General features: G+C 57.7%; 2 protein-coding genes and 1 long non-coding RNA gene across 9 annotated transcripts; 1 reads left to right on the forward strand and 2 right to left on the reverse strand.

Moving 5' to 3' along the window:
* Positions 1–889: 889 nt before the first annotated feature.
* On the forward strand, positions 890–5,976 carry PCK1 (phosphoenolpyruvate carboxykinase 1). Its single transcript, XM_058686059.1, has 10 exons — positions 890–1,015; positions 1,188–1,442; positions 1,837–2,018; positions 2,161–2,364; positions 2,495–2,682; positions 3,293–3,455; positions 3,889–4,113; positions 4,208–4,339; positions 4,705–4,800; positions 4,945–5,976. Exons 2-10 carry the CDS (start codon positions 1,219–1,221, stop codon positions 5,397–5,399), a joined length of 1,869 nt encoding a protein of 622 aa, XP_058542042.1. The 5' UTR covers positions 890–1,015; positions 1,188–1,218; the 3' UTR covers positions 5,400–5,976.
* A 7,080-nt stretch (positions 5,977–13,056) lies between these two features.
* Positions 13,057–21,153, reverse strand: LOC131485998 (uncharacterized). Of its 2 annotated transcripts, none has more exons than XR_009249132.1 (3): positions 20,933–21,153; positions 18,572–18,691; positions 13,057–13,399 (listed from the first exon to the last, which is right to left on the reverse strand). It is a non-coding gene; the product is annotated as an uncharacterized LOC131485998 (long non-coding RNA). The 2 variants fall into 2 exon arrangements; XR_009249131.1 differs by having other exon boundaries at positions 19,872–21,153.
* Positions 21,154–38,939: 17,786 nt separating this feature from the next.
* On the reverse strand, positions 38,940–54,391 carry ZBP1 (Z-DNA binding protein 1). 6 transcript variants are annotated; one of them, XM_058686062.1, is made up of 9 exons: positions 54,298–54,391; positions 53,213–53,440; positions 49,666–49,887; positions 49,042–49,107; positions 48,487–48,660; positions 47,107–47,271; positions 45,305–45,511; positions 44,095–44,328; positions 38,940–40,177 (listed from the first exon to the last, which is right to left on the reverse strand). In XM_058686062.1, exons 2-9 carry the CDS (start codon positions 53,244–53,246, stop codon positions 39,936–39,938), a joined length of 1,344 nt encoding a protein of 447 aa, XP_058542045.1. In that variant the 5' UTR covers positions 53,247–53,440; positions 54,298–54,391; the 3' UTR covers positions 38,940–39,935. The 6 variants fall into 6 exon arrangements, 4 of the variants coding, with proteins under 4 accessions (XP_058542045.1, XP_058542044.1, XP_058542043.1 ...); XR_009249134.1 differs by lacking the exons at positions 53,213–53,440; positions 54,298–54,391 and adding an exon at positions 40,544–40,693 and having other exon boundaries at positions 40,052–40,177; positions 49,666–50,293; XR_009249133.1 differs by lacking the exons at positions 53,213–53,440; positions 54,298–54,391 and adding an exon at positions 40,544–40,699 and having other exon boundaries at positions 40,052–40,177; positions 49,666–50,293.
* Positions 54,392–63,175: the final 8,784 nt, after the last annotated feature.

Consider the following 63,175-nt stretch of genomic DNA (forward strand, 5'->3'; position numbering starts at 1 on the left):
AACCGCATCCAGCCCGGACCTGCTTGGAGAGTACGCGGAAAGTTCCAGAAAAGGGAATGGCACCTCACAAGGGGCGGTACGGGGTGGTACTCCAGAGCCCCGCGTGCTTAGGCTCCAATCTGCCCTCTCTCGCCCTACAGCCAGGAGCTGGGGACAGCCGCTGGGCTTCTCTGGGCCTCGGTCTCCTTGTCAGTTCGTAGGCACCAGCTCAGAGGGTGGCAATGAGTCCGTTGATGCAAAGCGTTTAGAACAACGCTTGGCATTCACTCATTCAGTGCCTGCTATATACTAGGAACTGTAACTACAAAAATTAACAAAAGAGGCGGAAATCCCTGCCCTCACAAGTTTATATTTTGGGCGGGGGGCCTACAGGGGACTCTCTGGAAGGTTATTTGCCCCCCCGTTAGGTCTGACTTTTCCCAAAGGCCACGTGTTCGCTTATACTTGGGCGCTCTCTTCCCATAGGTTTTGACTGTGGGGTGACACCTCACCGTGGCGGCGTTCTGCCAGCCAGAGGCCATCGGTACACGGAATGTGCTGCCCGGAGCCCTGGGTGTCCGGGAGGAGCTCCCGCCAGGCCTGCAGGATCCCACCTGCCCGTCAGTGGAAGGACGGACTGTTTTACATCAGCAGAGTGAACTGGGTCAAAGTTTAGTCAATCACAAGTTGTGCAAGGACTTGTCGCGGCCGGTCTGCAACTCTAGGCCGCCCAGCACTCATTAACAGCTATCTGTTCAATGATTATCTCCCTTGGGGGTTGTGGTGGTAAGCCCGTCCAGAAGCACAACGGACTGGGGCCGCGATCCAAAGTCCTGCCCCTGACGTCAGAGACGAGCCTCCCCGGGTGTAGCCGAGGGGCGGGGCCCTTCTCCTCAATGGGATTTAAGGCCGGGAGGTCCGGCCTCCAAACAGCCAACACGGCCTTCCCATTGGGAACGGTTGTCCACCGGCCGGAAGCACCTCGTGGGAAACCCTTGGATCTCTCATCGAGATCATCCGAGACGGAGAAAGGTAGGTAGACCTTTTTAATTTGCGTGTCTAAAGGTTGCGGAGCCGACGCAAACTCGTTTCCTTTTCTCCCCAGCGCTTCGACTGTCTGGTGAGGTGCCACCAAAGAGACGCGTTGAGTTTCCCTGGGGGCGTCTGTTAGGTTGTTCAAGGGGCCTGTGCTTTCTGTTTCAGGGAAGCGTCCGTGGCCCTTAGCGCAGCCCTGCAGAAATGCCTCCTCAGCTCCCCAGCAGCCTCAATTTCTCGGCCAAGGTCGTCCAGGGCACCCTAGACAGCCTGCCCCAGGCGGTGAGAGCATTCGTGGAGAGTAGCGCCAAGCTGTGCCAGCCCGACCATATCCACATCTGTGACGGCTCCGACGGCGAGAACCGGAAGCTGCTGGACCAGATGGAGGCCCAGGGGGTGATCAAGAGGCTGCGGAAATACCACAACTGGTAAGCCGGCCCCCAGTCCCGCCGTTCCCACCTAGAGACTGCAGTTTAATGACATTCATAGAGGGGCTCAAGTCGGCCGTGAGATAGCAACGTAGGGACACTCCCTGCGAACTCCATCCCTGACGAGGACGACAGCCAGGCCCGCCCTCTCCTGAGAGACAAGCTCAGTCTGGTAACATCTCCTCGGCTGCGCCCCGGTTGGTGCGGTTGTCCACACGTGTGGGGCACCGTCCGTGCGCTGGGCACCTGTGAGGTGCGGGAAGGGCACGGTGCTGCACGGGACTGGTCCGTTCCTCCCTGATGCCTGGCGGAAGGGAATCCCGTGCGCAGAGGCAGCGGGGGAGGGCGACACTGCCCCCTCCGTTCCTAACCAATTTTTTCAAAATTTTTGCAGCTGGCTGGCTCTCACTGACCCCAGGGATGTGGCCAGAATTGAAAGCAAGACGGTCATCATCACCCAAGAGCAAAGAGATACCGTGCCCATCCCCAAAACCGGCCCTAGCCAACTAGGTCGCTGGATGTCCGAGGAGGACTTCGAGAAAGCATTCAATGCCCGATTCCCAGGGTGCATGAAAGGTGAAGGAGACAGTTGCTTGACTGGGAAAAATCAAACAGAAGCAGAGGGCGGGTGCCGGTAGGAAGGGCGATGTCGCCGTGCTGTCGTCTGTGATGCCGGGCTCACTTCTCCCCCCTCCCCCCCCCCCACCGGCCCCTCCAGGTCGCACCATGTACATCATCCCATTCAGCATGGGGCCGCTGGGCTCCCCTCTGTCGAAGATCGGGATCGAGCTGACAGACTCCCCCTACGTGGTGGCCAGCATGCGCATCATGACGAGGATGGGCACCCCGGTCCTGGAAGCGCTGGGTGACGGGGACTTCGTCAAGTGCCTCCATTCCGTGGGATGCCCTCTGCCTTTAAAAAGTAAGTGTACCCTTTCCGGGTCCGAAGTCGCGACGGCAAATCAGCCTCGCCTCGAGCCCTGGGCCTTTGCCCCCGGGGACCCCCGGGTGGGGAGGCAGCACGCTCACCCGGGCTGTGTCCTCCTGCGCAGAGCCCCTGGTGAACAACTGGCCTTGCAACCCAGAGATGACCCTCATCGCCCACCTGCCCGACCGCAGGGAAATCATCTCCTTCGGGAGTGGGTACGGCGGGAACTCGCTCCTCGGGAAGAAGTGCTTCGCCCTCAGGATAGCCAGCCGGCTGGCTAAGGAAGAGGGGTGGCTGGCAGAACACATGCTGGTAAGTTGCAGGAAGTCGTGCACCCGCACGGCGGGGACCTGGGGACGGGGGCGCGTGCGGAGGTCCAAATGCCCACGCACGTGCAGTTCCCATCAGGCAAGGCCAGTGTGCCCCGAGGACAGGTTTAGAAGCCCCACCGAGGATTGTTAATGCCTCTTTTGAATCACTTCAAACCGGAGGTCCCTTAGACTTTTGCCCCCTTAGACTTTCTTATTTATTTATTTATTTATTTATTTATTTATTTATTATTTTTTAAACATTTATTTATTTTTGAGACAGAGACAGAGCATGAACGGGGGAGGGGCAGAGAGAGAGGGAGACACAGAATCTGAAACAGGCTCCAGGCTCTGAGCCGTCAGCCCAGGGCCCGACGCGGGGCTGGAACTCATGGACCGTGAGATCACGACCTGAGCTGAAGTCGGACGCTTAACGGACCAAGCCACCCAGGCGCCCCTAGACTTTCTTATTTAAAATGTTCGCTTTGACAGCTGAAGACATAGGTCTTGGGAACCTACCCTTTTGGGGCTTCTGGGCACTCTCCCAGGCTGAACCACTGGCCACCGGGAGGGACCGGAGGAAGCAGATTAAGGAGGAATCTTGTCCCCAACAGATCCTGGGCATCACCAACCCCAAGGGCCAGAAGAAGTATTTCGCAGCAGCCTTTCCCAGTGCCTGTGGGAAGACCAACCTGGCCATGATGAACCCCAGCCTCCCAGGGTGGAAGATAGAGTGTGTGGGAGATGACATTGCCTGGATGAAATTTGACCGAGAAGGTGACTCTCTTAGACCTAACCGTTGATGACGATGATTGCACCTAGGTGAACTTTTGGCTTTCAAAGCGTGCCAAATTCTCCCAAGTCCACGGCATTGGGCTTTTTGAGTCTGTTCTTTCGGATCTCGCAAAGCCCTAGGAATATGTATTCTGCGAGCATTCTTTAATTTAATATAGGATCTGGGTTGAAATGGGGCCCCCATATGCCGCTGCTTGTTTATACAATAAATGTGTTAAAACACTCTCGGTGGAAAACCGACGAGGAAGGAAGGGTTGTAAAAGTGTCAAAGCGGAAAATCATGCTCAGATGAGAAAAGAGGAATCTCTTCCAGGGAGGAGGAAAAAAAAAAAAAAAAGATTTGAGGATTCGGTGCAAAGATCCGTCACATTTTGTTTGCTGTTCATATCTACCTTTCTGGTTGACAACCTTCCAGGTAACCTAAGGGCTATCAACCCAGAAAATGGCTTTTTCGGGGTGGCTCCTGGAACCTCTGTGAAGACCAACCCCAACGCCATCAAGACCATCCAGAAGAACACCATTTTCACTAACGTGGGCGAGACCAGCGACGGGGGCTTTTATTGGGAAGGTATCGACCAGCCGCTGGCCCCGGGCATCAGGCTCACATCGTGGAAGAACAACGAATGGTCCCCCCAGGATGGTGAGCCCCCTCCTGGAGACCCCAGGGCCCCAGCCTCTAAGCACTACTGGTTTGGGCCAGATGCTAAGGGGCGCCTCCTCTCTTGCTGTCGCAGGGGAACCTTGCGCCCATCCCAACTCACGCTTCTGCACCCCTGCCAGCCAGTGTCCCATCATCGACCCTGCCTGGGAGTCTCCGGAAGGGGTGCCCATCGAGGGCATCATCTTCGGAGGCCGCCGACCTGCCGGTGAGTCTCTCCTTCATTCAGGCCAGGAGCATGGGTGTGTTGGCTTCCAGAAAGCGTCCATGGAATCTCTCCTTTTTCGTGACCTCGCCAGAGGGCACCAAAGATCTCCAGCTTCCAAAAATCCAGGATAATTGGCAAGGCTGCATCCTTGACGGGCTGTGGCTCTATCTAATTAAACTTCCAGCTGCGTGGCCTCGGTGGTGTAACTTTGACAGCAGTTTTGTGCACGTTGGCTTTGGGAGGACGAAAGCAGCTCAAGTAGAAAGATACTGTTCCTCTGTGTCTTTCCATTTTGGGAGATGCCATCGCCAGCCCAGGGGTCTGTGTCAAAGCCTTTACGGGGTGTTCCTTGTCTCCTGCTACAGGGGTCCCTCTGGTCTACGAAGCTCTCACCTGGCAGCATGGAGTGTTTGTGGGGGCGGCGATGCGATCAGAGGCCACAGCAGCTGCGGAACACAAAGGTAAATCTGAGTGAACAACTCAAACCGCAGACCAGAGGGACTGGTGTGGTCCCTGTCTCCACGTGCTCATGCCAACGATAAATGGCGCCAGTATTGTCCCATAAGAGCATGATTTACCAGCGGGATCCCCCTCTCTGTTCATAGGCAAGGTCATCATGCACGACCCCTTTGCCATGCGGCCTTTCTTTGGCTACAACTTTGGCAAATACCTGGCCCACTGGCTCAGCATGGCCCAGCGCCCAGCAGCCAAGCTGCCCAAGATCTTCCACGTCAACTGGTTCCGGAAAGACGACGAAGGCAAATTTCTCTGGCCGGGCTTCGGGGAGAACTCCAGGGTGCTGGAATGGATGTTCAACCGGATCAACGGGGAAGCGGGTGCCAAGCTCACACCCATAGGCTACATCCCTGAGGAGGGCGCCCTGAACCTGAAAGGCCTGGGGGACGTCAACGTGAAGGAGCTCTTCGACATCCCCAAGGGGTTCTGGGAGAAGGAGGTGAAGGACATCCAGAAGTACTTGGAGGAGCAAGTTAACACCGACCTGCCCTACGAGATCGAGAGAGAGGTCCTTGCCCTGAAGCAAAGGATCAGCCAGATGTAATCAGACCCGAGAGCTTTCCTTTTAAGAGCAGCCCCCTTTCCAATGCAACCGGGAGCAAGAGAGAATGGGATTTTCTCAGTGGACACCACCCATACCACTGCCATGACCACACCGATGGGCCGATTCAAAAGACACACTGTAATTTTTCAGATAAGACCACAAAGTACGGGCTGGTAACTGTGGGATCAGGAAGGGAAATCTCAGCAGGTCTCCAAAATTCACTATCCAGTGCACGTTGGTTCAACCCTAAGGACACCAGGCATTCAGTCTTTCCTGTTTTTATCTCTTTAGCTGTGTCAGTTAGCTGGAATGCACGGAGAAAACTACTTGAGCTGTGTGTGTGTGTGTGTGTGTGTGTGTGTATTTCTTGTTATCTGAGATGTATATAATACCTTTGGAAAAATCGCGGGCAAGATTACCTACTAGTTGTGGCTAGAAAGAAATGCTGCTTTGTTATTAATATGCACGTTTAAATTATTTTTATATACCCCTGGTTACATACCTTCACGTGATTTCAATGTTTTCCCCTAACACTTCTTGGAAAAATCACAAAATAAACTTTTATAGAAAAGATGGATTCATTCACTTGGTGTTTCTGATCTGAACGACCAAGAAGCGAGGACTCTCTGGTGAAACACGTTGGGGTCCGAATCCCCTCCAAAGAAGGTGGGGACATCAGGATCACCCCTGGGGAGGGAGGGAGCTGGGGGCGGGGGAAGGGAGGGGACAGAAAGGAACCAGTTAGGAGAGATGAGCAAAGAAGAAGTCACCCACAGGTGGCAGAGTATCACGCTTGGGGCTTTCTGAATTAACCCCCAGATAGTATCTAGAGGCCACTGACCAGTGGGTTTCAACACTGCAAGCCTTGGAGTGAATGGTAGGCCTTGTGTAACTGAGTGGGAGAGTTTAAAAGGTGCTTCCTGGGGGCGCCTGGGTGGCGCAGTCGGTTAAGCGGCCGACTTCAGCCAGGTCACGATCTCGCGTCTGTGAGTTCGAGCCCCGCGTCGGGCTCTGTGCTGACAGCTCGGAGCCTGGAGCCTGTTTCCGATTCTGTGTCTCCCTCTCTCTCTGCCCCTCCCCCGTTCATGCTCTGTCTCTCTCTGTCTCAAAAATAAATAAAAAACATTGAAAAAAAAATTTAAAAAAAAGGTGCTTCCTGGCAAAACTTTGGGTCTGGGGGTTCAGCCTTCCCCGTTACACTGAGGCCAATTTCACGCACTTTTGCCGCTACACTCCTGTCGACCAACACTTTTCTCAACTGTCATCCACGAGGGAGGAGAGTAGAGAGAAAGCCGAGGGGAGCTCTGTGGCACAAGCGTTAATTGAGCACCTTCTGTATACCGAGCCGCGTGCCCACAGCGGGCCACCCTGAAGAGAGAGGGTGGTGTGGTTTGGCCTCAAGCCCCTCCCCGCCCCCCCTCCCCCCCCCCCAGACTCGGGGTTGGCGGCATTTCCTGGGGGGTCAGGAACGATGCAGACCCGAAGCTGGATTGGCACCTGCACAGCACACGTGCGTTGTGCAGGCAAACACAGCACCCTGCACCTGCCGTCCCCCTCCCAGGGCGCAGCTGGTTAGAGTGACTTCACCCCTCTGAGCGTCCGTCGGAGCTGGGAGATGGCAACCAGAGTTTTCTTTCCCTTTAAAGAGCTGAGAGCTGGCCCGGCCCTCCCGACAAAGTGTCATACTGCAATACCAAAGCCACGGATGGGGGAAAAAAACCCACTTCATGGAATTAAGTGTCATCTGCTGTATTCATTTAAGTCAGTGGCTTTCAAACTTGTTTTTTCTTTTCGCTACAGAACCCTTGCTTGACGCGCGCTCTGACTCAGACCCCGAACGCCGGAGGGTGACAAAGCAAGGGAGCGTCCACCCCCGGGTTGCGGGTGGGGGGGGGAAGCTGGGACCCAGGTTCCCGGCTTCTGTTTCCCTGCCCGCCTGGTGGCCTCTGAGGCAGTTCCCTGGACCCCGGAGAGGGGCTGACACGTACAGGGGGGGCGTCTTTGTGAAGACGTGTGTCCTGGGCCCCAGGGTCCTGTCCTAGGCCCCTAGCAGGCCTCTGGTTTTGTGGCCAAGCCGGCCCTCCTGGAAGTTTTTACGCTCCAGCACGGCATCACCCACGTGCCCGGGGGACTGGCATGTGAACCTGTTCCCGCCAGGCCCTGGAAGCCTGGGGATCAGCCTAGAGGAAATGCCTTAAAGAGAATAGAGGTTTTCAGGGGACCACAAAGACTCAACAGTTGCCATTGGCCCTTGACTTGTTTTCCCCAAACGGCCAAGCAAGTGCTGCGTCCACCTCCAGGTCCTGGTTTCTAGGCCGGGAGCTCTGGCTGTCGTGGTCAGGATGCTGTGACCTTATTTGCCAATGTCATCTTGCGGTGCCCCAGTCCCTGCGGGGTGGAAAGACAGGCAGACCGGGCCAAGTCGGTTTCCAGGGTACTGATTCCTGCTCAGTCCTCCCCCGGCACGCAGGAGCCCAGACCCCCGCTGGGGCCGATGTCTTCCACCGGAATCTACCACAGGGGCTGTCCCCCGACTGGCACGCGTCTCGGGGGCTGTGCTGGAGTCTGGGTTAAAGACCGGAACACGGTAGGTACACAGCAAACACTGAGGTGGGACAACAGACCTGCCTTTGAGCTCCCTGGAGGCACCCGAGGACCACGTGGCAGGTGGGCGGGGGCTGGGGTGCTAGGCAGGGGCACATTTGGGGGTCGGCGGTTACAGGTCTCGTTCTTCTTGCTTTCTCTCCTCAGGCCCACCCTAACCCGGATCCCCCGGGGTGCCACGCGGCCTGTCCCTTCCAGAGCTTTAAGACCACCAGGCACAGGCCCCAGAGGGCTCCCTTGGCCCGCTCCCCTGCAGAGGGCACCGGATCAGTGACCTTGGCCATCACGGTCAGCAGTTGCAGTAAATAGGGCACCAGGTTCCCTCATCCATGGGAAAGGGCCTGCCTCCGCCACGGCCGCCCCACCCTCCCACCTTCCCGCCCGGGGGTAGTAAACACTGATGACCTTGGACCCGTCCCAGCTCCGCCTCTGGCCAGCAGTGTCACCCAAAGTGACCCTCACCTGTGTCATGGGACAATAACACCCCCTCTGGGGGCCGATGAGGATAAGACAAAATAGCCCAGCTCTGGACTCGGGGGTCCAGAGAGTCTGGATGTGAGTCCCCACTCTACCCCTTCCTAGCAGCGTACTCTTAAGTGATTGCACAAAACTCTGAGCCTCAGTTTCCCCAGTTGTTAAATGGGCATAATAACCGTAACTTCTCAGGGGGTTGGGAAGGTCAGACGGGATGCTGTGAGCAAGGCATCTGGCACCCAGCGGGGACACGTTTGCTCTGTCCCGGGCCTTCCGTGCGGCCGTGTTGGCACAACAGGTGGGCGGGGAGCTCACTGCCCCCCACGGCAGCTGGCCCCTGATGCCCAGCCCTGGGCTGGCTCCGGGGAGAGCTGTCTCTGGGAGGAACACAGGGCAGCTGGGGGGCAGGATGGGGGAGCGCACAGTGACCCAAGCGGTCCTCACACAAGGTCAAGGGCACGAAGTCACCCAGACCAAGGTGGAGAGAGGATTAGCCCTACACTGCCCTCAGGGCTGACCTTCAACACAGCCGGGCTGGAGCCTAGAAGCTGAAATCACCCCACCCGGCCCCTTGACTGCCTCCGGCTCACCCACCCTGGGATGGTGCGACCCCCAGACCTTCCCACCCCGCCGAGGGGCTCCCAGACCTGGGTCTGGATTTCTCTCTGGTCGTTGCCCCCGCCGGTGGGACCCGTCCTCCCCCAGTGCTGACGCCCTAATGCTACACAAACTCTCCCCCGAGCTCTGCTGCTGGCCGGGAGCTGGGCAGGGGCAGAGGATCCCCTCGAGCTGAGAAAACCCTGAGTCAGCTGACCCCATCCCAGTGAACTACCGGAAAGCTTCCTCCTCGGGGTGAAAAGGGAACTTGCCAGAGGGAGCAAAATGAAGAACGTGACTTTTTTCTGCTTTTTCTCAAGTTTCGCCTCGTGTTTTCCCACCCGGACTCGGACAGCAAGCTGAGCACAGGGGGCCCCTTGAGAGAGGTGCCACACACGGGTTCTTTCAGGACGGCTCTGCGGATGACAGGACGTGACGGGTGCACTATGGACGTGGCTCTGATCCTTACAGGGCTGGTCCCCGCACAGTGTTCTCTCTGCCATCCGTGCCCCCCCCCCGCCAGCAGTGGGACAGAACCCCGAGGTTTCTCTGGTGCCACAGAGCCGGGATTTGGGGCTGCCGCAGATCACCAACGGACGGCACCGGTCCGCACAGTAGCACCGTGGCGGGGCCACGAACACGTTGGCTTTGCTGACACCTGTCACCGTGTCTGCACGGACGCTTGTTCCTGGGGGCTTGCTTGTCTGCCACCTGCTCGGTGCCGTGCGGCCCCCTGGTAATGGGGCATGTAAATGTGTGAATGCATGCCGGGCTCGTCAGCCCGCTCGGCAGAACCTTTCTCCAGGCGAGGCAATTTGCAGCAAAATATGCTGTAAATATTTGCTCAGCCCAGGAAAATGACTTTAATTGCATAATTAAACTCGTGGTAGGTGCTTCTTCTGGACAAAACGACTGGGGAGAAGCTGAGACCACAGCTGTCCCTCTGAGTGCGTTGAAGACAGAGACTAAACGTCGGTTTGCAAAGATTTGGCTCTGCACACACCCCGCCCCCCCCACCCCGCTCCTTCATGCGATGGGGGTTTGGAGAACAGTCAGGGTGGATGAAGGAAGGGGCTTGGAGGCTGTTGGAGAGAGGAGGGAGAGGAAAAGTTCCCCAAATCAGAGAACCAACAGCGAAGGTACCCCCAGGCCCCCCGGACAGGAAGTGCACCGTGTTTTCCAAAAGTTCGAGTGAGCATCCCACCTCCCACGGAAAGCTGGTAACTCAAGCAAATGATCGATTCACTTAATTGGAAAAAAAATAAGCAGACTGAAAGAAGTTTGTTCTAGAAGAAAATAGTGCCTCCCAACCACTGATGAAAACCCAGCATTCTTTGCTAAAGTAACCACATCAATTCAACACTAAGTGAAAGATGCCCCCCACGAAAGACATGGCCAGTGATTGATTCTGTTTATAGCAAATGTCCAGCACAGGCGAATCCACAGGGATAGAAATTAGGTTTTTGTTTGCCTGGGGCCAGGCAGGGGGAGGCATCGAGGAACGAGGAGGGATTGCTAACAGGTACGGGCTTTGTTTTCGGGGTGCCGAAGATTCTCAAATGAGATTTCCACGAAGGTTGCAGATCCTGTGACTATGTTAAAAACCGTGGAATTGTGCGTTTCAAGTGGACGCATTTTCTGGTACGTGAGTTACAGCTCAAAAAGTGGTTTTTTTTAAAAAAAAGAATACACTCAACGAAAACAGAGGTGTCTCTTAACTCACCTTAGAAACGTGTTGTCTGCCAGAGGCTCTGAGTCGGAGGCCCACGCTCACCTTGTCAAAAGGGGACACGAGCGAGGAAGAGGGAGGCAGGGTGGCAGGAGCAGCCCGGGCAGATTCCGAGAAATTGGGAAAAAAAGGACAGACTGTTTTTATTGTGGGGTTCAATGTCATTTAATGCCAGGCCCGTGAACCTCTCCCAGTTATCACGAGCACCATAAGAATCATTTCTTTCACCGACTTCCAGGAGACACGGGCCAGAGGACAGAAGCCTGACAAAGCCATGAGGCCAGCAGGTGGCAGTGCTGGGACCACCAGGAGCCTCGGATTCCAGGCCGGCTTGCGTTGGCATTGAGTCCCAGGCCTTAACCGCAAACTTTGGCACAGAGAAGAACCCCGGAGTCAGGAGACCCGAGACCATCCCAGCTCTGAGAGCGGATCAGGAAACCCACCCAAACTGGCTTGGCAATGGGAGGGAGGGTTTGGCTCATGTCACCACATCAGGGAGGGTCTAGGCACAGGTGTTCCTCTGAACACCTAGGGCTCCAGCCCTGCAGGAGGGTCCACTTTCCTCCCCCCTCCCCCCACCACCTCCCGTAGCAGAAGCGCTTGGAATGAGATCCGGGTCACGAAACCAGTACCCGCCGGAGCCACTAGAATCCTGGGACGGTCCCTTCCTCTCTGACAGCTCCCCCCCCCACCCCGCACAGGAGGGCCCTGCCTTGCCCCCTGGAAGTCTTTCCTCCTCCAACCTGTCATGGAGCTGGGGCCTGGTGGCTCTTCGGAGGGACCCTAAACTTGGGGTTTAGGGAGCCCAGGTCCAGGTGTGGGGAGAAGGACAAGGCAGAGAGGACGAGAGGCCCTGGGGGGCATGAAGAACACGGTCGGCCCACAGAGAGTTCACCCGAAGCCCCTGAGCTGGCCTGCGGTCCCACCCCGGGAACACCCCCCGCTCCCTGTTCACGGTCGATCACACCATCCGCCCCTCACATGCTGCTCAACGCGGCCGATGCCAAGTCCCCGGGAAGGATGGAGTGACACCAGACACTCAAACTCACCGGCGCCCCCCCAGCCCCCCTCCCCCCTCCGTCTCCCCGCGGGCCACGGAAGGGGGGCGGGAACTCCCAGCCTGTAGCTGGTTTCGTCTTCGAGGACACGGGCAAAAGCCGAGGCGGGGAGTTGAGAGGAGCCCTCAGCCTCCCCCGGGAAGACGAAGGGGACCCACTCAGGGGCCCAGGGGCGGTCCAGGACCACAGCAGCTACAAACCACCCAGCGGCTGGAAGCCTTGGCTGCCATCCAAGCACTGACCCCTGCAGGGTTCAAGGCTGCTCTTTGGGTCTGGGTGAACACAGCTCGCCCTACCCAGTGGGAGCCCCTGGCTCACAGTGGAGTTCTCTCTGCCAGGGGCTGAGGGGCACGCATCCCCCGGCCGCCCAAAATGGCCCCGGGGGACGGGTCTCTCCAGGTTTGAGCCTCCAGGCTGAGCACGGCCCCCGGGGTTAACATAAACCTTCCTCCCCTCAGTGAGTAAAACTCCCTGCTGCTCACCCCGCGCCCCCCCCAGGTGAACTCCAGTCTGGCCTCGGCGGGCACAGAGGCTGCGGCGGTCTCAGGCCTCAGCGAGGGCTGCGTCACCACCAAGAGCAGAGACCAGGGGCACCAGAGGCCCCGGTGACTCATCAGGCAGCTGCTGTCCCGTTACGTAAAGCAGAGCTCAGAGCCATTAGCCGATAGGAGATGAAATTTACATTTTGAATTAACTTGGATCATCAAAACACTTCCTCTCGACCCAGGGAAATTAAACATCAAGTCGGAGGGGCTGTGGGCTGGGGAGGCAGAGGCCCGGCCAAGCATGCCAGGTTGGCTTTCGGTTTTTCTTTTCTTTTCTTTTTTTTTTTTTTTCAACAGGCTGCAGGCAAAAGGGGACAGGAGGACACTACCGCAAAGTCAGCCTCGGAGGCAGAGGGAGATGGAAAGTGGAGATACTCTTTCGCTCTTTTTCCCTGGACAGAAGCACAATAGACCTGCGTGGCAGAATTAAATTCTGACCTGTCTGGTTTCCTCCGTCTCTTCCTCCTCGAATAGTGGTTATTTATTGAGCACTTATTATGTTCTGGCACTTAGCTGAACGCTTTGGAGATAAGGCAGAGTGAATCTGTCTTCCCCTTGCCCCCCCTTCCTGATTCCCTCCCGCCCCCCCCCCCCCCCCCGCCGCCGCCGCCGCCCGTATCCCTCGTGGGGAGGCAGCTGGAGGGAAGAAGTAAAGAGACGGTTTTATTAACAATCAAGGCTCCCCGAGTTTTCTTAGGAAATTTGTTAGTTTTTCAGACGCACTGCTCAGGAATGAGAGGCCCCAAAGTCCCGTCTGGCAACCAAGCTGCCAGCTGCCGGAAGCCCACTGCCCTGCCCCCGGTGTGTGTGAAGCGCCCTCCCTGGGGTTTGCACCGTCCTCTCTCCCGGCTGCCCGCGAGAGTCTGCATGGCTGTCCAAGTCAGAATAGCCCTCGCAGGCTGGGGTGAAGACAGCCGGCAAGCTGGAGATGTTGGCACCTTCCCGTGGCCTCTGGGTGTGTCTGTGACGGGCATCTCGCAGGATTGGTCCTTCCTGGAAAGAGACGGTATTCGCATGTCCTTCTAGCTTCGCGCTGTCCCTCACCGCCACCCTCCCCCCAACAGCCCCTTGGGGTAGGTCCCTGATCTATAGGGCCTTCCTGGATTCGGGGGCGGATGGATCCCCAGGACAGGCTTATCACTCAAGTTGCCTTAGGTTGACTTGCTCCAATCTGAGGTCCTTCACATCCCGAACCCAGATGGGTCAGAGGAAGTTCAGCCTCCCCTGGGCCATGGGTGCTGGTTCTCATAGGGAGGCATGTGCCCTGGGCCCCTCTATGGTGTGGGTTCTGTCACGGCGCAAACATGGGAGCGAGACCGGAGGCCGGAGGCTGGGCTGCTCACTGCTCACCGGAGGGTCGGTTTTTCCTGCTGTCGAATATGAGAGACTGTGGTCCTGATGAGCGAAATGCCTATGCAGCTCCCAGCTGGCCAGGCCTCCCTAGAATGGCAGGCTTCCAAAATCAATCCGTCACTTTCCAATGAATAGTTATTGAACGCCCTCTGACTGCCTCACATTTAGAGCCGGCCCAAGTGCTTAGGTGAGCTGATCAGGACTGTCCTTCCTAATGAATTGGTCCCACAGGAGCCTCTGTCCTTTTCCCAGGGTCACTGAAAAACTTCAAGCCTCCAGTTATCAGGAGCGCTATTTCCTGTGACCAAGAATCCACAGGCGTGCTTTTCGCCCCGTCCAGAATTCCTGGATGGCCAGCCTCCTGGTCCACCCCCCAGACTTTGTAATTCTGCCTGGGCAGCCGGGCACGTTTGCATTTGCCTCTCTCCCTCCTCCCTCCTTTTTTCCATCCATCAACCCAGCCCCTTATCCTTCTGCTTAACTATCTGTTCCTACACCCTCCAACCATCTAGGCCTCCACACGTCCTCATCCACCCAATGGACCACCCACCCTCCACTTAGGGGCTCATCTGGCCTCCGTAGGGTCCATTAGACATAAACTCTGCAGCCGCCCTCGATCCATCCTTCCATCTTCTCAAGATAACGCAGCCACCAAGCTGTGAGGGCCAGAATCTGAATGAGCTCTCTGCCTCATGTTTCCACTCTACCCTGCACCTCCAAGACAAAGTAATGGCTAAGCCTCACAGAGCAGAAACACTGGATGGCTCCCAGAGGTGTGGACACATTGCCATAAAGGTTCAGAGGAAGCAGCATTTGAGCAGTGCTCACGACATGAAGTCAAATTTGGAAAGCCGGGATCTAAAGGGCAAAATAGAGGGGTTCCAGAGGGACTCGGTGGGGGGAGGGTGTGGACAAGGGTCAAGGTGGGTGGAGGGTGGAATGTTGGGGGACGGGTGCACTGCGACTAGGGGGTAGGCGCCATCTAGACGGTCGGGGGCTGAGCTGATGGAAGTGTGGCTTGGTCAGAGCAAAGCGTGTGGATGTCGGGATAGAGCAGATTATGGAAAGCCAGGTCGTGCACCTGAGCTGGGATTCATTTTGTTAGTGCAGGGGGGAGACGGGAAGCTGATGATAGAAAGTTTGCAGTGGGAGAAGCCACGACCCGGAGCAGACCTTGAACTTATTTGCTTTGGGGTGCTGGCTGGTGCCATCCTCCTCGGCCTGGGGAGATGGGCCCAGACCCATCTGCTGGCCCAGGGCTCTCCCCGTCAAGCCCACATGGCAGAACTCGGCCAACAGGGCTCTTGAACGACCCGAGCCCAGAACACGGGTTGGCGTCGGGAGCGGGACTGACCGTGGGCTTGCAAAATGCCGCTGTCCGTGGTCATTCCATAATGGTCATTGCAGTCCCTGCCTACATCCACCAAGAACAAAATGGCACAGGAAATTGAACAGCTTCCCAGGGTCTTGCCTCTGGCAGGGGAGAAATCTAGGTCTTTTATGGTTTCAGACATAAGTGCTGGCCTGCTGCTATGCTAAAAATTTCAGCATCCGAAAAGTTCCAAGCTAATTTTCAGGGGGGAAATTAGGGGAGAAGTGTCTTTTAAAACTCAGAGAATCTTGTGTTTAAAAACTTGGTTGCCAGGGAAACTCTTTCTCCAATACTTCCTTGCCACTATGTTATAAATGAAACCCCCTAACTGAAGGGTAATTAAGGTAATTTGGTAACGCTGCTTGCAGAGAGAGAATGTGGCACAGCAGTTGGGGGGGAAAGGGGCCCCCAACTTTTTAGGGCACACACACCCCTGAGCCCTGGGGAAGCTGGGCTCATTACTGCACACAGGGGGCTTGATGGCACCTTTGGAGGAGAATATAAGCCAGGGAACAGCTGCACGCTGTGTTCTGTGAAAGGCCAAGCAAGTGATTGCTGAAAGGAAATCTTAAATGTCATGCTGCTACCCCGTTGGCTTCGAATAGGTGAAAAGCTCCGTGAGTCAGCTAATGAGCAGATTGTGAAGGCCGCAGTGTTCCGGCCCCCTGTGGCCGTGTTAATGTATGTGGTACCAGGCAGGAGCTGAAGCAATTGTTATCTGCCACCTTCGGGAGGGAGGCAATTTAGCATTTAGTTTTTGGTCCCAGCCATCCAGCAATCCATCTGTCCATTCATCTAACCCTCCATCTGTCCATTCATCCAGTTGTCCGTCGGAAGGTCCATCCACCCACCATCCATCCACCCATCAGGCCCGCCAGCCACCCGTTTATTCATTCATCTACCCATCCATCTGTGTGTCTGTCTTCCTGTCTGTCCCACTCACCATCCACCCAGCCATGTGCACATGCACACATCCAACAGAGATGGAAGGAAGGAAGGATGGATGGATGGATGGATGGATGGATAAATGGTTGGATGGACGGATGGACAGATGGACGGACGGGTGGATGGAAGGATGGATGGATGGATGGATGGATGGATGGATGGATGGATAAATGGTTGGATGGACGGATGGACAGATGGATGGACGGATGGATGGAAGGAAGGGTGGATGGATGGATGGATGGATGGATGGATAAATGGTTGGATGGACGGATGGACAGATGGACGGATGGATGAATGGAAGGATGGATGGATGCATGAATGGATGGATGGATGTATAAATGGTTGGATGGATGGATGGACAGATGGATGGACGGAAGGATGGAAGGAAGGGTGGATGGATGGATGGATGGATGGATGGATGGATAAATGGTTGGATGGACGGATGGACAGATGGACGGATGGATGGATGGAAGGATGGATGGATGGATGGATGGATGGATGGATGGATAGATGGATCAATGGACAGATGAATGGATGGATGGATGGATGCATGGATAATGAATGGACAAACAGAGGATAGATAGATGGATGGATGGATTGATGGACAGATGGATGGTTGGATGGATGGATGGACAGATGGGTGGATGGATGGACAGATGGGTGGGTGGGTGGATGGATGGATGGATGGATGGATGGATAAATGGTTGGATGGACGGATGGACAGATGGACGGATGGATGAATGGAAGGATGGATGGATGCATGAACGGATGGATAGATGGATAAATGGTTGCATGGACGGATGGACAGATGGATGGACGGATGGACAGATGGATGGATGGATGGATGGAAGGAAGGGTGGATGGATGGATGGATGGATGGATGGATGGATAAATGGTTGGATGGACGGATGGACAGATGGACGGATGGATGGATGGAAGGATGAATGGATGGATGGATGGATGGATGGATGGATGGATGGATAGATGGATCAATGGACAGATGAATGGATGGATGGATGGATGCATGGATAATGAATGGACAAACAGAGGATAGATAGATGGATGGATGGATTGATGGACAGATGGATGGTTGGATGGATGGATGGATGGATGGACAGATGGGTGGATGGATGGACAGATGGGTGGGTGGGTGGATGGATGGATGGATGGGTAAATGGATGGGTGAGTGGATGGGGGATGGAGAGATGGGTAGAAGGATGGGTGGGTGCGTGGGTGGGTGGGTGGATGGATGGGTAAGTGGATGGGTGGATGGGTGGGCAGGTGAGTGGGTGGATAGATGGATAAGTGGATGGATGGAAGGACAGACAGATGGAAGGATGGATGGATGGATGGTTAGATGGATGGATCAATGGACAGATGGATGGATCAATGGACAGATGGATGGATGGACAGATGGACGGATGGGTGGATAGATGGATGGATGGTTGGATGGTTGGATGGATGGATGATGGATAGATACTCATTAATGAATGACTGAACATCCACTATCCATCTATCCACCTACCTTTATTTACTTGCGTAGGTATCTGTTCATTTATACATTCATCCATCTGTCCTCCACCCATCCATCCATTTACCCTTTCCTCCCTCCCTCCATCTAGTTAGTAAACATATACTGAGCACCCATATGGCTGGTGACAACGGCTGCCACTCAGTGAGTGCTTACAGCGTGACAGGCACTTTCCAGGCATGCTACATTAGCAGCCTTGGGTGTTATTATGATCCTCATTCTATAGATGAGGCAGTAGGGGTGTTCTTAGCGCTGGCAAGGGTGGGAGCTTGGATTTTAGCCCTTGTCTCCACCCTGGATGCAAATCCCTAGGGGGGGGGCATGGGTTTGGCATCATCCATCCACCAGCTTTACAACCCTCAGAGCAAGAGGTGAAGGAGGGCGGGGACGGAGAGCAAGAATGGAAGACCAGGAGGGAGACCTCCGTCCGAGGTTCCAGGAGCCAGAGGCTCTCAAAGACCTGGATCCAGCTGGCTGGCTCTGACCCTCCCCTCCAGTGCGCGTGCACACATATGAACACCACCCACCCGGCCCCCTCCCCCTCCCTCAGGGTAAATACTGCCAACGTGGTCAGGGAGCTGGTGCCAAGGTGAAAAGTCCATAGATTACAAACCCTCATGGTGGAGGCCAAGCCCCCGGGAAATGTTGTTCTCAGAAGCTGAGACCTTTTCCCCAGTCAGCTTCCGGCTAGTCCCTCCACCCCTTCCCAGGGAATGCCAAGTAGGTGAGCTGGTACCCCCAGCCTTGGCCTCTGCCTCCCCCTTCACCGCCTTCCAAGGTACCTTTCCCCCAGAGCGGGGCTGCTTGTTGGAGGACTTCCTAAGTACCAGGGGGCCCAGGGCCACGCCAGAGTGGGGAGGGTCGGTCCAGCCAGCGTTCCACTGGGAGGGGGCTCACCGTTCTGATTCTCATTCACTTCTCTGTGCCTCGGCTCCCTCTTTTGTCCAAGAGGGACAAAACCCACCTCTTAGTGGGAGTTCACAGAAGGGGCGAACGTCAGGTGTTCCGAATGAGCTCGGCACACAGTAGGCGCCGAATAAATGTCAGCTCTTTACGGCGATGGCCTCCTCTGTTCACTGCAGGCCTGCGGGGGAGAGCGTGTTGGACAGAGGGGCCCAGCCGTTGAGTCCGGCTGCGGGGCTGCTGTGCACGCTGTAGGCGGCCCGGGGGCCCGCTGAGCACCGGCACCTTGCAGAGGAGAGGGTCGGCCTGCGGTCGTGTAGATCTGGGAAGGGCACCCTGAGCCGACGTGGCAAGCCACAGTCCCGGGGGACACTGCCACGTTGCAGACACTGGTGGGAGCCGGGATCCGGGGAGGGGACGCCCCTCGGCGTGTCTTTGGGAACAGGTGTTAGGAGCTCTACGTGGTCTGAAGGGACTGATGAACATTTGTTGAGGGAACCACTGAAGAAGAGGGCTGATCTGAGCCAGCTCCCCACCACCAGTGACCCGCGTGGTGCCCTGTGTCAGGCAGACATTCAGTGCCACCCGTCGTCACATCCCGTACAGCAGGCCGCCTCTCTGGGCCCCCCAGGCTCCCCTCCGCTGCAGCCGTGACATCAGTGTCCAGCTTATGGGGCTTGGGGGGGGGGGGGACTTGCCAAGGTCCCCGGATGCCAAGAGCAGGGCCGCGTTTGAACCCCGGTGTGTCTGAGCCCAGGGGGGCTCTCTGCCTTCCAGCCGTCTGCGGACCCCGGGGGAGACAGGCGTGGGTCCCCCCAGTGCTTCGCAGATGCTTCCAATGGTTGGGTGACAGTCTGAGTGCCCGGGCACCACTTGCTGAGTGTTAGCCCCAGGGCAGGCTCCGGGGCTCCTGGGGAAGCCCGCCGTGCGGCCCTGGGCTTTGGGCAGCAGTTTCCGTCAGGGGTCCCTGCCCAGGGGTGGACTCTGAGGATGCCTTGGAAATGCTTCCCGAGCCCAGAGCTAAGCCTGAAACATTTGTCCCTTCCTGGATAGCAAGCCTAACACCTGCCCCCTGTCGGGTGCTTGCCAGGGGCACAGCGCTGTGCTGGTTACCCTCAGTGCCCCCGTGGGTCCCCCGGAAAGTCAAATGTGCCATCGTCCTCACGTTGTGTACGAGAGACAGAGGGGAGTCAGCCGGGAGGACCACCTTCTCCGTCCTTCCTGCAGACATCCCCAGGTGATGCCACGTCCCTCCTGCCTCCGTTCCCCCAGCCTCCCACCCAGGTAGGCAGGCAGACGGGGCGCTGCACCCCGTCTCTCCAGGCGGGGAAACTGAGGCTCAGAGCTGGGAAGAGGCAGACCAGAGGCTCCCCAGTTTTCTCTTGCTCGCGCTGCAGACAGTCTGGGTGAGTCATCCAAGGTCACCCAGAGCCTCCGCCGCAAGACAACAGTGTTTTGACTTCGGGTCAGGCCCTCCTTCCATCCCGCCGCGCCGCGAGGGGAGGGAGGCGTGGGGGCCGCCGGGGGCCTCTTTAATTCATGAGTTACTGGCAAAGGCACAATCTCGGGGGAAGATTGATGACCGGCTGCAGGTATTGGTGGGCGGATTCATAAAGCTTTCGGCAGCCGTAAATCAGATGAATATTCAAGATTCCGCCTCGGGAGCAATTCTCCAGCTCTGGCAATAACAAGACGGATATGCCGCGGGAAGGCGGGCGCGGTGGCCTCAGGAGCCCCCGCGCGAGGCTCTTTCCACTTGCACAGAACTTCTGCTTTGCCTGGGGAGCTTGGGCGGCTGGAAACAGAGAGGAGATCGTGGGCCCCAACCCCAAAAAGCAGACCCCTTTTTACAGATGTGGTTTTGGGTTTTTTTTAATTACTAAGGTCTTTACATGCAGTGAAATACACAGGTCTTAAGGGGAAAATGGGCTGAGTTTGGGCACCTGTGTGTGACCACCACCCGGATCAAGATCTAGAACATTCCATCATCACCCCCCAGAAAGTTCCCTTGGGCCCGACGCTATGCATATCCCACCTCCCCGAGCCCCCAGGCAACCACTGATCTTCTTTCTGTCACTGCTGGAAGGTTGTGCCTTATCCGAGGCAGACAGACTTGTGGGGTCCCTGCCCAGGGGTGGGCTCATTGCCCACCTGGGTTCCTTCTCCGGGTCCAGGTTAGTGTTCTGCTCAGCCTTGTTGGGGGGGGGGGGCGGAATGCATTACTGGGACCCTCTCGTGCATGGCTGCGTGGCCCCCTGGAAGCCTTGGCCATGGCGGGTTGAACCGTTCGCCCACCGTGGCCGCCTGGCCTGTTCCCAGCTCTGCCCGTGTGGGGCAAGGCAACTGGATGCCCGTACTCGGCTCTCTGGGGACCTCCTCTTGGAGGTGGCACTGCTGGGCCCAGGGGCACATGTCTGCTGACCTGTGCAGGGAAGCGCCCCACGGATTTCCAAGTGCGTGAGATGTTGGTGCCCGCCGGCCCAGACCAGCATCTCACTGCGCTTGGCGGTCTGTTGTTGGACCCCCTCCGGCAGGTGTGTGGGGGCATCGGCACGGGACCGTCCTCCGTGTGATTCGGAGTCTCCACTGGTCCTGCGGGAGGCAGGCTTTCCCCTCCCCTGACCAGCCCATGGGGACGCAGCTCGGCTCATGGGGACGCAGCTCGGCTCCGGCTGAGTTCAGGGGCTCAACGCCTAGGCTCCACCTTCCATGCGAGGCTGAAGCTTCTTCCCGGAGGCCGCTGAGGCCCAGCTCAGACGGGTCCTTACAAAGCTGTCCCCCGGCTGTCCACTGCACCCAGGATACAACCCCAACTCCTCCCGTGCTTGGCCGCAAGGCCCTGGGGGATCCCACCCTGGCCACCCCTCTGCCCTCAACTCAGGCCACAGTCCCTCCTGCCAAGCTGGCTGCGGCCTTCCGGCTCGGGGCAAGTGCACTGGCTCCTCCTTCTGCCTGGAGAGTCTTAGAGGTGGGGTCTGCGTTTTCACCCCTGCCCCAATTTGGGGTCCCACAGCCGTGTGCCGTCGCTGCCCCCACCGTGATCCTCACCCGGAAACTGAGGTCACCGTAATGCCCCCCCCCCCCCCCCCCCCCCCGCCGCCCTTCCCAGTCTCCAGCCTCTCTGAGGACTGGAAACCCTGAGTGGTCTGGCATCTTGCCTGGTAAGGGAGCCCTGGGCCGGCTTCGGGCAGAGGCCGGCCTCCTTGAAATGCCTCCCTCTGGGGATTCACACCCTCCCAGTAAGGCAAAAGGAAGGCTCTTGCCATTTCCTCTTCTGGAGAACATTTCCCCGCTCCCCGGCTGCCAAGATGAACTTCTCTGCTAATTCTGGGCTCTATTATTTCATTGGTATCAGCTGGCACCACTGGCAGATATGAAGTTCATACTTTGGAAGGACCCGTCGGCATCCCAGAGGCCAGAGCCCCCCCCACCGCCCCAGGGCGGGGAAAGCCAACACTCGCTTTGTCCACAGCAATGCCCTCCCCCTGGTGTTCTGTCCTGGGGTGGGCGTGTTGACAGAGGACCCTCTCCCCACCACCCCCGCCCCTGCAATCTCTCCCCAGGGCTGCAGGCACTAACACCCTAGTGCCCGGGGAGGGGAAATGTCCCGGGTTATCCCTCCCCGGCCCTTCCAGCAGCCCCGATTTCTATGCATGAACCCCAGTGCCATCCACCAAGCCCTCGGACCAGCTCCCCAAAAGGCAGTCACCCCAGCTTTCTCCCCACCGAGGGAAAAGTTTCTCGTCCTAGACTTTCAAAGTCCAAGAAAGAACCTTAGCAACACAGGCACGTCCACGGGCAGACATGTGCGTCATGGAAAACTTGGAGGCTGGTGATTGGGACATCTCTGCTGCAGCGAGCCAGGCCCCCGAACGCTTGAAAAACAACATAATGTATTCCTGTCTGCAGCTCTGAGCAAAAGCTCATTTCGTGTCTTGTGTTTCCATTTCCTGAGGATTAATAGGTGTGGAGGGGGACTCGGGCTTCGTGCCGAATATTTATTTAGTCAATATACACATCAATTTAGCAAATTAGAGATTGCAAGCCATTTCTAAGCAATGCTGTAAAAATAATAGCTGTACTTTAAACTTGTAATGGATTTTGGTGTGGGTGGGGGGGTGACTACGTGCCTGGTACTTTGTTCTCCTTAAACTTCAGCAAATGTCTGAGTCATGGTGGGTGTTTGTTAAGGAAGCAGACATCTCAAGCCCGTCGTCTGGGCTACGCGGACGGGGGTCTGGGGTGGGGGCTCTGAAACACACTTGGAGAAGCCAGAGTGGGCTCTGGGTGGAGGGACCCTGCGTGTAGACCCCGGCCGTGCTCCTTCTCGCCGGGTGACCGCAGAGGACGGGGTTCTCGGCACTGCTGACCTTTGGGGCTGGATGGTTCTCTGTCACGGGGAGGGGGCTGTTCTGGGCCTCAGAGGATGTTTCTGGCAACATCCCTGGCCCCCACCCACCAGACGCCATGAGCAGCAGCCCCAGTTGTGGTGATCACTGATGTCTCCAGAAATGGGCCCGTGTTCCCTGGGGGCGGGGGCACGATTTCCCCCCGTTGGGAACTACCAGCAAACAGCAAGGCTCCCAGACCCTCTGAGCCTCAGTTTCTTCCCAGAGGCCCCGCTTCTGCAGCGCGGTGAGAGCGTGGCTGCTGCCCACGAGGGCTCAGGGACGAGCAAGGACTCGCCCAGGGGCATTCAGCCAGCGCCCGCTGAGCTGGGGCGTGCAAGCCGTGTCCTGCTTCTTGGAATGGTCGAGGGCTTCTGCTCCACCTCCGTCAGCCAGGGGAGCTTTCCGCCCCTCCGTCTCCCCTGCTCTCTCCCAGCACCGCTGCTCTCTTGCCGGGACTTCACCGACTGTCTCCTGCTGGGATGGGGACCCTGTGAGTCGCCCCTCCTGGCTTCCGTCGTCCTGGCCCCTGCTGTTTCACCAGCTCTTGGCACGGTGTCGATGAACCAAAGAATGATAGAATGGCTCCCCTGAACGGTTGCCAAGGCAGAGCCGCTGACTGCCCCACATCATCTACTTTCCCCATCTTCTCCAGGAACGAGGACCCCGATTTTTAGCTCCTGGGCACATGGATGTGTGACTGAGTGCTGGCCAATGACATGTAAGTGGAAGTCTGGTGTGTGGCCTTCCAGGAAGTTTCCTCACAGAGAGGGAACAAGTCCTTCCTCGCTCCTTTCTCTTTCTTGATGGCTGGAATGAGGACGTGAGGGCTGGAGCACAAGCAGCCACCTTGGTCTGTGAAGTAGAAGCTCTGTGTTGAGGATGGAGGGGCAACGAAGTCCAAGGGACCTGGGCGCTGATGACTTCTGGCTTGATTTGTCCGTTCCACATACCACACTGAATCCTAACCGATGTTCTAGGCTTCGGGGAGTGGCCAGGACGGAGGAGGGAGCAAATGTTGTTTCTTTCTGTTCGGGCTGCTCCCACATCAATGGGTGGCATGGGGCCTGGCAGTCAGAAAGAGTTCCCACCTACACTGTCAAGTCAGGTCCCCCCGAGCTCCCAAGGTCAGAGGGGAATCTGAGGTCCCGGGAAAGAGGCAACGTGCTGAGGAGCAGAGGCAGGACACAGGAGTGAGAAATGGGCCGGGCTTCCAGCCTTGAGATGCCCAGTCGAGAGCCAATGTTTCTTACTTGTCATTACTGCTTCTCTGACTTCCACTCAAGTACTCCCTTCATTCACTCGTGCATTCATGCAATGAATGCCACGCTAAGCCTGCCGGAGGCCGGGACCGGGGGTTAGAGTGGCCTGCTTGGCTGGGAATGAGGGGAGGCGCAGTTGACGGTGTCTGAGCAGGGGCAGCTGCGGGTGGAAGAGACAGGAAACATGCCGTGGGAGGTGACAGGTGCGGAAGGAGGGCCACAGGGAGCCGCCATGGCGTCGGCAGAGGGACCAACCTGTGCAAAGGCTCGTGAATGGGGAGTGTTGCAGGGGCGGGATGATAGGCGGCCAGAAGGCTGGACTGGGGGGGGGGGGGCCAGCCTTGAAGGCGGTTCAGTTAGGGGCTCAGGTCCAGGGGACCCCCGTCAGGGAATTATCCAGGGGGGCTGGAACCACATAAGCACCCGCCCGGGGCTTTGCACGCTATGGCTGGTTTTCTCCGCAGCCCCTTGGGTGCCCTGGGCACCTGCCCGTGACTCCGGGAGCTGGAGGCCTTTCTCAGACCACTCGAGCGGCTCTTCCCGCATGTGGGGCAGGCTGTCCACACCCCCCCAAGCCCCCACCGGGCGCGGCTCTCAACCGATTTTATTGGGCCCATTTTACCAGGAGGAAAATCGAACTGAAGCCCAGGGAAGCTAAGTCATTTGATCAACGACACACAGGAAGTGGCAGCCAGGACTTGGATCCGGAGAGGCTGTGTGTTGACACCCTGCCCTGTGGCATAGGTCCTACTTGGTTCTGATTTTGACTTGAAGGCCCCGCCAAGCTCAGGGTAGACCCCGTCCTTCAGCTGTGACAAGCACCTGGGGACTTTGTCATGAGGGCTGGGTTTGGGTAAGAGAGAGGAGAGGAGGTGTCAGATTCCGGCCACGTTTGGGGGTTGAGCCGACAGACTGGAAACGCAGATAGTATGTCGGCAAGGCGAGAAGCAGCAAAGACAGCCCCTAGATTCTTGGCTTCGAACAGCAGGCAGGGCCAGGTGGGGCCGGACCACCCCGCGGCCCCTTCTTGGTTCCGACATCCTGCTCACGGAGGAAAATCATGACCCGTGTTCCACAGTCGCGCCCAACGCTTTAACACAATGGCTGCTCCCCCGGGAGTGGGCTTTCCGAGGATGGCCACCTCCTAGCAGCACCAAGGGGGCTCGGCTGTGACACGGGCCGGCTCACCGCGAGTGCCCACGCGGGAGCACAGAGCCACCCTAACATCGGAAGTTGACTTTTAAAGGGATGCCCGTGTGGGGGCGCCTGGGGGGCTCAGTCGGTCGGTTAAGCGTCCGGCTTCGGCTCAGGTCACGATCTCGCGGTTCGTGGGTTCGAGCCCTGCATCGGGCTCTGTGCTGACGGCTCGGAGCCCGGAGCCTGCTTCGGATTCTATGTCTCCCTCTCTCTCTGCTCCTCCCCCACTCATGCTCTGTCTCTCTCTGTCTCAAAAATAAATAAATGTTAAAAAAAAAAATGGGTGACCATTTTTTTAAAAGCATTTTAAAGTAATTCCATTGTGTGCATGCAGTTTTTGGCTGCTCAGGAAAGCAATCCTCAACATGGTTCAAGGGTGTTTGTGCAGGAGGGGGGTGGGGAGAAAGGGGAATGTTTAGGACTTGCAGAAATTGGGAACGAAGCGGGGGCTGTGAGAAAGGACAGTTTGGAGACACAGCACGCCAGGCAGGGGACCGACGGAGACAAAGGACAGGAGGCAGAAAAACGACTGACCGTGTTTGGTCGTGGCCGGTAGGGTGGCTCTCTGAGCCCTTCTAGAAGATGCCGGGGTGTCGGCCAGGGTGGAGGCTGATCAGGCTGGGAAAGGAGTTACGGGTTCACCGAACGTAGCAGTGTGACCCCTCAGGAATGACAGGTGGGGCGTGAAAACTAATGCTTCTCTCTCAGAGGGCTTTGGTTTTATTTAATCTGTTCCAACACATTGTCACTGAGGCCCTGCCATGTACAAGAACTTCATGAAGACATGATGGGGAGCCAGACAGACGTGGCCCCTGCCCAGGGGGCACCCGCTCTAGTGGGGCAGCTAAGACACCATCGTGTGAGGCCACCCTTGGGCAGGCCCTTCTGGGGAGCAGGCTGGAACCTGGGGAGCGGACTGCCCTCAATCCCGTGGGTTGTTCTGGAAGGTAGACAGACACATTCTTGCTGCCTTGAGGAACCTGCTCGTCTGCCATCTGTCTCCATCCAGAAAGGGGTTCCTCGGTTTGGGACTGACTCAGACAGAGGACAGAGGGCCCCCGGGCAGCTTGGGTGTCCCTCTGCATGTGTCCCGTGAGCAGAAGGCAGCTGTCAGGATTTAACTTCTTCTTTGTCCTGAGCTATTCGGCTCCAGCTGAGCACGCTCAGTTGAACCCGAATCCTTTGGAGCAAGGCTGCACCTCCTCGGAAGGCCCGAAGGGGGCGCCCCCATCACGCAAGCACGTCTGTGCGCAAGACGTCCCCTCCCCACCGAGCAGGTGGTTTGTCCTGAGATTTCTTACGATTACAGACACACTGGACCTGCGAGGAGCTCTAATAAATATGAATTTCTCCAATTTGTTTGTTCCACGGATGTTCTAGCACTTGAGCAGCTGGGGCTCAGGGATGCGAGACCCACTCCTTAATTGGTCCCTAACTTAATTCTTAACCCTTCAGCGATTTCTTGCCCGGTGTTTTTCCTTCAGGCTGTGCACATGGGCATACAGACAAAGCCAGAGACTTCTACAGTTTGGGACCGGAAGGGACCTTTAAAGAATAACCAGCCCCTGTCGGGCTCTGTGAGCCAGACGTTGTTCTAAATGTTTGACCGGAGCTCATTTACTCCCCGCCCTCTTGTCAAACTGTCCACCCTCCCGCCCAGGGCAAGCCACCGCAGGACCCACAGATGAGGGGACGCGCATTCCTGCTTGATTTCTTCCAGGGATGGGGAGCTCACTCCCCGTTCCTCACGCGGCAGCAGAACACCTCTGTACCCAACAGTGCCAACAGTGATGAGCCCCTCTCTGAGTCCTCAAGGGCTCCAGGTTTGTCTCAGAAAACACTCAAAGTCACCCTCGCTGTGATAAAGACAGCCCTTCGTGGGTCCAGACACTCCTCCCTCGATCCCGCTGCCCTGCTGTGGGTGACTCCACTCTTGTTCACCCGACCCAGTGCCTGAAACGGACCTCGGGGAGGAAGGCATCCTCTGGGGTTTACAGAATTCCGGACCTCGTTCGATATTAAGCAAGGAGTAAAAAGAAGGGAGAAGCATTCCTCTCTCGAAGGGCGCTCACTCCAACGGGCCCGGACCCTTGAGCTGGCTCTGTGGATGCCAGTGTGTCCCGAAGAGGCTGGGGGGCGGGGGGGGGGGGGAGTTCTGCCTGCTTGGGAGTGGTGACAAAGTGGCCCATACATGGCACTCGCCGTGGGCCACGTGTGTCTGAGCCTCTCCGAAGCTGCCCAGGGAGGTGAGGACCGGCTGCCCCACACGTGCACCTGACCCGTGGGGATATGGGGAGGACTGAATGAGAAAACACACACAAAGAATTTGGAACGAGGCCTGGCAAACACCTGAGAAATGCAGCCGGTGAACAGTCCCATTTAACAGATGGGGAAATCGAGGCCAGGGAGGCTAAGCAATCAAGCCAGGAATACGATGGGGCCTCCTGAGCCCTGGTCCGCATCCTGGATGTTAAAACCCTGGACGCTAGCCCAGACCCCTCGGGGAATCAGGTGCATGACACAGATGATAAAAATGAGATGCTTCTAGAGGCCGTTCCGGAGAGATGCTTTCTGAGTACCGTCCATTAATGAGTGGCTATCGTTGTTCTCTCTGGGGACACTATGACCGGGGAGACTAGACCTGGCCTGAGGCCAAACGGGGAGGCAGGACTTGAACTCAGGTCTCTCAAACAACCACACAGTACTGTCCTTACTGCTACTTCCTCGTGGGCAGAACAGGCAGGCTCTACCCTAAGGCAGCACCCTTTGCGGTGACACCCCACGGCATGCCCAGAGGTGGCTGTAGCTCATGTGACATCACCAGGAAGGGCAGGGCTACCTTTGGTGGCCAAAGGGAGTCACAGGGAAATACGTGGGCTCAAACCCTGCAGTGAGGCCCTCAGCTGAGCACCTGCGACCAGTTGCCTCCCTGCTCTGAGCTCAGCTCCCTGAATTGGATTATTGTTCCTGTTTCGCCGAGAACACCGTGGCACAGGTGGGAATGAACCCAGCCGGTGTCGCGGCTCCTCCCCGCCGCCATGGCCGCCGGAAGATGCACTTTCGGACCGGCTGTGTTCCCACCGGGGCCTGGACCCGGGTGAGAACTTCAGTGAAGAGGAGGCCTGTCTAGGGCAGGGGTCCACGCTGGGGCCGTTGCCCTAAGCGAGTTTCTGGCCCACTGGGCTCCCAGGCTTCGAGGGAGCAGCTCTGTCCCCAGGAAAGCCTCCAGGTTCAAACTAGCCGAGGGGCAAAGCCAAGCCACAGATGAAGCCGAAGAGCATTGCCCCACCCTTGGCCTTGGGGAGTTTTGGGGAGTTTTGCTGTCCTGGCAGGTGGCCATGAGGTCCACCCAGTTTCCCCCTCGCTGCCTCCCTCCTTGCTTAGACAGGGCTTTGCAAGGCCTTGCTTTTTTTTTTTTTTTTTTTTTCCACCCAAGTCCCGAGCAGTGTGGGCAGAGCTTGGACAGGGTGCGGGTGCTGTCCCCAGCTAACCCAAAGCCAGTGTCTCTGACAGCTTGGAAGTTTCTAGCAAGAGATCCAGCCTGAGCTGGTTCCATTAATCATTCCCTGTAGACTTGACCTGGTGAATTCTCCAGGCCACAGGAGAGCCCAGGCCCTAGCTGTGAGCATTACAGTGGGGGCGTTTCGGTGACGGCCCCAAGGGAGGAGGGGGTTCGAGGTCAGTGGGGAAGGAGTGAGCTCCCTCCCGTGCCTGGGGTCACACCCCCTGCCTCACATGGCCGAGAGCCACGATGGGGTGGGTTGAGACCAGACAAGAAATGGGGAAGTGCATCCAAGCTGGGCAGGGGTCCCCGCGGAGACCGGGGTGCCTCTGTTTATTAACCCAACACTCCCCCAGCGCCTGGTGGGAAGGGATGTGCTGGCTGCAGACATGATGAAGAAAGAAAACCATGGTCAAGGCCAGTAAGACAAAGAAAGAAAGGCTGTGTTCACGGAGCACTTACCACCCCTCAGGCCCCGTCCTGCGTGCCCCCCACCTGCCCGCGTGGCCCAGAAGTGGGTGGAGCGGTCCCTGCCTCCAGTTTGTGGCTCAGCAAGGTTGGCCCCGCGGCCAGGGTTCCCACGCTGACAAGTTTGAACCGGGCGTCCAGCTCCAGGGCCTGAACCCTGAGCCCCTGGGCCACTTCTGAGCCGCCGTGGGAACAGTCCTGGGAGGGAGATCGAGAACGACCCCAGTCCGATGACCAGTTTCCCATGACGTGGTGCATGGGACGGCTGGGGACTCCTGGGGACGTGCAGGTCCTGGAGACCACTGGTGGCCAGGACCCAGACCCATTAATAGCAGCTGGGGGGGAGGCGAGGGGGTTTCCCTGGGAGGCAACTGGGCAGAGGATGGGGTACGAGGCCCGGGTGGGGAGCTGGACCCGCCCACCACACCGCCTTGTCACCCCAGACCCACGACGACGACGGCCCAACAAGGCTGTCTCCGACGGGGACTGACCAGCGGGTGAATGCCAATTCCAAAGCCACAGGCAACACCAACATGGTCCCTCCGTGGGGGTGAGAGACACGAGCCTCCCGCCTGGAGGAGGGACACCTGAGTCGAGTCCTGGCGCCACCTGAGGAAGCAGGAAGGGCGTCCCATGAGGCGGAAGGTCATGTAGAGGTGCTGAGGCAAGTGTAAGGCCAAAGCGTGCCCCGCATGGAGGCAGCCGCGGGGTCTGGCGTGCAGAGCTGGGGCACGGAGGGAGCAGGGAGGTGAGGGAAAGGGTGGAGGCCCACGTCTGGCTGATCCCGGGGTCCATGGTGAGCCACTGAGGGATGTGGCAGGGAGTGCCAGCAGCCACATTTCCCCCAGTCCCTTGGATGCTGGGTGGAGAACAGATCGAGGGGCAACAAGAAAGTCAGGGGGCAGGCTGCTGGAGGGGCATGGCCGGGCCGGGGCTGGCTTTGGAAGTGAGGGAACGGGCAGCTTCGAAGCCTCTAGCAAGTGAATGTTGCCAGGACCTTCCCCAGGAGACTTCTCTAGAGAGATCTACGTGGGTCCTGGGGAGGATGGGATGAGCAGGGGTCGGGGACACGGAGAACCACCAGGCCAGGCCCGCCCCTGCTCCCGGGGCACCGGGAGGGGGCCGAGCCCCCAGACCTGGTTCTGAGGAACCCCTCTCACCCAGGAGGGGGGAGTCCGCCTCAGGGTGGCCAGAAGGGCCAGCTGGAGGGGGGCCCGGCGGGCTCAGGGTGGGGGGCACGCTTGGGGTGTGCAGGCGGGCGGGGCTGGGATCGGGGCCTGGGGGCCGAGGGCAGAGAGGACGTTCCTGGAGTGTCAGCAGGGGACAGGGCGGGGCAGGGGCCGGGGCCGGGGCCAACCCCCAGCTCAGGCAGGAAAATCTCCGGGCCTGGCCCGAAGCCAGAATCAGCCAGAAAAATCAATGCTTAACCTGGTGACTCCCACAGGGACATTGGCCACCACGTCAGCATGTGGACTGAGACCTGGGTCTTTGTAAATACCCCAGCAGGGAGTGAAGTCCCCGCCCAAAGCCGCCCGCCCGTCCACACGCAAGTTCGTGTGCTTGTCTCCACGCGAGGGGCAGTGAGCCCAAGGGAAGTAGTCAAAGACCACGAGACGTTCACAGCGCACCCCCATCTTTTGGGGGCCCGAGTGCAGTCTTTGGGGGGGGTCGAAGAAGCAGCCTGGCCGTGAGGGCCTCACCAGGGGGATCACGGTCCCCTCTCACACGAGGAAGCGGACAGGACCATCGGGATGGGCGCAGGGACTGGGGGCTGGGGGGGGGGGGGTGGGCAGGGAGGGTGAGGGAACAGCCGCTGTCACAGTTCGGAGGAAGGAGCAAGCCGTGAGCCAAGCCCCACCTCTGCCCAGGCGTGAGGCCAGGTGGGCGATGACCGCCCGTCACGGACCAGGAGCCCCGGGCTCAAGGGGTCCCTCGCCCACCCGCCGGCTCTCCGGATGCCGCACACGGGCTGGGGAAGCCACGCGTCTCTCGGGAGCTCGCCCTCTGCTTTTCCTTCTCTGCCAAACAAACAACTCTCGCCTGTCTGTCAGCCTGTCCAAGAACGTCAGCTGTGGGTGCCCTGACCCCCCACGGCAACCCGCGAGGCCGGGGCGGGTGGGAAACCGGGCACAGAGAAGGCGCACGCTCGCCCACAGCCGCACAGCCTGGGGGAGGGTCTGAACCACCGAGGCCGCTCTGGGGCAAAGCCTCTGCCTGTAGGACAAGTGGACCAGGAGGCCTCGATTTACCCTGCGGCACCGGGCCGGGAGCTGCTCCTTCTCGTTTCTGGGCCCCCGGGCTTCATGCGACGCGAGTCACAGAGTCCGCCAACTATAGCAGGCATCAGCCCTCGGGGAAGGGGCCTCAGAACGCTGATTCCCAGGCCACCCCCCGGCCTATCTGCACGGCACCTCTGGGCCCGGGGCCCCGGAACCGGCATTTCTATGAGTCCACTCTGGCATCGGAGGATGGGCAGTACAGGCTGGGCCCCAGCACGGCCCGACTTGAGGAGACAGCCAGTGCCTTGGGCTGAAGGCGGAGGGCCCCACAAACTGTGGCATGGAATTCATAGGACAGAGAAGTCACTGTGGACTCAGGGAAGGGACCAGGAAGCCTCCGTGGTGAGGGTGGAGGCTGGGTGGGGCCTGAACGGTGAGAGTTGAAAGGAGAGAGCATCTGCGCGGAGGCCACGGCCCAAGCTAAGGCCCAGAGGCTGGAAAGGGATGTTTCTGGACTGGTCAGGTCTGGGGAGCGAATGGGGGGGGGGGGGGGCGAGGTATAAGGCAGTGAGGACAAGTGGCGAAGCCAGATCTTGAAAGGGTCTGAATGGTAGGCTAATCGTCCAGGTTTCCAGCCCCCACTGGACATCAGTCCCCTGTGGGAGATCGTTCATTCGTTCATTCGTTCATTCAGACCTGTGACATGAGGCCCTGGAAACGAGCCAGCCAGAAAAGACAGGGAAAGGACGCTGCGGGGAGAGCATGTGCAAAGGTCCTGGGCCAGGACAGATAGACCCCAGTGACCCCCGCAGCGACTGGACAAAAAGGCACCCAAGGACACACACTTCCGGGCAGGGGGCAACAGATGAACGGAGTGGTCACCCCCGCTCGGCAGAGGAACAGCCACACAGTCCACAGAGACAGGGTACGGACAGGGGGGGGTCTTAAAATGCAGAGTTCCGGCCCTGGAAAGGACCTCCAGCGCCAGCCCCCGCCCCAGGGGTCCTGGGCTGAACTGAGGCAGAGGAGTGGAACCCCGTGACCCCTTGTCCCACTGCCCAGTTAGTTCCCAGCTGGGGCTCTGTTTGCAAAAGGAGTTCTGGAGCGCCACCTGGTGGCCAGGGGCAGGGCCACGGCCCAGGTCACGGCCCACAGTGTCCAGGCCACAGGGGGGGCCTGTCCCCCCATCACCTCCATTCTTGTAGGTGTTTGTAGCTACCCAGTTAGCACACGTGCCCCGCAGATAAAGGCGAAGATCCAGAAAAAGCCGAAAGAAACTGACCACCTGGGACCTCACAGCCCCACACCTGCAGGCACACGTTCTTTCATCGGAAAAGTGGATCACGCCCCACAGGGAGCTCTGTGGCCCCCGGGCTCGTTCCCCACGCGCCGCTGGGTGGGGATCTCGTTCTGCGTCAGGGAACATTCTCGAACCACGTAATCGGAGCAGCAGCGCACACTTTCGGAAGTGGTCCGGGGCTGACTCGGGCCTGCTGGGCGGTTGCGTTTAGAAGAGCCGAGCGAGTTTTCCAGAATTTCTTGGTTTTGCTTTGCTTCCCTTGAAGAAGATCGAAACTTCAGAGTCTTTGGTGCCGTGACGCAAAGGGGGGTCTTGAGAAACCCACCTTGGGGGCCAAACATCCTGGCGCTGGGGACCGGGCCCACCCCGGCCTCCCAATGTCTGCTCGATAGCCATTCCGTGACCTGCCCCAGGATCCTTTTGGAGTCAGAGGGTCCTGGGTGCCCGTAAGGGACACTCAGGGAGTGGACGCACAGAGGGGACCAGTCAGATCTGCCTTTAATCTTGGGCGGTGAGCTTGCTCCTCTGAGCCTCAGTTTGCTCATCTGTAAAATGGGCAAAATCCCAGTTTGTCCACTTCATGGGGTCATCGTCAGGGTTAAACATGTGACCTCTTAAAGCACTGCCTTACAGGCCCAGAGCGGGAGGCTTGCTGTCCTCCAGGCCCGGACAGGCATCGCCAGGGGCAGGCAGATCCCGATTCCGACCCGACCCAGCCGACTGTCAGGTAAAACTAGGGGCGATGCCGGGAGTCAGAGAAGGAAGAAGCCGTCTAGGAGGGCAAGGTGGGGAGGGAGCTCCGAGGTGTGGGTGGCTCAGAAATGTGCAGTGCACAACACTGACGCGGGGTCTCCTGTGAGCCAGATGTTGATGTCATCCTGAAAACGAATTTGAAAGGAAGGAACAACGATCCCCTTTTACACACTGACGTGTGGGGCTGAACTTTGACCCCAGGGTGGCCCCGAGCTTGTTCACTTGAGCCCCGCCCTGTACATAGACCCGGTGGCGTTGCCGGGGGGGGGGGGGGGGTCCACCTGCGTGGTGGGCCAACGTGAGGACCTGTGGGCTGTGTGCTCCGAGAGGTTGTCACCCCCAACCCCACCTCCCCACCTCCCAAGCGTCATGTGGCCCTCCATGTACGAACGATTCCTTCCGCCCCCATTTGGGCTGTCTTCACTCACTTTGCCTCCTAGGTTTAAAATCCCAGCAGGCTCTTCCCGGGCTGTGTGACCTTGGGAGAGTAGCTTGACCTCTCTGTGCCTCAGTGTTTTTACCACGTGAAAGGGGTAAGAATCCCCTTCGTCATGGGCGACACGGAAGGATTGAGTGAGTCCGTACGAGCGGGAATCTGGAAAAGGCAGCTGTTGTAGGGACTCGGGGCTGCAAGGCCACAGGCGTGGTCTCAGGTGAGATCCCTGGGGCCCCTGCAGAAGCTGGGCTGGGGATTTCCAGGGGTCCCAGCTTGCAGGAACGTTCCCCACGAGAGACCATCAGCCCTTGCCCGACACTGGGGTTTTGCCTTTGGGGCTCTAAGTGGGAAGGGAGACCCTGATGAGAAGGCAGAGCAGGAATTTAACCGGGGACCTGCAGAGGGGCTTAGGGCGCCGTGAGCCCCCCCCAGAGTCGCAGGCAGAACGTTGTGTGTCTGGCCACTTTTGGGGGAGGGAATGGGGCCGCACATCCACCCCCGGCCTGGTCCCCAGCTGGGACCCTGGCAATTCCCGAGCCCAGCGCGTGCTGCAGCCAGCTCGCGGCCACCAGAGGGCGCTCGGCCCAAAGCTGTGAAAAGCGGGGCACCAGCTTTGCTGCGCTGGCCGGCTGGGCCCTCTGGGCTCTGGCTCCTGTCCTCCCAGATGCCCTCTTGTCACAGAGACCGGACAGAGCGTGACGCTGGGTGAGGGGGCTGCCGGGGTCACAACTACGGCCGTGACCCATTGGTATCTTGGGTGTGCCCACCTGGGGTCAGCCCTGGACAGCTCAGCGTCGGGGGGGGGAGGGGGAGGGGAGGGCTCCGTGGGACCACAGGACAAGCTTTTAACAATACGCCTGCCCACCCCCCACCCCTGCCCCAGACACTGGGTCGGTCTGGGGTGAGCCCGGACACCAGCATTTGTTAGATGCGCCCTGAGCTGAGTCACAGTGTAAGACCTCAGCATAAACTCTGCGGATAAGGTGCTGTCCTTACTCCTGCCCATTTTACAGAGGAGAAAACTGAGGCCGAGAGCCGCCGGCGTTTACCTGAGGTTACACTCAGGTTACTCCTAGCACCGCAATGCCACACCCCACTCATGGTTCCGTCTTCATGATGTTAATGATGGAAACAACAATGTCACCTATGGCGGGCTTTCTCGGTGTGGCTCCGCATGCATTGGGGCTTGGTGGCTCTTTGCTGTGGGGGGGAGGGGCTGCATGATGCCCCCCAGTGATGTCCCTGCCCTAATCCCCAGAAGCTGCGACCCCGTGAAGCAGACTTCGTGCAGAAGGGGGGGGGGGGGATGGTCCCGGCTTGCCAGGTGGGGCCCGTGGCATCCCAAGGGTCCTTAGAGGAGGACGGAGGGTGAGAAAGAGAGGGAGAGCGGAAGGTGCGATGATGCTTGAGTCGGGGGTGGAGGACGGGCCACCAGCAGGGAACGCAAGTGGCCTCGGGAAGCTGGAAAGGCCCGGAGACGGATTCTCCCTGGAGCCTCCAGAGGGAGCCGCCCTGCGACACCCTGACCTGTCAGCGGGGCCCATGCGGGACTTCTGGCCCTCCGCCCTGTCGGATAGGAAGCCCGGGTTCTTTTGAACCCCTTCATGGCGATTTGTTACAGCAGTAACAGGAAACCACCCCACCCTCTGTCTCTGGGACAACCAAACATGTCTGCAGACTTTTGCCACGTGTCCCTGGCAGAGGGGAGATGTGGGTGACACGGGCCCTGAGGGGGAACCATCCGTGCTGAGTTCCGTGCGCGTGTGGCCCGGCTGGCTGTGACTCAGCACCATCTCGTCTGACCCTCTAGCGAACGTGCCTCGATTGCCTCCCCGGCCCATTCTGCAGAGGAGAAGGCTGAGGCTCCGGGCCGTTACAGGGGCACCTGAGGGCGAGGTCGCACAGACAGGGAGGGGCTCCGTTCCAGATTGTGTCTGTGCACCCCAGCACCTCCCACCGGGAGAAGGGCCTGGCTGTACTGCCCCCAGATGATGCCGGGCCTTCTGGGGGCTTCAAGGCCCAAATGGGTAGCAGCCAGACCTCCGTCCCCCCTCCTAGCCGGCCGCTCCTCCAGCCGCTCGTGGACAGCCCACTGAGGGCAACAAAAGCCATAGGGTCCCAGGTTGGGGTGGGGAAGAGAGGGAGGGAATCCCGTGTCACAAAAAATGAAGCCAGGCCGTGAGAGCCAGGCGGTGGCTGTGGCCCAAACTGCTTCTCCAGGAGCAGGTGTCAGAGCACTGGCTTAGGAGCCCAGGGGCCTGGGGTCAAATCCCGTCTCTACCTCTTGGGCAACTGTCTAACCTTCCTAACCTTGGGCAATTGGCTAACCTTCCGACTCAGAATCTGGAAGGCTCCGCCCCGGGGCGTGGGCTCCACTTAACAAGCCGCCCCAGGCCTGTTACTGGTTCTTGACCAATCCGAACCCTCTCCGGGACATCCTACCCACAGTATCTGGCTTGAAGAATCCCTTTTCTGCTGGAGTTGCCAAACTCACAGGCCCTAAGACTTGAGCAGCAGGCAGACACATGGAGAGAGTCTCTCGGAGAGACGGAGAGAGAGAGAGGCCTCAGTGTAATGCTTGAGTCCCTGGATCTAGCCGTTCCTGAAGCTACCTATCTCTTGATTTCCCAGTGGCACGAGCAAACAGATTCTTTGGTAAGTCTAGGTGAGCCACGTTTCTGTCACAGCCAAGATGCTCCCGAACGACTCCCTAGACTGCTGGCTGCTCAGAGTCCCCCACCTGGGCTGTCGGCTGACGCCCCCCAGGTGAGGGGTCCCACCTGGGCTCATCCCGAGACAAGCAGGGAAGCTGGACGAGAAAACAGAATTGCATTTGTGAGCAGTTTGCGGTGGTTCGGCAAGACCACCTCTGACTCATGCAGCAGACTGCCCCCCATTCAAGTCCGGGGACTGCAAACTCTGTCTGCCCCGCTTAGGGAGGAAGGGAGGCTGCGTGGGTGGAGAGCTGGTGAGAACAAAAGGCGGGGGCTGCACGGACTTCATCATTTCCGGCTAGCTAATGGTACCTAGTTAATTTCTCTCCTGAAGAGCCCAGCGTTGACCTTCACCTCCAGCCCCATTAACCGCTGGCAGTGCTTTGTCAGCGTGTTTAGCGAATTAATTATACAGAGAGGGGAGATCTCGCAGGAACCGGAGCGCTCCGGCCGGGGGCTGGCGGTGCGGACTGAGGATCCTGGATCCTCCGCTGACAGGCCCCGGTTAACCGCAGACCTGGGGCAGACTTGGAGGCGAGCCGTTTTCAGCTCGCCACAGACGAAAGAAGATGCCAGAAGCAGCGAGCCAAACCCGATCTCCAGCCCCTTAGACCCGGTGGCATGTGGGCAAAGCGGATATCCCGGGGCGGGGGGAATGATCTGGGGGCCCCAGGTCAACACGGTGGCAGAGAGAACTGTCCCCCAGCAGGCCGGGCAATTCCAGCCCGTGGGACGCCAGGTGGTCCCTGGGAGACAGGTAGGGCGGGGCTTGTACAGCGCTCAGGGTCGAGCCCAAAGTCCCAGGCACACGTGGTCGGGCACCTGATTCCCTCCAGCCAACCTCCTGCAGGTTTTCTCTGCATCGTGCTTTCCAGCACCCAACCCCCAGTGGCGCTCTGCACGAGGTCCCATGTTCCGGTCCCGGGCGTCTGCCCCGCCCGTGGTCCCGCCCCACCCGACCTCGCTCCGCCAGGGGTGGGAGAATGGGCTCACGGAGCCTCGGGGACCTTCCAGACAGTGTGTTGGGGGGTTCCGCCCTCCCCCACCCCCCTGTGCTTAGTGCTGCTCGGGACCCATGGCGATGCCCGCCTCTCCCGCCGGCTGCGAAGTGCTCACCGCGGTCAGGGCTGGGTCGCCCTCCGCCGGCAGCCCCAGGGCCGGGCCGCACGGCGCACTGGGAAGGGGGTCTGTCCAGCATTCACCGGGGGTGCAGAGGGGAGAGACCAGGCCCCCGTGCCCAGGGAATTCACCGGCCGATGCCGGGGGAGATGCGGTGGACTTCTGAGCTCCGCGCCTGTCCCTTTTCTGTGACTTTAGAGCACTGGCCACGCCCTCAAGCCAGGTGACCTGGGGGTGGCTGACCGACCCCCATGGTGGTGCCAGGATAGATCATGTGACACCAGTTGGCCAATCACAGAATCCCGTTGCTCCCGCTAATGACCTCAGCTGCGAGGTGGTCACGTGACCAAAGCCATCCACCTTGGCCTTGGCTATTGGAAAGCGGTGCTCAGGGTGGGGGCCAGGAGCTGCCAGGGGCCATCTTTGCCAACCCAGAGGAGAGCAGAGCAGAGAGACGGGAAGAGGGAGGCTGCGTCCCGAGACATTGTCTGCCTTCCGGGATGGAGATTTTCCTGAAGCAAGATTCGTGCTTGGCCTTGTCTGCATGAGAAGAGTCAGCACATCCCCTTTTGTGGGAAGTGGGTCCCAGCTTTCTGTCATCTACAACAAAGTGAGTTTTGAGAGACAGACGAGTAACAAGGCAATGGCATGGGTTTGACAGGGAAGCACAGGAGGCCTCAGGGGCAGCGAAGAGACACAGGCTGGAATGAGAGCTTGGGAAGCTTTCCTGGACGAGGTCGCGTCTCAGCCGAGACCTGCTGGCTGAGTAGCGTAGAGCTGAGGAAAGGCGGCGGCAGAGGTGAGAGGGACATACCACGTTGGGAAACTGAAATCCGCCTGGAGCGGACTTCCACACTAAGGAGACAGAGACATGGGCTCATCTAATGGACAGGAGCAAAGATAGAGCCTGCTTCAGGAATGGCTGGATCCAGGGGCTCAAACAATGCCTTAGGACGCGTCCCCTTTAGGGGACATACCGGAAGTGCTATGTATTGGTCCGGGCACCGATCAAGGTGTCGAGGAACTCAAGATCTTTCCAGCCAAGTTGAAAAGGCATAAAGGTTTGTTCCGTGACATTAAAAAATATATATATATTTATTTTGAGAGAGAAGGAGGCAGAGAAAGAGAGAGCGTGTGGGGGAGGGGCAGAGAGAGAGGGAGAGAGAGAACCCGAAGCAACCGTCAGCGCAGAGCCCGACGCAAGGCTCAAATCCACAAACCCTGAGATCATGCCCTGAGCCGAAATCGAGTTGGACGCTTAACCGACGAGCCACCCAGGCACCCCTGGTCAGTGACCTCCTTGACTGAGTCTCTGTGATGAGCCAGCCCTTCCTCCACCCAGGCAGATGCTAGCCCCAGGGGACGTGGCTCCTGGGCGTTGGACAGTCGTGGTCCAGTAGAGTTAACACAAAAGAGAGTGACGTACGGGCGTGGCATCGGGAGGGGCAGTGCACGTGTAGCTGTGTACGTCGTGGGCGTAACAAATGGAGCACACGAATCCACAGTGGCCCTGCCCGGCTGACCACCACCTTCTTCTATCCTTCTCTGTCTTCCTCCCATCATCCCTCCGCGAGTGTCCTCTGAACCAACCCCACTCCGTTCCTTTGTTCTGGAAATGCCACTGCGCCCACAACCCCTCCAAGGGAACCCCGTCCACCCGCGAGCACCATGCTGGCATAAGACAAACATTCCTTGATGATTGGCCAGCAGAGGTCCCCTGGCCTGTGGGCTGGCCAGTGACTCCCACTGGGGCCCGGACGGGAGGGATCTGTTTTCTGGAAGTTCAGCTAAGAAGGGCCGAGAGATCAAAGTCAAGGTAGGGAAGTTCTAGAAAGGTCGAGTTGGAAAGAGGTCAGGCAGCCATAACAGGCCTTGAGGAAGTCAGGTCTTGAGTGAGAGGAGAGTGGGTAGCCACGATGAAAGGCAGGCTAAGGTGGTGGTAGGGACAGAGGTGACCCAGCCCCAGGCCAGGCCCAGCCCAAACGCTGACCCTTGCCGCTCGCGTGTCAGGAGGCAAGAAGGCGGAAAAGGACATTTATGGAGCCCAGAAGGCATGGTACCGGAGGTTCACTGGTGTTCGCCTGCTCTTTCCGAGAGAGGCTGGCTGTCTGTTCTGGGCTCGACCTCCCCCTGGGACGCCACGTCTGGGGTTCTGTCCACCCAGCCGCCGTCTTCCGCGTTGTGGGGATCCCTGCTTTCAAGAGTCACGGCTTCTAGGTGGGAGATGAGCTTCGAGACGTTGGTGCTGAGGGAGGAAGCCGGGTCCGGAGGGAACTCCCTTCTGGGCTCCGCACCTTCGGAGAGGGGTCCTGGGGAAGACAGAAACTGTTGCAGGGGCGCCTGGGTGGCGCAGTCGGTTAAGCGTCCGACTTCAGCCAGGTCACGATCTCGCGGTCCGTGAGTTCGAGCCCCGCGTCAGGCTCTGGGCTGATGGCTCAGAGCCTGGAGCCTGTTTCCGATTCTGTGTCTCCCTCTCTCTGCCCCTCCCCCGTTCATGCTCTGTCTCTCTCTGTCCCAAAAAAAAAAAAAAAAAAAAAAAAAACGTTGAAAAAAAAAAGAAACTGTTGCCAAAGGGACACCCGGGCCCCCTCACCTCAAATAACCGGAGCGATCTGGCTCGCTGGGGACCAGGGCACTGCCCGCCCCTCCCCGGGTTTCACTGTTGGTTTGCTCACAGTGCCACAATCTTTCTTGCTTTGTGAGCTGTCTCCGGTCCTTCCTGGACTATTTATCTGGTTTGCTCCTGGCTGGAAGTCCAGGTGAGCGAGCGTTTCAGAGCGGGGACAGGGGCAGAAGTGCTGAATGAGGGAGTGAGTTGCTTCTTCCTAACACTGGAAAGACGGAAGAAGCTTTCAGGCGGCTGCAGCATCATTTCTTGGAAAGACCCAGTGGTCTGAGCGACCGAGGAGTACCGCACAGAGGAGGGGTCGTCTTCCAGAAGGCTCCGAGGAGGGCCAGCTTCACAGCCATGTGGCCTGGGCCTGCGTTCAGAGGGACCCAGTGCTCACTCAGTTTAAAGCTCCATTGTGTCTTGGGGCGCCCGGGTGGCTCTGTCGGTTAAGCGTCCGACTTCGGCTCAGGTCATGATCTCGCGGTCCGTGGGTTCGAGCCCCGCGTCGGGCTCTGTGCTGATGCCTCGGAGCCTGGAGCCTGCTTCCGATTCTGTGTCTCCCTCTCTCTCTGCCCCTCCCCCGTTCGTGCTCTGTCTCTCTCTCTCAAAATAAATAAAGATTAAAAAAAATTGGAAAAAAAAAGCTCCATTGTGTCTTGAGATTCGGACGTTGAACAAGGAGCTCCACTTTTCCACGTCGCACCGGGGTCCCCAGATCATGTCACCCATCCGGGCGTCACAGCAGCGAGCCGGGCAGGCAGGCAGCTGAGAGCCCCCCGCGCCCCTGCTGACGGCCCATCCAGGTGCCTCAGCTCACAGACACCCCAAAGAGGGCGCCACAGTCCACGGCACTGACGGTCTGTGATTAACCATCCCGCACCACCCACCCCCCGAAAAGGAAAACCTGCCAGACGTTACACTTCTCAGGACGGGATCCTGCTGTCACCTGAGTGAGACGTTAGACCTTCTTCAGGCCAGCGAGGAGGGTGGGTAGGGGTGCAGAGTGAATAAGGCCTCGTCAGCGCCACTGCTTAGCCCTTGGGGAGGGACAAAAGTTTTCAAACACGGAGGGCTGAATTTCCTTCCATCGAGAGGGTCTCGGCCAGTCCTAAGACCACGTGGGGGTGGCCCACGACCCCTGGGGCTCCTGTGTGCCTCTGTGGAGGTTTCCGGGAAGTGAGGAAGAGGGTGCCCTCTCCCTACTGACTCCCCTCCCTGTTGGGAGCTCAAGGTCCCGGCCATCAGGATGGCAGGACCCTCTCGCATCCAGCACAGATGCCCCCCGGGCAGGTGGATGCCAGCTAGGGCACCAGTCAGCAGCCAGTCTAGGGTTTCCGACCACGACAGGGACAGTAGGACGCCTTCGTCCCAATCCCAGAGAGCCAGGAGCTGCAATCTCCCCTGATCCTTCCTTCACACTGAAGGCAGAAATCCTGCCATACCCTCTCCTGCTCAGAGCTCCTTCGTGGCTCCCCGTGGCCCTGAAGGAGTGCCAACGTCTCCCTGGGGCCTGGAGCTGTGCCCTGGCCTCTGCCCCCCGCGAAGCGTGCACAGGTCACACTGACGCTCCGGTTCGCCCGCCATCCTGTTCTCACCTGTTGCCCACGCTCGTCCCCCGACCGGGACACCCTCCCCCTGCCGCCATCACCTTGCTCCTGCCTGTGCAGCAGAGTTGAAGTCACCTGGCCCCACAACCGGGGCCGGAGCTGTGGCTAGGCGGCTAACTGCAGCCGTGTCGTCCTGTTGGCCGTGGAGCCCCCTCCTCTGAGTCTCAGCGGGGCGCAGGTGACATCTCCCAGCCCCTCTTGAGGCCAAGGGCGGGCCGTCGGACTGAGGCCAGGAGCGTGGGTGTGCTTGGTCAAAGGGGAAGGGCTGGCCCTCTATAGCCTCTCTGCCCACAGACAAGGACATCCCCCCCGCCCCCACCTTGCACGTGTGCTGAGCCTCCAGCAGGTGGCGGCCGCCCTGCAGGGAGAGGTTAACCTCTCTCTGAGACAGAGTTTCACTCTCCGTGGCGCCCCGGTGCTTCCCATGAGGCCTGAAATAACAGCAAGGGTGATGATATGGGACGCTGCCTGAAGGCACGTGCAGGGCCAGGCGCAGGGCCGGGGCTTTGCCTACAGAGCTCACCCCGTGCTCTCGCCACAACCAGGAGCCACAGGCACTTACCATCCTCATGGCACAGATGGGAAACAGGCCAGAGCTAAGTGCTGGGCTAGGTCGCTTGGCTAAAAAGATTTCACTCCATACACTGATTCCAGAGCTGCTCTCTGCTATGACCTCTACTGCCTTCCAGACATCAGGAAATGGGAGACTTGAGAATGACTGTGGGTGGATGGACGGGTGAGATGGATGGGTGTGTGGGTGGATAGGTGGATGATGGATGGATGGATGGATGGATGGATGGACAGATGAGTGGATGGATGGATGGATGGATGGACAGATGAGTGGATGGATGGATGGATGCATGAGATGGATGGGTGTGTGGGTGGATGAATGAGGGATGGATGGGTAGATGGATGGGTGGGTGGATGGATAGGTGGATGATAGATGGATGGACAGATGAGTGGATGGATGGATGGATGATGGATGGATGCATGGATGATGGATGGATGGATGGATGGATGATGGATGGATGGATGCATGGGTGGATGGATGGGTGGATGGATGGACAGGTGGGTGGGTGGGTGGGTGGCTGGCTGGCTGGCTGATGGATGGATGGATGGATGGATGGATGGACGGATGGGTGGATGGATGGATAGGTGGGTGGGTGGATAGATGGATGGGTAGGTGGGTGGGTGGGTGGGTGGATGGATGATGGATGGATGGATGATGGGTAGATGCATGGGTGGGTGGATGGATGGGTGGATGGATGGATAGATGATGGATGGATGGATGGATGGACAGATGAGTGGATGGATGGATGGATGCATGAGATGGATGGGTGTGTGGGTGGATAGGTGGATGATGGATGGATGGATGGACAGATGAGTGGATGGATGGATGGATGCATGAGATGGATGGGTGTGTGGGTGGATAGGTGGATGATGGATGGATGGATGGACAGATGAGTGGATGGATGGATGGATGCATGAGATGGATGGGTGTGTGGGTGGATGAATGAGGGATGGATGGGTAGATGGATGGGTGGGTGGATGGATAGGTGGATGATAGATGGATGGACAGATGAGTGGATGGATGGATGGATGATGGATGGATGCATGGATGATGGATGGATGGATGGATGGATGCATGGGTGGATGGATGGGTGGATGGATGGACAGGTGGGTGGGTGGGTGGCTGGCTGGCTGGCTGGATGATGGATGGATGGATGGATGGGTGGGTGGGTGGATGGATGGGTGGATGGATGGGTGGGTGGGTGGATGGATGGATGGATAGATGGAAGATGGATGGATGGATGGATGGATGGACAGATGGGTGGGTGGATGGATGGATGGATGGGTAAATGGATGGGTGAGTGGATGTGGGGATGGAGAGATGGGTAGAAGGATGGGTGGATGGATGGATGGATAGGTGGGTGGGTGGATGGGTAGATGGATGGAAGGGAGAAAGAGAGAGAGAGAGAACACAGGGCCCACCTTGTCCCAGGCTCACCTGCATCCTTGTCCAGCTCCTCAGGGCCCCCTCTGCTGTCCTCAGGCTCTGCAACTCCTCCTGGACCAGCTGTCCCTGAGATGACAGTCATTCTGTTGCCGTTGCCAATGGCAGTGTCCTCAAGGAAGCATGAACTGATGTGGACTCTCTGGATCCCATCTGCCTTGCAGTCAGGTCCTGGTTTGGACCCTGGAATTTTGAACGAAGCCCCTGAGCCAACAGTGGTGGCAGAGACTGTGGGTCAGAGACAGAGATGTCAGGAGGGCTGCACAAGCAGCTGGATGGTGGCCCCCGAGCCCTGACCCCCCAGCCTGGCTTTCAAGTCCTCCCTGGCCCGCTCGCCTCCCTGAAGGTCCCCCCGGTGGGCCAGACCAGGCTTGGTCCACAGCAGAGACCCTGCCTCCCTCGGTGCCTCTACACACAGCCTGGACTGCTGGCGGTCACTGCCCCCCAGGTGCCACCTGCACCCTTCCCCTGGGACTCGGCCCCCTCCTGCCGTCTGCTCCCGTCTCTGCTGCTGGCTTCCCCACAGCTCCGGAATGCCGCCTCCACCTTTGGTTAAAACCTTCATGCAACCATAGCCTGTCCCCAGCCTCCCCCAGCCCCCACCTGGCCCCTTTCCTATCCAAACTTTGGACAAGACTTGCTCACAGTCTCCCCTCCTCCTACTCCCACCTCCTCTGTGTCCTCAGGTCACCACCGACCACTGCTGCCGGTCCCCACGGAGCTCCCCGACCTCATCGGCCTGCCCACTTCTGGAAACTCTCCTCCTGGTGTTCCCCGGCCTCTTTGCTGTCTTTCATCCCTGGCCTGTCTCTGGACTACCAGGGCTGGGGACGACTTAGCCTGGGCTCTCTGGTCACCATCGACAGTGCTTAGTAGGGCATCTGGTACTCAGATGACTCCTGTCTACCCTCCTTAGATGCCATTCCAGTCTGGTCATCTCCTCTGACTCTGCCTCAGCTGGTCTGGCCTCTGTTGCCCTGTGTCTGTTGTACAGATGAAGAAACTGAGGTTTCCTGAGCGGGGGTGGTGGTGGGGAATGGGATCCTGAGTGCGACCTCTAAAAACCCCACCTGCTCTACTCTGTGGGACAGCCTCCTGGTGGAAGGAAAGGAGTTTCCCATCATGCCTCTCTCCCCGCAAAGACTGGCTCATGTTCCGTGCAGCGAGGGGCTGAATGGGGTGGGGTGGGGGCAGGATGGGTTACCTGGGGGGATGCCAGAGGGGCTGCAGGCAGCCGGGCCTTCGGCCGGGGCACTGGTAAGGCTCATCTTGTTGCCATGTCCCAGCAGCACCCGCCTGAACACAGACTTCTCCAAGCGGATGTCCTGGGGCGCCCAGGCTGCAGCCGGGGAACTCTGCGTCGGGGGATCAGCTGGTGCCATTGGAGGGAGGTGGAGGGGAGCCACGGAACCTAGCAGGGGACACAGCAACATGACCTCTGACACCCACCCTCTGCCCACACCTCCCTAACACACATACATACAAAGTCCTGGCTGGACGGAGAAGACAGGCCTCTGAATTCTTTGTGGCCACTGCCAGACTGGGAATGAGCATTTCTGGCTATTGATGGAGAGCAGGGGGGCCCAGCAGAACAGTCAGTGTGGGGGTCGCCGGGTTTTTATGACTGGGGCCTCGCGTCACCCGGGCACTCGAAAACCCAGTCAGTGAGCACAGCCTCTGCCCCCTAGTGCCCTCCACCCTCTGACCCCACCGGGGCAGGTGTCCTCAGGTGCTGGCATATCTTTAACGCCCCCTCAACACTGAGCATTTAGAGCCCTGACGTTACTTTATTTTCTCAGTATTTATTTTCATGGTAAACTGCCTGGTTTTTAACTTCAGGTAATGCTATAAAAGTTCACTTTAGAATAAATTCGAGTGGGGCGCCTGGGTGGCTCAGTCGGTTGAGCATCCGACTTCGGCTCAGGTCCCGATCTCACGGCCCTTGAGTTTGAGCCCCGCTTCGGGCTCTCTGCTGTCAGCACAGAGCCCACTTTGGATCCTTTTTCTGTCTGTCTGTCTGTCTCTCTCTCAAAACTAAACATTTTTTAAAATATTTAAGATACAATCATAAAATAAATTTGAGTAGATAAAAAGGGAAACCATTTAACAACATGAAGAAAATAATCTGACACGGGCATGGCCCAAACTGGGAGGACTAAGGTTGGGGAACCATTGATCCAGATTCTAAAACAAAGTTCCTCATTTCACAGTTGGGGAAACCAAGGCCCAGAGTGGGGAAGGGCTGTCTTGAGGTCACAGGGAGTATTCAAGCTTTCGGGCTGATGTTGTCCCTCGTGTTCCACGGCTGGTCCGAGAGGTGGCCCCGTCCCCTCTCACCCCAGGGCCTGGCATGGAATAAACACTCTTCTGCGGGATTGTATTTTATCAAAACTAGGACACCACTGGCCAGGTGCATCCCAGTTTCTAAGCCGTTAAAATGTGGGGGGGAAAGGGTGTCTTAGAACAAACAAAATACTACAATGACCCCTTGTGACATTCTACTGGAGGAGAGTGAACCAAGCTATGTCTCGTGGAAAAATATCAGATCCCATTGAAACGGAAGCAAAAGGTTATCGGGATGAAGGGAAAGCAGGAGAGGTTTGATCCAGGTGTGCAGGAAGACTTCCTCATGTTCAGGAAGGCCGTAAGGGATGACCTTGGAGATGTGAAAGCTGCCCTTTCTCCTCAAAGGTTGAATGTCCCCGGGGGCGCCTGGGTGGCTCAGTCGGTGAAGCGTCCTACTTCAGCTCAGGTCATGATCTCGTGGTTTGGGGGTTCGAGCCCCACGTCGGGCTCTGTGCTAACAGCTCGGAGCCTGGAGCCCGCTTCGGATTCTGTGTCTCCCTCTCTCTCTGCTCCTCCCCCCACTCATGCTCTCTCTCAATAATAAATAAACATTAAAAAAAATTAAAAAATAAAAAAGGTTGAATGTCCCCCTCTCGGCCCCCACCCAGAGGGAGCAGGTGCCCCTACGGGTCCCTCTGAGGGTGCCCTGAGAGGACTCACCATTCTCCCCAGAGGCGGTTGGCTTCACTATGACGTTCCCGTGTCCAATCTGGATGTCTTCCGAGTTCTCAATGGAAATATAGTTATTTGGTCCATTCTGACAGATCATGTTGATTGGATTTTGCTGGTAAATAATCGCAGGGGACTCGCTTCTTCCTCCACAATCTGCAAAATAATATTCCACCCAAGCCCTCTGCATCTCTCCAGGGGTTCCAAATACCGATGGCCGCAACAAAATGTCCTGTGGAGCTTGTTAAAACACAGGTTCCCCCACATCCCCCCCCCCCGGGGGTCCCGAGTCAGTAGGTCCAAGGTGGGACCCAGGAGCCGTCGTGTTTAACAAGCCCCGCAGGGGTCTCAGATGAGCCTTGCTTGGACGTCACCACAGCGGGTCACCCTATCTGTGCGTCTTCTGCCGACCTCAGGAGGCTCCCGGGAGCCTCACTGCTCACCTCCTCCTCTGCGGGCGTCCCCTGAGCCCCAGGACCCCTCTCCCTTTAGAGAAGGCCGCAAGGTGGCCATCTACGGGCTGTTTCTGGCCACTGGATAAGCTTTGTTTGGCTCACCGGACATTTTTAAGCATTCAGAGTTTTCAGCAGTGTTTAAGATCTGGCCCTGTCACATGCGACCATGCCAGGGACGCTGAGACCCCCTTTGGGGGCCGTGAGCTGGGTGTCAGTCCCATGGGGGCCAGGTGGGCACCTGCCGGGGCCTCTGCCGCCTCCGCACACAGGGTCACGTCCCACCTTTGCGGCCCCTCAGCTCTTGTGTCTCTGTGGGTCCCTTTCTCCATAAAAAATATTCAAAATTACATTTCACGACTGTGTTGGGATGAGAGACAGATATAATCTAAGCTGGGGTCGTGATTCACCATTTATTATTATTACGATATTCAGCTTTTCTTCTGATGGTAAGAGAAATTAGAACATCCTCGTGGACCCCGAACGCGGGGCCCCGCGCCTGCCACACCCTGTGGGTGTCTGAGCCCAGCCTTCCCTTCCAGGAGCTTCGAAACTGCACGTTGGGCAAAGTGCTGAGAGAAAGCTGTTAGCAAACTGTTAGCTAACTCAGGGTGAGCCCCACATCCCGGGGCTGAGACAGTTAGGAGCGGGCCACCTCCCTTCCTGGCCCCTTGCTTTCTGCAGCTGCAACCTCGGGCCACTCCTCCAGGAAGCCCTCCTTGGTCACTCCCACCAGCACACCCGCCCTCCTGGCGCCGCCTTCTAGTGATCCATCCGCAAGACCCCTGCAAGCCTCTGTGAAGGTCTGGCAAGGAAGGTGGGGCTGGCAGGGCGCCCAGGCAAGGACCAAGCGTCGGATGTTACGCTCTCTCTCCACCACCCTGCCCCGCCTACCTGGGCGCAGCAGGTAAGGACCTACCTGGTCGATAAATCGACCATAGACTTGATTTCTCATCAAGACTCAGAAGGTGCCTGTTTCTCATATCATACAAGTCTGGGTTGACTTCTTTTGTTGTTTTCATTCCCAGGGTTCGGGCGATGATCAGGGCCTTACAGGGCCCAGCGCCTTCCAGAAACCTGTAGATGGCTTTCTCTGCGAGGCAGGGCGGTGGGTGGTTAAGGGGGACCCCGGAGCTTGAATCTATCTGCTCCACTGTCTGCTGGCCGTGCAGACGTGGGGCAGCCCCGGACCCCCTGTGCCCAGTTTCCCCGTCTGCAGGACGTGGTAATATCACAGCATGGAGGTCGTTCTGTGGCTCGGGGGCCGACGGGCAGTGGATGTCGGCCACTGATCGGAGAGATGGGGCCTTGGCCACACGCGTCCTCCGCTGTGCGGGCTGAACCCCCCCCCCCCCGGGATACCGTGTGGGGACCCCTCGGTGGGTGGGGCACGAGTAACATCTCGAGGGGCCCGGGAGGGTTTGGGGTCAGGGGCCCCGGGGCCCGGCAGCTGAAAGGAAACGGGGGTGCTTACGCTGTTTGCTGAGCTGAGGGTCAGGTTCCTCTGGAACCGCGGCTGCGTCCTGCTGGGCCCTCGCCGCTGGAGAAAGAAAGGTGGGTGGGGGGTGGAGGGGCAGGAGAGGGGACGGGGACTCCACGGGACCAAGGCGGCCTCCGCACGAGGGAGAGCCGGCCTCCGCGTCCAGGGCCGAACAAGTCTGCCTCCAGACCCGCCCTGCCTCTCCTCGGCCGACCCACCTCTCTGGGCGGAGAGCAGGAGTGCCCTCCACCCATCTCCACCGTCAGCCGCTGTGGGCGCCTGACGAAAGCCGGCCCTGTTGGTCTCTGCCCTGCAGAACTACGGAGGAGCTAAGTCTGTTCTATTCTTATCGTCGTCGTGCCCATATCGTCACTATTCAGGCTCTGCTGAGTGCCTGCCTCGCGCGGTCAGGAGGCTGGGCCCTTTCTGCCTCGCCCCCTGGCAACCCCAGGCCTGCTGTCATGTCCGGTGGTCCGAAAAGGAAATCAAGGCACGGCCAGGGGATGCCACGCACCTTCGAGGGGCAGGGCCCGTATTTGACCCCAGGCCCGGACCTCGCTCGTCCGCTGCCGGGACTGCTCGCGCTGGGCCCACCCCGACCCCCGGGGGGCAGGTTACCCTGGCTGAGCTGAGCCGGCTCTGTGGGGACCACTTCTCCGGTCCCTCCCTCGCCCAGGCGCCACATCGCCAGGCCCGCCAGGGAGACTTTTGACTCCTTCTCCATCCGGTAGAGGACTTGGTTGAGCTTCTTCTTGGGCACTTGGCATTCCTTTGCCAGCTGGACGGACTTCACAGGGGAGCCAGCGTCCCTCAGCACCCGCAGGATCCTCTGCTCGAGGTCTGGGAGAAGGAGAGGAGGGCAGAGAGAGAACAGAGCCTCCCTTGGATCAAGCCGGGGCCGGAAGCTCGGGGCGGGGGTGTCCCCGTGCGAGGGGTCCAGGGCAGAGGGAGGGGCGGAGACCCGAGCAGACATTCACTAACAACGCCTCTGTTCGGTGACGGGCAGATGGGCTGCTCAGAAATGACCTTGGCCAGGGGCACTTGAGTGGCTCAGTCAGGTAAGCGTCCGACTTCGGCTCAGGTCATGAGCTCACAGTCGGTGAGTTGGAGCCCCGCGTCGGGCTCTGTGCTGATGGCCCAGACCCTAGAGCCTGCTTCGGATTCTGTGTCTCCCTCTCTCTCTGCCCCTCCCCTGCTCGTGTGTTCCCTCTCTCTCTCTCTCAAAAATAAACATTAAAAGAAAGAAAGAAAGAAAGAAAGAAAGAAAGAAAGAAAGAACCTTGGCCAGACAGGCTGATGGCCAGAGGAGGCGCCCCAGCCTTCTGAACATCCTCTGCCTGGTGTGGGCGCTTGAGGGCAAGGGGCGGGGTGTGGGGGGAGGGGAGCACTCAGCCCTCAGACATCCTCAGAGCACAGGGGAGCGGAAGGTGGCAGGGTGGGGTAGATTGAGGGCAGAGGAGCAGGAAGAAGTGGGGAGGGAGGCAAAGTCCCTCCTGGGCCTGTCGTCACCGCCCCCTGCACCCTCTGTCTGTCCTCGGGGGCTCCCCTTCCACGTCAGTGGTGGTGGTCATCCAAGCCAGAAAGCTAAAGACACTCGGAAACGGATCTTTCTCCCCAAAGCCCAGGTCCAGAGAGGCCTAGAAACACTGTTCCCCGCTCTCTCGAATCCCTTCTCTCCCTCTGTGCCCCCCCCACCCCCGCCCATCCCTCACTTCCGTCTCCCAGAGGACAGCAATTCCACCACCGGCAGCCGGACCCTTCACTCGGCGGCCCTCGTGCTCCTTCCAGCCTACTCACCCCCGGGCCTTTGCACGTAGTGCCCCCTCTGCCAGAAACACCCTCCCGCCTCTCTACGCCCCCCAACATCCACTCCGCCTCCGGGTCTCGCTCAAACACCATCTCTTGTGGGGAGCCGTCCTGGATGCCCGGGGGAGTGGGGTGCTGTGTATGCGGGGTGGGGCCCTTGCAGAATGGCTCCGGGGACCCCCTGCTGTGATTGCTGGGCCACTGTAGCACCTCTGGTGTCCAGCACAGCACCGGGCATACAGCAGGTGCTCGGGGGAAAAAGCATTTGAATAAACGAGTGACCCAGTGGCTCCACCCACCGCTGGGACAAGTGTCCGCCCAGAGGACCCAGGGCAGGGCACGGGCAGATCCCTCCCGGGTCTCTGTTTCCCCTTCTGAGCTTAGCGACCCTAAGCAGAACCCCAGGGGCTCTGAATGGCCCCTGTTGCTTTCAGACAGGCTCCCACAAACCCAAGCCGGTTGCTCTGTGGGCAGAGGAAAGCAGGGCACACGCAATGCCCGGTGAGCTGGAGGGAGCCCTGTGGGCAGCAGCCGCAGCTTTTGCCAGGAAACATCTGTCCCCCAAGTGCCCAAGAGAAATGCAAAGCAAGACCCTCCCAGGGAAGACCCGGGGCCCTTTGCAACAGCCCCATCTGCCTTCTGGGTTTTTCCCGGGTTCCTTGGTGGCAACACTGGTCGGGGAAGGGGTGATGCATTTGCTGCCTCCGCAGCTGGGCCGTGAGGCTTGCCCTGTGGTCAGACATGTCCGTCCTTGCCGGCCGCAGGTGAAGTGCAGTCGGGACACCTGGGGACACCCCCCGCCCCTTCACCTGCCAAGTTCTGCCTCCAGCGGCTGGAGAGCCCCAGCCAGTCAACAGCAAGCCTGACTCTGCCTTGTCTTGAAAAGAGTTCTGATTCTTGAAAAGCCTGTCCCTGGGTAGGCCTCCTCGCCTCCCTCCACCTCCACCCCAAGCAGGTCAAAGTGAAGGCCAAGTCCGCAGGGCTGGCTGGCCTCTTGTGCTGGGCCTTCCGGCTGGTGAATCTGTACATGGGAAGTTGCAAAACGGATGAGGTGTAAGTGACAAGTTGGTAAGGAAAGAAAAACCTGGAAGGGAGAAGTTAAGTGCAGCTACTGAGTGGTGAGTACCTGCGTGTCCCCTGGGGGGACATACAACAGAAACCTGGAAAGCAGCCCCGGCCCTCGGCTCACCGTGGTGGCACCCCTCCCCAGCACACCGCTTTTCCTCTTTTTGGTGCCCTGACGGCTGGTTTCCTGGGTTTGAGCCCCAACTCTGCGATCCGCTGGCTATGTGGCCTCTCTGTGCCTCACTTTTTCCATCTGTAAAGCGGGGCTAAGAGCAGCTACCCCAGGGGCGCCTGGGTGGCTCAGTCGGTGAAGCGTCCGACTTCGGCTCAGGTCACGATCTCACGGCTCGCGGGTTCAAGCCCGCGTTGGGCTCTGTGCGGACGGCTCGGAGCCCGGAGCCGGCTTCGGATTCTGTGTCTCCTTCTCTCCCTGCTCCTCCCCTGCTCATGCTCTGTCTCTCTCTGTCTCTCAAAAATAAATAAATGTAAAAAAAAAAAAAAAGTTTTTAAATTAAAAAAAAAAAAAGGGCAGCTACCTCCAAGATTGTAGTGAGGAGTAAATGAGCTAATGATAACAAAACGAAAAAACCGCCCACAGCCCACAGCCCACAAGCCCTTTAGCACACAACACTTGCTCAGCGTGTGGTTCCTTGGTCTGTTCTTCCAGGAGTGAAGGGGTATCTGAGGAAGAAGGGGACCACAGGTGTCCCCGGACGCCTCTTCTCAAAGCAACTTGCTATTTCTTTTTTTTTTTTTTTTTTTTTTTTCAACGTTTTTTATTTATTTTTGGGACAGAGAGAGACATAGCATGAACGGGGGAGGGGCAGAGAGAGAGGGAGACACAGAACCGGAAACAGGCTCCAGGCTCCGAGCCATCAGCCCAGAGCCTGACGCGGGGCTCGAACTCACGGACCGCGAGATCGTGACCTGGCTGAAGTCGGACGCTTAACCGACTGCGCCACCCAGGCGCCCCACAACTTGCTATTTCTTAAAACGAACACGAGTTCAGAGCCCAGTGTCGGCTGTGGTGGCGGGACACAGTGGTCTCCTGTATGAAACGCAAACTTCACAGCGCTGGCCCCTGAGGGCTCCCGAAATGTGCGCGGACGGTACTAACCGGGGCAGAGCAGGTCCTCCCCGACCGGTCCCTGGGCCCGCCTCTTCTCTCCCGACCCCTGCGCTTAGGGATGTGTGGTCGGCTACCGTTGCTGTGATCTGGCCAAGGAAAGGAGCCAGAAAGAGAAGTACAAGTCCCACTGGGAACCCCCACTGTGCCTTAGAAGGAAGAAAGTACCTGTTTCGCCAGGGTCCTCGGGGGCCTGGGCCATGCTGGTGGCCGCCGCGAGACGCCCGGAGACCTGGGGACAGCGGGGGGGCTCGGAGAGGGGGGGCCGGGTCGAGGCGAGGGGTGCTTGCGTGGCTGAACTCCGTGCGTCCGCAGCTGTGAAGGGATGACACGTCAGCTGGCCGGGTGTTTGCTGTCCACGCTCCAGAAACAGGCCTAGTCACCCCGATCGGCTTTCTGGTGAAAAAGAAAACGAAACTCCTGTGTGTGGCTTTCGAAAGAAACAAAATTGAAAGGAGAGTTGCTGAGCAAGGCCTCCGGCTACGTGCTGGAAGGAAGGAGCTGAGACTGGCGAGCCCGGAGCATTCTCCGGAAACACAGGGCTTTCCGGACCTTCTGGGCGCCCACCGCGGCCCACCCTGGCGCCCACACGTGGGCTGAGGCACCTGGAACCATTCGTCTGTGTATCACAATGACAGCTCTTTTTAATGAGCATCTACCACACGCTTTCCAATCTTGTATGCCCCTCTGACTGCCCCAGGGGAGGGGCCAATCCTGATCTCTTTTCCCAGAGGGGAGACTGAGGCTTAGGTCAGAGGGGGTCACTTGTCCGAGGCTGGGTTCTAATCCAGCCCCACGATTTACTGGCCGTGCGACTTTGGACAAGTTACTGAACCTAGTTGTGCCTCGGTTGCCTCATCTGTAAAATGGGGCTAAATGAAAACGTAGCTGCATCAGGAAGTCCTAGCGAGGACTGAAGGGGGATGAGTCAGTTGAACAGTTTGGCCAGATTCCCCGGGGGCCATCTCCGTTCATGAGCCCAGCTAGGCACCCACATACCGGGGCAAGGGACCCATCACTTTCATTTATTTCAAAGGGGCCACTGATTCCCAGGTAATTCCGAGCCACTGTTCTTCACCAGGAAGTAGAAGGGAAAACCGGGGCCTGCAGTCGCCAGGCGGCCAGGAGGGGCAAGAACTCAGCCCTGGAAGTCTCTGGGCTCTGGGTCCCAGCGGCAGAGGCCTGGGGAGGGTCTAGCCCTGCCCTCGGGGGACTTTGCCCCAGCACGTCTGGGCAGGGAGGGGCTGGCTCACCTGGAGCGGTGTTTGCAGAGCAAGCTGGGGACAGTCCCGACGCCCACAGGGCACCCAGATCACTCACAGCCTCGCGCTGGGGGCGGGTCGTGCGTCCCAGGGGAGGTTGCGCCCTGCCCCTGCCTCGTGGGACACGCTCAGTAGCAACAGGAAATTGCAATGGTGCTTTGTTCTTCTTTGGGGTAAAACCGAAAACTTGTTTCTGCCTAGGAATCGGCAATATTGACTTTAAATGCGGGGTAACGGGGGTGTGGAGGGTGATTGCGGAGGCGCCCTCAGGGAGGAGGCTCTGGGGAAGCCCCCATTGGGAGGTTGGGGGGGCGCCGTGCCGCGACGGGCCACCAGGTGGCGCTCGATCACCAACCTGGACCCCGGGGCCCCGCTCGTGGTCTCATTGATGTAGGGGGACCTCCCACCCGTCACCATCTCCCAGGGAAACCCCGACTCCGTCTGGTCCCACTCTGGTCCCACTCCGGGCTTCCCGCCCATCCTCCCTGGCCTCTCTTACCCGGGCTCTTTGGCTCCTTCCCTGCATGCTGCTGACCTCTCAGGGTAGAGGCCTGAGACCCCAGCCTCGAGCCGGGCGCCTATGTAGGGTTGCGGGTCAGGCTGAATCCTGAGGGTCAGATTCGCTTCTGGAAGGTCGAGCTGTGCTTCAGTGGTGGAGGCTGGCACCCTCATGGCCTGTGTCTGTCTGGACAGTGTTTGGATGGCCCCTTTCTTTCTTTCTTTCTTTCTTTTTTTTTTTTTTTTTAATTTTTTAAAATGTTTTTTATTTATTTTTGAGACAGAGAGAGACAGAGCATGAGCAGGGGTGGGGCAGAGGGAGGGAGACACAGAATCCCAAGCAGGCACCAGGCTCCGAGCGGTCAGCACAGAGCCCGACGCGGGGCTCGAACCCACGGACTGCGAGATCGTGACCTGAGCCGAAGTCGGACGCTTCACCGACTGAGCCACCCAGGCGCCCCTGGATGGCCCCTTTCTGTCCCTTCACGCCCCTGTCTCCCTGTGTCCCCATCCCTCCCTGCCCCATGCAGCAGGAACCAGTAGGAAAGCCAAGCACCCCCGGGAGGTGCACCCAGACAAGGGTTGTGCCTTCCTCTCCGAGGCGGGTCCCAGCTACAGCCCTGTCCTTCCCTAGCTCTGGGTCCTTGCCTCACTGGGCCTTGGTTTCTTTAATGATAACACAGAGGTAATGAATAAGATAAATAAGATAAAGCGCATCCCATCTAACACTCGGTGCTCTCAAGGGCGGCCAAAGTTGGAAAATGTGACACGATGCATCTTTGCAATATAACTTTAGGCACCAGAAACAAACAAACAAACACCCAAGGCATTCCCTAGCATTCCATCACATGTCTGGAATTTGGGGGTGTCTCAGCGCGTGGGGTGGGGCTCTCACTTAAAAGATCTGGATTGTCTTGAACTGCGTTTCGCAGTTTAAGAGGTTTTCAAGGTAATTTTGCTGTGGCGGTTGTTGGTTTTTTTTGATTTAACTTTATTTTTTATTTTTTAAAATTTACATCCAAATTAGTTAGTATACAGTGAAGCAATGATTTCAGTAGATTCCTTACTGCCCCTTCCCCATTTAGCCCATCCCCCCTCCCACAGCCCCTCCAGCAACCCTCAGTTTGTTCTCCATATTTGTGAGTCTCTTCTGTTTTGTCCCCCTCCCTGTTTTTAGATTATTTTTGTTTCCCTTCCCTTATGTCCCTGTTTTGTTTCTTAAAGTCCTCATATGAGTGAAGTCAGAGGATTTTTGTCTTTCTCCGACTGACTCATTTCACTTAGCATAATACCCTCCAGTTCCATCCACGAAGTTGCCAATGGCAGGATTTCATTCTTTTTGACTGCCGAGTGATACTCCATTGTATATATAGACCACATCTTCTTTCTCCATTCATCCATCGATGGACATTTGGGCTCTTTCCATACTTTGGCTACTGTTGATCGTGCTGCTATAAACATGGGGGTGCATGCGCCCCTTCGAAACGGCACACCTGTATCCCTTGGATAAATGCCTAGTAGTGCAATTGCTGGGTCAAGGTAATTTTAACTCTAAAGATTGTCTTTGACCCAAATATCAGTGGCTTACACAATGCGGATGTTTCTTTCTTTCTCCCATAACGGTAGGGTAGGCGGTCCCGGTTTGGCGTGGCACACCATGGTGTTGGGTCTCTGGCCTCGCTATCTTGTTGTTCTGCCCTCTGTGGCCTCCATTCCCAGGTTGGCCTCATGATCTAGGATAGCTGCTGAAGCTCCAGCCATCACATTTGCATTCCTTCCAGCAGGAAAGAAGAAAAAGAAGAAGGATAAGTATCTTAAGTTGCACACACGTGAAACTGACATCCCGTTAGTACCATGCCCCAGCAAGGAAGGGAAGGAGAGATGGTGCTTTTTCTGGGTCACAACGCACTGAGCTAAAATTGGGGGGGGGGTTATGATTTCAAAATAGGAGACAACAGGTATTGGAGGAAAGCAAGCTGTCCCTGCCATTTCGAAGCTCTGTTGTTCCCCCAAGGAAGGAGCTTGGATACTCCCTCTGCGCCTGTAGGTATGGCCACTCACAAAAGCCTATCTACTGAGCAGACTCGAGGCTGAGTTCAAGGGCAATCTGCACATTTTCAGAGCCTCCTGTGCAGTGCGGAAGGCAAACCAGGAGAGGAAGGGAATAGGTGCCTCCCTCCTCTGCGTGGGAAGGGCCCCAGAGGCCACAGGAGTTCCAAGATGGGGCCACTGCATGCCGGAGCCCAAATCTCTTTTTGCCTTGGAAAGCACATTCCTTTTTCATGGTTTGTGTTTTTCTGGAAACTATTAGAACTCTCCGCCCAAACCAGATGATAATTACATGTTACTGATCTCCAGTCTTTAAATTTCTCTCTCTCTCTCTTTTAAGAGATATTTTTACTGCACATTGTGTTGGCAAAACCCAGTCTCCCTTCTACCAGGCAGCTTGGATGTTATTTTCACATTTTCGCTGTGACTTCACTTTGGGGGAGGGACTGGAAAGGTCTGAAGGCACCAAATGTGGGTAATGATGCGTCTTCGGTCGGGGGCAAAGGCCGGAGATCCAGAGGTGGCCAGGGCAGACAGGGACTGCACACGGTTACAGGAGCTATGAGCAGAGGGTGAGGACCAAACCAGGGGAAGCCGTTCTGTCAAAGGCAGTGGGTTCTCCGTGGCACCCCCCGTCCGGATCGGCCTTGACTCTGTTCGCCGCCCTTCAGGGCAGAGCTCAGAGCTCAGTGGGTTTCTATTTATCGTCTGCGTCCACCGGAGCTGGACAGACGTGGGGCTCGGGCTGTGGCACCCCTACCTTCTAGAGGAGGGCCTGGGGCAAGTCGCTACTCTTTCCCAGCCTCAGTTTCTCCTGCTGGAAAAGGAGATCAAAGCAGCAACTACCTTTCTGAGGTTATTGTCGAAGTTCGATTACTTCAGTCACACATCCGGGCCTCCCGGAGCTCTGGGCGCATGGTACGAGCTCCGTAAACAGAAGCCACTCATATCATCATTCTGTGATCCCCAGCTGTCCTTCTCTGCCCTGACAGAGCTGTCCCCATTTCTTCTGGTCTTTCAGCAACTAATGCTTTGTGCTTTCTTCACCCCAGCCCTGGAGCTAGGGCCCACGGTGGGGGAGGAAGAAGGCCTCCCCTCGCTGGTTCCTGGATCTGCATCTCGCTCCAGCCGTAGAAGAGGCCACACTGCCCAATTCAAGATTGACGAGTGGCTCAGGCCGAGTCCAGGGTATCCCACCTTTCCCAGCTGTGCTGGCCAGGAAAGTGAGCCGGGATGGAGTGGGGGGGGGGGGGGGGTGGAGGCAGGGGCCGGGGGCATCAATGGCCGTGGTAGAAACTTGAGGTTTTTCGCTGGGAACAAAGAAAAGGCCACTGGGAGATTTTCCTCCAAGGTGAGTTGGGGAAAGGTAGCCGTGGTGCTTGAGGAAGGTTGGCGAGAGACACGGGCAAGGGGAGGGAGGTGAGGCCACGACCAGGCTGTTCTCGCTTCCTCCCCACCCCCACCTCTCTGCAGAAAGCCCTTCCCGACATCCCAAGAAGTGTACTGGAATGAATTCACATCTAACGTTTATTTTGATAATCAAAAGAGATTTCGATGATGTTACTACCAAAATTATTTGCCTACAAGTAATTCATCAATTACAGTTGGCCATGATTTCTTCACTGGGCGTCCAGTGTTCTTGGGATTTCTGGCAACATGAGAAGATTTCACCTATAAATTCGTTTCAAATATAATGAAGCGTAATGACATTTTTATGATGAGTAGAGGAAGCGATTAATGAGCTGGACGTAACGCTAGGTTTCCTGGACATTTAATTAAACATTTATGGATCCTGACCTTGCAGTGTGTGGCCCTTCCCTTTCCCCACCCCATATTTTGGGGCTCAAACATGTTCAAAGGCTCTTGAAACATCCATAGGCCTGAGATGCTGAGACTTCTATGCCCAGAAAGTATGATGGGGGAATTGCAGAGACGCACATCATAGGGGCAGGAGTCCTGCCCTTCTGGGACTTGTGGCCCCTCCTGGGTTGTGGATGGGGGTGTGGCGAGGGGGACAGGGGTTGCGTCGAGAATAGAACAGTTTTACATGTTAATGTGTAACTTTTTATTAAAAATTTTTTAAATGTTTATTTATTTATTTATTTATTTGAGACACAGAGAGAGAGAGAGAGACAGCGAGCACGTGAGCAGGGGAGGAGCAGAGAGAGAGAGAAGGAGACACAGAATCGGAAGCAGACTCCAGGCTCTGAGCTGTCAGCAGAGCCTGATGCGGGTCTTGAACCCGCAAACCGTGAGATCATGACCTGAGCCGAAGTCGGACGCTTCACCGACTGAGCCACCCAGGCGCCCCTCTTTCTTTTTTGAAAAAGGATTTCCTGTTCCAAGAGTTGACCTAACGAACAACAAGGGTTTGAACTGTGCAGACCCACTTATACCCAGATTTCTTTTTGGTGAATGCGATCCAGTACGGTAAATCTGTTGTCTCTTTCTTGTGATTTTCTTTGGAACATTCTCTTTTCTCAACTTACTTTGTTGTAATGATGCAGTATATAATACTATACACAAACAAACGTGTCTGTTTAACATACAAAACATGTTAACTGACTGTTCATGGTATCAGTAAGCCTTCTGGTCACTAGTTCTGGTGGGTTTTTGTGGGTTTTTTTGAAGTTTATTTATTTATTTTGAGATACAAAGTGCGAGCGGAGGAGGAGCAGAGAGAGAGGGAGAGAGAGAATCCCAAGCAAGCTCTGTACTGTCAGCACAGAGGCCGACACAGGGCTCGGACCCACAAACTGAGATCATGACCTGAGCCAAAATCAAGAGTTGGACGCTCAACCGACTGAGCCACCCAGGCACACTGGTCACTGGTTATGTTTTTAGGGAGTCGGAGCTATACATGAATTTTTTAAAAATGTTTATTTATTTTTGAGAGAGAGAGAGCGAGAGCACAAGTAGGGGAGGGGCAGAGGGAGAGAGAGACAGAAAATCTGAAGCAGGCTCCAGGCTCTGAACTGTCAGCACAGAGCCCGGTGCGGGGCTCGAACTCGCGGAACCGCGAGATGGTGACCTGAGCTGAGGTCAGGTATTTAACCGACTGAACCACCCAGGTGCCCCTATACATGGATTTTTGATTTCACAGGATGTTTGGTGCCTCCAACCCCCGTGTTGTTCAAGGTTCAACCGTATTTACTTAGAGCTTGCTAGAGACCCCATTTCCATTATTTCACTGAACCCTTGGCAATCCTGCAAGGGAGGGGTAAGTAATATTAAACCTGCATTTTACAGACAAGACAGAGAGATTACTGAGTAAAGCGGTCAAGATCACAGAGCTCGCGAGTGGTTAAGATGGAGCGCCAGCCCAGACCGGCAGGCTCTAGAATCTAAGCTCTTGGCAGTTATTTCCAGCGCTGTGAGCAGGTATGTGGCCATACGGCTGTGAGGCGTAAGGAGCATTCCTTTCTCTGCTAAACATTTGCGCCACCGAGCATGACTCATCGAGCCTATCAGAGACAGGAAAGTTGATACTTGATTGTTTTGTAAGCTTTCTTTAACCGGGTATGCCTCGATCAGTTGCCTATAACCAGTTCAGCGGCTATAACAAAACGGCACAGACCGGAGGGCTTCAACAACACTGTTCTGGAGGCTGGGAAGTCCAAGGTCGAGGCACCCGGGGACTCAACATCCGGTGAGACCCGCTTCCTAGCTCCCAGAGGGCCATCTTCCGGCTGCGCCCTCACGTGGCGATGGAGGGGGCCCAGGAAACCCTGTGACTGTTCTGAGGGCGCTAATCCACCCTCGTGACTCCCGTAGACCCTAGTCACCTCCCAAAGGCCCCGCCTCCTAACACCGTCCTGTTGGGTGCATAGGGTGTCAGGGCATGGATTTAGGGGGTACAAACATCCGGGCCATACCGGGGCCCCTGCGAGCAGAGCACTGGGCCAAGCGCTCAGAGGCACGGAAACCCGCCAAGTTCGAAGACAGTCTAACACTTAAGGTTTTTTTTTTTTTTTTTGCATGAACAGTTTTTATGCCGATTCCACGTCGAAATGCTATTTTGGATACATGGGCTTAAAAAAAAAGACTTGGTGTCTGCGTGTCCACAACTGAACAGGCGCCCACGGCCCTGCACACACGTGCGCGGGCGCGCGAGCCCCTCTGGACCTTCTGCTCGGCGAACCCTTTTCCTTCCTTTGCTGACTTCCACTTTCCGGTGGAAGGAGATACCAGGAGATACCAGCAAATACTGGGAGGCGGTGGGGAGGGGGCCAGGGGAAGGACGGCGCCCGATCAGGGGTGTGCCACCAGGCAGGTGACGTCAGTGCGCTTCTGGTGCCCAGTGCCTCAAGCTCGCTGAAAACACTGGGAGCATGCGGAGTATCGTCCGTGGTGATCCTCCCCCCCCACCCCCCGCCTGAGGGTCAAGGAGCTGGGGTGTTTATCCCCTAGTCCCATCCCCGGGAGAGGCCGCTCCCATAGCATCCATTCCCCGGCACCTCTGGTCCGCGGCGTGACGGGCCGAGAAGATTTCAGAAGCCAGAGAAAGCCTCAGACAGCAGAACTCCAGTGAACCGGCTGGAGGGTGGGCCCGTGTGGACAGAAAGGGAAAGGGCCAGGGGGACACGGGGGAGGCATCGATGACACGGACCACGGTTCTCTGCACAAGTTACTCCTCTTGGAAACAGAAGCCCGAAGGGTTAACTAGCTGGAAAGGGACGGGGGGGGGGGGGGGGTCGGGGGGTCGGGGGGGGGGGATTTGAATCCAGATCAAATGGCCACAGGTTCCCTACGCTTTGCTCCCCTCCTCTGCGTCTGCCCATGGCTGCAAACAGCAGGCAGGAGTCTAACAAAGTCCATGCATTTTAAAAATTCATCTTTAAACTTGTTCACTCAATTGAGTTGGATGCTTTTAAAGACAAATTTAATTATTTTGAGTTCAATAAAAGCCTTTTAATAAGATGAACATCATGATTTCAGGCCTCCACTTTCAGGGCTATCAGTCATGCAAGGTGGGGACAGAGAGGGAGGGAGGGAAGAGGGGGCGAGGGCACGGGGAGAGGGGCACACGCACACCGGGAAGGGGGGGGGGACGGGCCGGGGCGGGGGGAGGGGGTGGGTGGGGGAGAGGGGGCGGGTATTTATTTTAAAAATGTATTCGCACATTTAAATCCATCACTTGTTCCAAATTATTTGTGAAGCTTATAATGTTTTGTTTTATTTTTAGCCGCAGTTCTTTTCCTTCGGTACAACTGTACAAAGTGTTAAAGAAAACGCGATGCCGCTTTGGCACGGGCTTCCTGTGTGTTCTGTCTCCCCTGTTGGCGCGCCCAGCCTTCCTCGCTGCGAACGTTCCGTCTATGCCTGCGACTGAGACAGGAAGCCAGACACACATGCTGAAATAATTTCAACAAATATCAACTCAAAACCAACTTGAAGCAGCCGAAAAAGGCAGGGCTGGTTGGGGCTGCGTCCCCCCGCCTCGCCTGGTGCCGAGCTGACCGCACGGGCTGCGCGACGCTCATCCAAAGCCTTCTTCCTTGAGGGTCCGTGCATTCGCCTGTCCGGCGACCCTGCAGCTGCTGGTTCCGGCCCCCTGGGCACCCTGGCACCCAGACCCCCCCATCTTGGACGAAATCACCCCAATTTTCCTCCGGACTGCGCTCGCTCTCCCTCCTCCGCGCAGGTGGAGTGCAGAGAGCCGGCCCCGCCTCCAGGGCGTGTGACTGAAACCTGGCCAATCAGAGCATGCCTTCCCTGGCCAATCAGAGCAAGGCAGAGGGGCTGCACTGATTGGCTCGGCTTGGGGCACATGATCGCAGCCAGGCCAATGGGATCCAGTTCTGGGACTTTGGCTGGAAGAATTAGAAAGGAATTTCTTCCCACTTGCTTCAGAGCAGTGAGAAAAGGAGCCTGGGGAGAAGCTAGGTACCGGGAGGGGAGAACCTACTTGAAAGGGACATCAGTAAGGGGGAGCGCCCTTTGATGGTGAAGACAGACATCTTCCTAACGTCACAGTGTGCCCGTCTGGATCTGGCGGCAAATAATCTCGCCCCGCTCTCCCTGGTGCTTTTGAGTTACAAGAGTCAACGATTCCCTCTTCTGCTAAAGCCAGCCTGAGTCGGGTTTGGCTCACTTATTAGAGAAAGGATTAACAGATTCCAAGGCAGCGCTCTGCCGGGCCATACAGGGGCCCTGCTAAGTCTCCTCCTGGACTTTGCCCACGCAGGCACCTGGTTCGCTCTCTCCCCTCCTTCCCCCCCTAACATCTCCGGGCTTGAAATCCAGCCTCCCCTCACCCTAACAGCACACTCTCCTGCCCTCACCGGATGGCGCTGTGGTGCCAGTCCGTCTCTAGAACCAG

Source organism: Neofelis nebulosa, chromosome 9 (assembly GCF_028018385.1).
Source record: "Neofelis nebulosa isolate mNeoNeb1 chromosome 9, mNeoNeb1.pri, whole genome shotgun sequence".
Lineage (NCBI taxonomy): Eukaryota > Metazoa > Chordata > Mammalia > Carnivora > Felidae > Neofelis > Neofelis nebulosa.

What these genes read in the sequence shown, in the direction of transcription:
- PCK1 (XM_058686059.1), top strand. Translation starts at nt 1,219, where the DNA reads ATGCCTCCTCAGCTCCCCAGCAGCCTCAATTTCTCGGCCAAGGTCGTC. An exon ending in CTGCGGAAATACCACAACTG is followed by an intron (nt 1,443 to 1,836) that starts GTAAGCCGGCCC and finishes AAATTTTTGCAG; the next exon opens with CTGGCTGGCTCTCACTGACC. An exon ending in AGCAGCTGCGGAACACAAAG is followed by an intron (nt 4,801 to 4,944) that starts GTAAATCTGAGT and finishes CTCTGTTCATAG; the next exon opens with GCAAGGTCATCATGCACGAC.
- ZBP1 (XM_058686060.1), bottom strand. Translation starts at nt 50,020, where the DNA reads ATGTCTGCTCGGGTCTCCGCCCCTCCCTCTGCCCTGGACCCCTCGCAC. An exon ending in ATGGTCGATTTATCGACCAG is followed by an intron (nt 47,272 to 48,486) that starts GTAGGTCCTTAC and finishes ATTATTTTGCAG; the next exon opens with ATTGTGGAGGAAGAAGCGAG. An exon ending in AACCGCCTCTGGGGAGAATG is followed by an intron (nt 45,512 to 47,106) that starts GTGAGTCCTCTC and finishes GTCCCCTGCTAG; the next exon opens with GTTCCGTGGCTCCCCTCCAC.